This window comes from Panthera pardus, unplaced genomic scaffold, assembly GCF_024362965.1.
Source record: "Panthera pardus isolate Hobbes unplaced genomic scaffold, ASM2436296v1 HiC_scaffold_20, whole genome shotgun sequence".
In the NCBI taxonomy this organism is placed as follows: Eukaryota; Metazoa; Chordata; class Mammalia; order Carnivora; family Felidae; genus Panthera; species Panthera pardus.
Window position 1 is genome coordinate 90,266,084 of NW_026526766.1, and position 67,149 is coordinate 90,333,232.

Here is a 67,149-nt window from a genome sequence, read left to right on the forward strand (position 1 = left end):
CCAAGCCTGTCCCTCCGGGTCTCTGCTCCTCTGTTCCTTGTTGTCCTGTGCGCTCAGGGGGGACCAGTGGGTATGCAGTCTGGTTGCTCAGTCTACAGGAGTCCAGCTGAACCTGCAGGTCATTCTTTCACCAAATCCCATCGTCCCGCACTCGCTAAGTCCAGGCCTCGACCCACAGCCCCCATCCTGTCCCTGGGATCAGCTGGTCATGGGGACCAAATCGGCAAGCTCTTCTGAGACCAGCAGGCCGGGACCCCAGGAGCAGACCCAGGGAGAGGAGAGGGCTGCCCCTGCATCCGGCAGAGGAGCTGAGGGTGGGGCAAGGGGCCCAGACCCACATGTGAACGAGGGCATGTTCGGAGGGGCCTGTGTGCCCAGCAGGCTCACCCTGGGCTGGAGAGAAGGCCTTGCCCTTTGGAGAAGGCTGGGAGGGACGAAGGTCCAGCCTCCCTCATCCACTTTGGGGGTTGGGGCCGCCTTGCCGTTCAGGCTCCACAAGCTGGGACCTGGGGCAGGTCATCTGGACCTTCTAGACTCGTGCTTCCTTGCAGGGACATGTGCAGCGGCCTCCCTCGCAGACTCGCCAGAGGGGACACAGCGCAGGAAGATTCAGACCCTGCAAAGGAAGATGCCACGTGGGGGACCCCGTAGAGTCATGCTCACTGAAGAGGTCACAGTGCTCGGCACATGGCAGGCACCTGAGATCCCCGGCTGAATTAGGGAAGGAGGGAGGGAGTGAAACCACAGTAGCGGGGTCCACACCAGGTCAGGTCAGAGGGTGTCACACCTCGGGCCCTGGAAGGGGGCACGGGACATGTCCGTCTGTCCCTCCAGCGCTGACCTTCCTCCACGTGGGACTGTTGACCTCCTGGATCGTCTCCACCTCCTCTGCAAACAACGCTGAGTGTTCCCAGAAGGGGGACAGCGGGCAGGGGCCAAGGAGGGGCTTCCGGAATCCAGTGCCCTGGGGGACTCTGGGACAGCCTTCCAGGTGGCCCTTTATGTCCTCCAGGCACCAGGCCACGATTCCACCTCATGTCTCAGGGAATGTGCCCACCCATCTAGAAGGCCCGTTATGTCCCCATGTCACAGATGGGGACACCGAGGCTAATAGCACAGCCTGGGTCACAAGTAAGACGAGCTGGGTCAGGAAGCCCATCTCCTTGACTTTGGATTGTCCTACGCACAGGCCTGCATCTTGGCATCCTGGGGCTCAGGGTCCCTCTTCCTGGGGAACCCCACCACCTGCCGAGGGCCCCCCCCCCCGAACTCAGGGGAGCAGAGCTGACCAACCTGCTTGGGGCCTGGCATGGGGGCTGGGGAAGGGCCGACCGGGGCTCTGGGGGCTCTCCCAGTACTGGGCCAGCCGGTCCCCTGCAGGACGAGGACTTCTCGCTGGGGATCGGCTGGGGCCTCTGCTTCCTCACGTGGACACCTAGGCTGCCGGTCCCCAGACCAGAAACCTGCCCGTCTGAAGGTGACCACCGCTGCCTCCCTCGGGTCTCACTTGCCCGAGTCCCTCCCCGGGACGCCCCGCATCTCTGACGCCTGCTCCCGTGGGGACCACCTCCCTTGGACTGGGACGAGTCTGGCCTCCATCCCGGGGAACACACTGGCTTTGGGGCATTATTTGGCCCAGAGGCCTGTGAATCTTCTGGCCCTGGGTCGTGAGGGATGCTCACCCCTCTGTGGTGTGAGCGTCCAGCCTTCTGCATCTCCCGGTTTCTGTTTGGGCCACGGGAGGACCGGCCCTGTCCTGGCTGGCGTCAGACTGTAGTGTCACAGCACACACAGGGGTCTCCACCCAAAGACCATTGTCACCGAAGGGGCCTCCATTTTCCCACCTAATCTTTAATCCATTGTGATTTCAATATCAAATGAGAAAGAGTCTATTTCAAATGAACACAAAGTACTAAAATGAATCTGTCCCGTCTGAAAAGTTGGTTCAGACCCAAAGGTATCTCTGGCGAGATTCCACTTGACGGAAACCTCCATAGTAGGTAACAGAACACGGAGAGAAAGCAGACTGGGGGCTCCCAGGGGCTGGCGGGGGCACGAATGGGGAGTGAGGGCTCCGGGTACACGGTGACCCTTGGGGACTGAGATATTCTACAACAAAATTCTGTTGCCTGGTTCACAGCGTTGTGAGCGTACCCAGTGCTCAGGAATTGCACAATGTAAAACAAACAAAAATTTTTATTGAAGATTAATGTGGATTATAAGAAACAATGAACAAATAAAGTAACAGCTAAATAGAAGAGGAGAGAAAGGATAAGGGAGAAGAGGAAGAGACATTCTGGTGGGGGGTCATGGTCCGGGAATGGAACAACAATTAGATATAGAAGAAACACCCCGTGAGAGTCTTCAGGCCCTTCATTTGTGGCTGGCATCCATGTGGGAGCAAGGGCAGTGGCAGGGGCGGGGGCAGGGGCGGGGAGAAGGGCATTGGGAGGGGCGGGGAGAAGGGCAGTGACAGGGGCAGGGGCAGGAGTGGGGAGAAGGGCATTGGGAGGGGCGGGGAGAAGGGCAGTGACAGGAACAGAGTTGGGAGCAGCAGCGGGAACTGTGACAGCAGCAGAGGCAAGAGCAGAAGCAGGACCCAGCTGACTCTGCTCAGGTGCCCGCTGTCCCCGCACAGGTCCCAGGTCACCTGCTGGCTCTCCGGCCCCTGCTGGAGTCATTCCAGGCACCACGCCTGCCTGCAGAGCCCCGGAGGCCCCCGATGCTGTTGGGCCAGGATTTGGAGCCGCACCGGCTTCTGCTCCTGCCCCGGACTCTTGAGAAGGAAACAGAGTGATGGTTGCAGTGGCTCCAAGGCCTCAGGGTGAGAGGAGGGAAGGTCCCCCACCCTACCCAGCGCCGGCCGCTCCAGGGGCCTTTGCAGACACACAACTCACCCCAGAGCCTCCGCGAGAAACCGTGGCCAGGAACCCACACCAGGACCTCTGCCCCCCTTCAGTCCGCAGCCCGGGGCTCTCAGTCTCTGCTCCTGGCCCCACACCAGCCCCCGGGGGCTCCTCCCTGGGTGGCCCAGCACCGCCCCGACCCCGTGAACACACATCTCCCACCCCAGCCTTCTCACCCTCGGGCTCTGGCTCCGGGGGCTCCGGGTCCTGATCCCAGGACCGGTGAACCAGGACCCTGTGGAGGGGCCAGGGCGGTGAAGGAGGCCTTCCCAGGTCATCTCCAGGCTCTGCTTCCCAAGACCTCCCTGCAGCCACTCTCTCCCTGGGTCCAGGGTGGCCCTCCTGGGCGACGGGGCACACGCACAACTCTGTAGGGCTTGTGTATCGGGATTCGGCCAGACATTTCCCAATTTCATCGGTTGATTTCTGTAAAGACAGTGACCCGAGGATGGCCCTGAGACATCACATCCTCGCCCGGCCATCCTCAGTGTCCTTCTGCCCTCTCCCCCTGCAGCTCTCAGATCGGACACAGACCTGAGTGTGCACAGCCCTGCGCCTGGGACACAGTGACATCCACCAGCAGGGCTCTGGATGAACCTTGGGGACAAGAGGGCCACCCCAGCACACCCTGTCCCTGCCGTTCAGCCTTGACGGGGGTGTGAGCCTGACCCGCCCACCAGGCATCTGACCCCTTCATCAGCCTGCACCTGCTCAGGTGGGCCCTCCACACATGACCCCTCCTTCCTCGCACACACACACACACACACACACGGGGGGGGGACATGGGGCCGCACAGGTCAGATCAGAGCGGTGTCGGGCTGGACCGGCTGTCTCTGGGTCTCCCTGTGTTACCTTTGGGTCCCTGCGAGCTAGAGACCTGAGGCGTCCAGTGCACGACCTGACCCACTGTCTCCAGGGTCGGGATGCGTCGCGGCCACGGGCTCCCCTGAGCCGGCAGCCGCGGGACACGGGCACACAACAGGAGAACATGTTCATCAGGCGAAGGTGTCCCAACGAATGAGCCCAGTCGGGCGCTGTCTCCAGAACGTGGGTGCCTGGTGACCCGGGTTCCGAGTTCTGTTGGGCTCTGTGACCAGGGAGGTGAGGTCACTTCCTGGGGTCCCCTTACCCGGCTTCCTGCTCCTACAAGAGCCCCTCCCAGGCTGCAAAGGGCTCCCCTCCACCCCATGCCCTGTCCCTACAGTGGCACCAACACAGCCCAGACACGTCCCCGCGAGGCCTGGTGCCGCCGGTGCCACGGCTTTGGGGCCACAGCGCTGGGTTCAGACCTGGGTTTTCCCCCTGACCAGTGCTGGGACCCGCTCAGACCCTGTGCCTCCCGGGGCCCCCCGGTCTCCCCGTCTGCACAGTGGGGTCCTTGTGGCATCTACTTGTAGGGGCGCCATCAGGGAGCCACCTGTAGACACGTCCCGTGCCTGCTATCCCATGAGGCTCGTGGGCACACGTGGCAGTGGAAGGATGAAGAAGGGTGGGCCTGGCACGGAACACAGGAGAGGGCCGAGTGGAGTCTCCTTGAGGTCATGGCCTCCTGCTCAGCCCAGACCCTGGTGTGTGCCGACCCCTAGGGCACCTGGACCCCAGCTTCTGGCCAGGCTCAGGGATGGAGACCAGGCAATGTATTCAGAGCCACGGCATCCTAGATGTGGAGGGAGCTCGCGGGCTTGGTATTTGCCCCCAGGCAAGCACGGATTCCCAGGCACCGGCCTGGGAGGATGATGTTGCCTCAGTCTCCTCCTCTGTAGAGCAGAGCAGGTCGCCGCCTCCTCCCGGGGCTGGATTCCCCGGCAGGTCCAGAGATGGTCTCCTGTCAGAGGCATTGTTCAAGTGAGGTCCCTACCCGGAGAGGTCTCGGAGAGGGGACCAAGGGACGTGCCCCTGCCAGCTCGGCGGATGCTCTCGTCCAAGCTGCTGATCGTCACGTCCAGGCCGGCACCGGCGATGCGGTGTCGCCCGCCGGCTGGGGGGTCAGGGGCAGTGAGGAGCTGTGCTTGCGGACCCTGAGAGGCAGAGCTCGTGAGGGCCCAAGGCTGCCCCGGGGCGTGTGGCGGCTGAGGCTGAGCTGAAGCCCGATGTCTCTGGGAAGGACCGGGAGGACAGCCCGGGCCCTGGGGTCTCTGGGGGGAACTGGGAGGACAGCCCGGGCCCTGGGGTCTCTGGGGGGGGACTGGGAGGACAGTCCAGGCCCTGGGGTCTCTGGGAAGGACAGGGCTCCAAATTGAGACTCACAAGCTGCCGAAGCAAGTTCCTGCCGAGTTTTCTGTGAAACCTCCTTTCAGTGTATATGGTGAATTCGGGGGCTCACACATTCAAGGGTAGACTCACTGTTTACAGCCAGTATAACCCGCTGACCCCCTACCCTCGCCAGGAAAATAGTCCAGGGAAGAGCTGTCTGGGCTGTGGGAGGGCTCCTCCCATTTCTCCTGGCCTGGGGGGACCCCAGAGAACGTCTCCATTGTTCTCTTTCCCTCCAAGGGAGGAGCTGCCCCGAGCACCCCTGCACCCTGGATGTCCCCACCCCCAGGTCCCCACTGCTGAGAAAGAGGCCACAGTGACCTGTGTCCGGAGTCTGGTCGGCCACCGCTCCTGCGGCCATGCCAGGCCCTGGTGGCTGGATGGAAAGGCTGGATGGCTTTGGGGGCGGGCCTCACTGGCGTCCCCTCTCCCCTTCCCCACTGCGGTCTGCGATCCGGGCCCTGTGCGGGTGCTCCATCCATCGCCGTTACCCGCCTTGTTCCTGCCATGGAAGGGATCAGTCTGCATCACCCATTTCGCAGAGCAGGAGAGTGAGGCCCAGAGAAGGGAGGCAGGTGTTTCTGGGCACAGGGCTGGTCAGCAGAGCGCTGGAATACCACCTCCAGAGCCCCCGCCGGCCCGGCAGGGACCCCCCGAGCCGAGGGCGAGCCTTCCCCTTCTGCCTGGCCACTCATTCTTCCCAGACCTTGACGGTGGCCTGTTCCTTTTGGCCACAGACATTGCTGGCCGAGCAGGAGGGAGTCCAGCTGGTAGGACAGGTGTAGCTACAGGGCACAGGGACACCTGTGAGCTACCAGGAGCCACATTGTGGGCTCTGTCCCCGAGCCTGCCCGGCAGCTGGGGTCCAGGTGCCCTAGGGATCAGCACACACTTGGGTCTGGGCTGAGCAGGAGGCCATGACCTCGAGGAGCCTCCACTCGGCCCTCTCCTGGCTCCTGCCCGGTCTCACCTGTCCTCCCTGAGGGGCTCCAGGGCCCGGATCCAGGCCCCTGATGGCTGCTCGGGCTCCAGCCGGGAAAGATGTAGAGCCTCTGGAGCCGCGGAGTTCCTGGGGCTGGAGGGAGAGCCTGCCACCGACGGGGCCTCCGCTGGGGAGGATGCGGGCCTTGTGGGATGAAGAAGGGGCCGGGACCCGGTCCCGGGGTCAGGGCTCATGTATACAAAGGGCTGAAATCACTGAGTGCCCGGGGGATGCCCAGTTACAGTAGCCCCCTGACACTTGGTCATCCTGGAGGTGGCCCCCGGCCTCCCTGGGCAGCCTGCCACCCTCTGACTCCTCACAGGGCTGCAGCCAGGCACAGGCTGGACCCGTGTCCAACGTCCTGCCAGGAAGACAAGGCGGAAGGAGGAAAGGAGAAGGGCAAGGGCAGACCGACTTCTCCCTGCCCTGAGTCGGCCTCCACTGCTGCCTCCAGGAGCCCTGGCCCAGCCATGCCCCAGGGTCCATGCACCTGGACCCTGGGCTGGAGTCTGCGGTCCAGGCCAGCTGGGTGGGATGGGTGTAGTCACTGGCCATCGTGTCCCCAGATGTCCAACCCACCTGGCCTCGCACCCGGAGGCCTGCCTGGCAGGGGCGGGCATGGTTCTGGGGCTGAGGAGAGGTTCGGTTCCCAGAGCAGTTGGCGGAGGTGGGAACATGGGGGACCAGCCAGGTGGGGAGCGGTTGGATTCATGCACGTCACCGGACCGTCTGGATCATCTACAGGTGCTGGGTGCAGGTCCCTGGGCACACCTGGCCACCCCACGACCCAGCCGGCCCTGGGGAGGGAGGCCTGGGTACCCGGGGCACCTCCCCTCCACCTACCCCAGGGGTGAGCCTGGGCCCTGGCCACACTGATGCACTTCCCCGTCTGACCCCCAGGGACAGAGGGACCCTGAGAAGAGGCAAGGACTGGCCCAGGACAAGACAGGTGTGCAGGGTCCAAGGCGCAGGGCTGGTCTCCAGTCCTAGGCCAGCCTCTACCCACACATGGGGTTCCCCCTGGGAATGAGAACCCCTGATGTTCGGGGGTCCCTATCCACCCCGTCCCTGTGAGGCTGTGACCTCTGGGCGTCTCCAGAAACGCGTGCACACACACACACACACACACACACACACACACACACATTCTGACTGTCCAACTGGAGATCAGAGGGGAGTCCACACTGGGAGGGGGTGGGTAATACAGGGGAAAGAAGAGAACGGCTGGAGGCAGTGGGGCCATGGGGCAGGGACATCAGGATTCCTGGCAATAGCCCGGGACCCACAGCATAAGGAGGGACACGTGCAGGCTGAGGTCAGGGGGTCTCCAAGGTGTCCAGGAGGATTGGCAGGAACTAGGGAAGACGGGGTCTGGGGTCCTGTGTGTACCACGCTGGGCCCCTGGAGCTAGGAAGTGTGGACGGGGCTACAGCACAGAAGGACTCAGCTTCCTCCTCCTAAACTGGGCTGCGTAGACAGTGTCCCAAGTGTCCCACAGGCTCATAGACGACTCTGTGTCCTGGGATCTTCATCCCTGGCCCTGTGTTCTCCCCTCCTGGGAAAATGCTTCCTACTCCCTCAAGGTCCTTCTGAGCAGAGGGCAGCCTGGGGGCTTGGAGGACCGAGGACTTGGGTTTGCAGCACTTGGCCAAGCAGCAGACCCTGGTGTGGGGACTGAGATCAAGACCCTCCTTGTCAGAGCCCCGGGGCCTCATTAGGAAGGGCTTCCAGAGGCAGTGCCTTGGCTGGGGTGAGGAATCCTTAGGAATGAACGGGGCACCGGGACGGGAGAGGTGGAACGGGGGACAAGGGAGGCTTCTGAAGTCCTCACATCGCCCCTGGAGCCCGCAGGTCCTGTCCCTGTGCCCCCCTAGGGCCAGGGAGGGCTGCTGCCTTGACTACACCCAAACAAAGGTGTGTGTTTTGTTTTCTGGTTTCCCTGCCTGGGGCGGTCATGCCGGTGATGACCACCAGGGGGCAGGCTGTGTCCACTGTGTTCAGGGAAGCCTCTGGAGCGGGAAGGGACGCTCAGGGGTCAAACTGGGCGTCCCCTGCCCCCACCCCAACATGTACCTCTTACTATTAGTCTGCATGTCCACAGCGTGAGCTGCTCAGAGGCAGGTAGGGACTCTGAGATCCTCTCTGGACGCATTCAGCCCCTGTGCCTCTCACCCTGAGCAGGGGCTGTTGGGTCCGGGGGCCGGAATCAAAGGTCCCGCGAGGTCCCAGCCCTCCAGGAGCTCACAGCCCAGAGGGGGAGGTGGGTCAAAGCACAAGAGCGAATCCGTGTGAAAGGAAAGACCAACACTGTCGGGAAATGAAGCAGGGTGAGGGAGGGCAGCCAGGGGCCCCTGGGTGGGCGGGGGTCTCACAGGCCTCCAGGGTGGTCCTGATGCTGGGACCCAGAATTACAAGAGGAGCCAGTCCCACACACGTCTGCAAGCAGTGTGCTGCGGGGACGAGCAAAGCTGCAGAGACTCGGAGGCACAGAGGGTTTGTCCGGAGAGGAGCTGAGGAGGAGCCAGTGTGGCCAGAGAGAGCTCGGGAGGGAGGAGGGCGGGCCCGGGCCCCCAGCCTGGAGGATGGACTGTTGTCTGTGCTGGGGGACACATTCACCTTACTTGGACCACCTCACACTTTCTGTACCAGTCTCCCGGCTCGGCTCGGCTGGGAGCCTCAGCCCCACGGTCACCCAGGAGGCCAGGGCTGCAGCCTCAGCTGAGGCTCGACTGGGGCAGGGTCCGCCTCCAAGACCGCAACCGGGCATGTGCTCTTGGCAGGATTCGGCCGGGACTGGGGGGTCTCAGGATTTCTGTGTCTCAGCCCGGAACCTCTGCAGGTTCTTGGCACTGGGCCTCCTGGGGCAGCTCATATTATCTGCTCTTGCTTCGTCAGAGAGAGACACACACACAGCCACACAGACTGACACAGAGACAGAGAATGGACCCGGGAGAAAAGGAACCCGGAGAAACCACAGGCTTTCATGAACCAGCTTGGAAGCGACATCCATCGTTATATTCTCTCCCTCAGAACCGGTCACACGGGCCTTCCACTGGGGAGGGGAGGGTTTGTCACAACGATACAAGAGGCTGTGTTAGTAAAAGAGGACACATGTCAGAGAGAGAGACCCCTGTGCGTGCTGTGACACCACAGGCTGACGCCAGCCAGGACACGGTCGGTCCTCCCGTGGCCCAATGAGAAACCCGGAGATGCAGAAGGCTGGATGGTTACACAACAGAGGGGAGAACATCCCTCACGACCCAGGGCCAGAAAGGTTCACAGGACTCTGGGCCAAATAATGCACCAAAGCCAGTGCTTTCCCCGGGATGGAGACCAGACCCGTCCCAGTCCAAGGGAGGGGGCCCCCACGGGAGCAGGCGTCAGAGATGCGGGGCGTCCCGGGGAGGGACTCGGGCAAGTGAGACCCGACGGAGGCAGCGGTGGTCTCTTCAGACGGGCAGGTTTCTGGTCTGGGGACCGGCAGCCCAGGTGAAAACGTGAGGAAGCAGAGGTCCCCAGAGACAGGTTTGACGGGCTCCCGTCTCCGGGAGAGAGTCCTCAGGCAGAGAGGAGGGACCGGGGGCTCCAGGGGGACGCGGCCAGCCTGAGGGGAACCAGCCCCTCTGGCTGCAGGTGCACTCAGGTGGCAGAGGGGACCTGAACGGGACAGCAGTGCATGGCTGGCCTCGCTTTCCCCATCCAAGGCCAATGTCCTCTGCACCCCTTGCCACTCTGTCCCTCGTGTCAAAGCAAAGTGGTCTCTTCACTCAGGTTCCCTGGTGCCCGTTCAGGACAAGGATGCCTCCCGGTAAGAAAGACGAGAACCTGTGGGGCTCACCCATCCCGGGGACCCTGGCAGACAAGCCGGCACTCAGCCTGTGGACCACGGCCCTCTCCTGCCCCCACCGGCACCGTCTGCCCTCTGTCCGTTGACCCCCACCTCCCAGGAGACGAATCCAGCCCGAAGACCGCCTCGGGGTTGGCCTGGGAAGAGCTGGGTGGAAGGACAGGTGAGGGAAGACACAAGGGGTGTTCTCGACTCCCAAATCTGACGACCCAAGTCTGGGAGGCGAGAGGAAGATGGGAGGAAATGCAGGGTGTGCATTTTCATGTCTTCCTAACAGGAGAGGTGGGTGGGTGACGCAGGGACTCGGGCAGAGACCTGACGCCTTCAAGGGAGCCGGGAGGAGGATCCGAGAGAACCAGAGCAAACCCACAAAAGCACAGGGGCGGCGGGAGGTGCAGGAGACCTACGTGTGCGGGTCCTCCAGGGCCCCCACCCTTTGCTCTATGTGTGTGTGTGTGTGTGTGTGTGTGCTGTGGTTAAAAACCTTTGTGAATATGGCTTACGTGTCTTCTTAGGGTGAGGAGGGCCATGGGGACGGCGCTCCCCCTTGCTGCCTGCGGGTGGAGGCCGTACCACCTCCTGGGTGGGGTCCGGGGCTCGCTTTTGGGATCCAGGTGCGTGCACACAGCGGGGAGCAGACAGGGTGCTGAGGGCAGGCAGGGACGCATCCACACAGGAACAAGGACAGAAGCGGTTTCTGCTCTGGGGGGTGGGGCAGAGGCTCTTAGGTCTTGTGCTTGGATTTGGGGAACTGGGGCTGCCAAGGCACAGCTGTCCCGGTGACGCCCCCTCAGGGCGCCCGAGTCCACCTGCCCCTGGGGGAGCACCTGTGACCCTCCGCTCTGCCTGAGGGCTCTGTCCTGCCCCAGGGGCGCCTCCTCTCCTGCCCGCCGGGGCCAGCCTGCCACCTGGGAGCGCAGGTACCCCGAATGCCCTGGGGACAGGGCCGGTACACCGTCTCCCAGCAGACTTGAGCGCCAGGCCGCCACGGTGCTCCCCCTCCTCCTCCGGGCTGCGTGGGTCCAAGTCCTCCTCTGCTCAGGGACCACCCTCTGTCCAGGCTCCACACGCTGGCACTTGGGGCAGGTCGTCCGGACCTTCTGGACTCGTGCTTCCTTGTCGGGAACGTGAGCAGAGGCCTCCCTCCCAGACTCGCCAGAGGGGACACGGCCAGGAACATTCAGACCCTGCAAAGGAAGATGCCACGTGGGGGACCTATCGGGTCGTGCTCACTGAAGAGGTTACGGTGCTCGGCACACGGCAGGGACCTGAGATCGCCGGGTGATTTAGGCAAGGAGGGAGGGAAGGAGGGAGGGAGTGAAACCACAGAAGCGGGGTCCACACCAGGTCAGGTCAGAGGGTGTCACAGCTCGGGCCCTGGAAGGGGGCACGGGACACGTCCTTCTGTCCCTCCAGCGCTGACCTTCCTCCACGTGGGACTGTTGACCTCCTGGATCGTCTCCACCTCCTCTGCAAACAACGCTGAGTGTTCCCAGAAGGGGGACAGCGGGCAGGGGCCAAGGAGGGGCTTCCGGAATCCAGTGCCCTGGGGGACTCTGGGACAGCCTTCCAGGTGGCCCTTTATGTCCTCCAGGCACCAGGCCACGATTCCATCTCATCTCTCAGGGAATGTGCCAACCCATCTAGAAGGCCCGTTACGTCCCCATGTCACAGATGGGGACACCGAGGCTAATAGCACAGCCTGGGTCACAAGTAAGACGAGCTGGGTCAGGAAGCCCATCTCCTTGACTTTGGATTGTCCTACCCGCGGGCCTGCATCTTGGCATCCTGGGGTTCAGGATCCCTCTTCCTGGGGGACCCCACCACCCGCTGAGGGCTCCCCCTGAACTCAGGGGAGCAGAGCTGACCAACCTGCCTGGGGCCCCACATGGGGCTAGGGAAAGGCCAACCGGGGCTCTGTGGGCTCTCCCAGTACTGGGCTAGCTGGTCCCCTGCAGGACAAGGACTTCTCGCTGGGGATTGCCTGGGGCCTCTGCTTCCTCACATCGTCACCTGGGCTGCTGGTCCCCAGACCAGAAACCTGCCCGTCTGAAGGTGACCACCACTGCCTCCCTCGGGTCTCACTTGCCAGAGTCCCACCCCAGGACGCCCTGCATCTCTGATGCCTGTTCCCATGGGGGTCGCCTCCCGTTGGACTGGGACGGGTCTGGTCTCCATCCCGGGGAACACACTGGCTTTGGTGCATTGTTTGGTCCAGAGGCCTGTGAACTTTTCTGGCCCTGGGTTGTGAGGGATGCTCTCCCCGCTGCAGTGTGACCGTCCAGCCTTCTGCATCTCCCGGTTTCTGTTTGGGCCACGGGAGGACCAGCCGTGTCCCGGCTGGCGTCAGGCTGTGGTGTCACAGCACAAAAAGGGGTCTCCAAGATTGTCCCCATTTTTACTAAAAGGGACCCAGTTTTACATCTAATCTTTAATCCATAGGGGAATTTCCCTTTCAAATAGCAAAAATGCTATTTCATTCAAGACAAGGCACCTGTTGTGAGATTCCACTTATAGGAAGCATCCAGGGTAAGGAATGGAACAGGGAGAGAAAGCAGATTAGGGCTTCCCGGGTTCTGGGTGAGGGCATGAACGGGGAGTGAGGGCTCCGGGTACATGGTGTCCCTTGGGGACTGAGATATTCTGCAACGATATTCTGTGGTGTTTGCACAGTGTTGTGAGTGGACTCAGTGCTCAGGAATTGCACAATTTAAAAGAAGTGATTTTATTTAAAGTCTAAAGTAGAAAACAGCATAAGACAAAAATAGACAAAACAAACACAAAACAGAAACCATAACAGGGGAGAGGAAGGAGTGTTTGGTGGGGCATCGGGCTGAAAATGTGTATCAGGCATTGGCACTGAGGGTAGTTCTACAGCTGGAGCTCCCCTGAGGGCTGCTGGGTGCCCAGCTGGCTCCAGGATCTTGCAGGGGCAGGGACGGAGGGGGGCAGGGGCAGGCTCTCCCTGCAGGGCTGCTGGGTGCCCAGCTGGCTCCAGGATCTTGCAGGGGCAGGGACAGAGGGGGCCAGGGGCAGGCTCTCCCTGCAGGGCTGCTGGGTGCCCAGCTGGCTCCAGGATCTTGCAGGGGCAGGGATGGAGGGGGGCAGGGGCAGGCTCTCCCTGCAGGGCTGCTGGGTGCCCAGCTGGCTCCAGGATCTTGCAGGGGCAGGGACGGAGGGGGGCAGGGGCAGGCGCTCCCTGCAGGGCTGCTGGGTGCCCAGCTGGCTCCAGGTCTTCTGCAAGATCGAGCGCAGAGGTCGGGTCTACGTTCCCAGCGGGTGGGGCCCTGGCTCGGGTTCTCCTGGAGCCGCAGCAGAAGGCGGGCGCCGCTGGGTGCAGGCGGCTCCTGGTCTGGAGGAGGGACTCCTGCTCTTGATGGAAATGCCGCCGGCTCTGGATGCGGCTTCAGTTCCGTTGCTGCTTCTGCAGCTGAATCTCCATCTTCAGATCGGAGAGGATCCGGGGCCGGAACCGCCGCTCGCTCCGGAGACGACGCAAGAGGAGATCAACATGCCTGCCTTCCAGACAGGCGTTTCCGAAGAAAGGAATATCCTGCTGCCTTTTCCAGAAGCTCTTGCCCAGGAACCCACACCTGGACCTCTTCCGGACCGCGGTCCCCCACTGGGTGCTCAGAGGCCGGTCTTCGCTCCTGGTCCCACACCAGCCTCTGGGGGCTCCTCTCTGCCTGGCCCAGCAGCGCCCGGCCCCACACACCCATATGCGTCCACCGCCAGCCTTCCGGCCCTCAGCTCGGCCTCCGTGGACTCCGGCTCCTCAGGCCGAGTCTGGAGAACGAGGGCTTTGGGGGCGGCCTGGGTGGCATCTGGACAGGACGACTTTCCTGGCCATCTCCAGTCCCTGGATCTGGAAACCCCTCGGTGGCCGCCCTCGTCCTGAGCCCACACTGGCCCACGCTGGTGGTTTCATGCACCTGCCCCTCAGTTGAGAAGAGGGAGTAGGCGTCCCCACTGACCAGCTTTCTGCCGATCTCCTGAGTTTGCTCTGCAAAGACAGCGACCGGCAGCCGGCCCGGACGCATCATAGCCCTGCCCGGCCGTCTTCAACGTTCTGCCTTCACCTCCTGCTGCTTCCAGATGGGACGCAGACCAGTCTGGGGGCTGACAGAAGTCCTCCGAGTACGGGTCCAGCCAGGTGCCCAGAATGGGGGAGATGGCACTGGAGGGAGGGGCGGGGGGCAGGCAGCAGAGTCAGCGGCCCGGCCTTTCCTTCCACACGGCCCCCTGCGGGTCCTCCATCCAGAGGCCAGGCCCACCTGAGCACCCCCCTCACCCCCACTGGCCGTCCAGGCAGGGGCAGGTCCGGTCAGGAGGCGGGGGCCTGGCCGTCCCCACGGGAGGGAGCCCTCCATCGACGGTGTGGGCACCCCTGCCTTCCTCAGGGAGGCCTGCCCCTCCCCTCTGTCTGTCCGGGGGCCTCCTGGCTACGGCGTAAACTCCGGGACGGCGGAGGGCTGCCGTGTCTGCCCTGTCCCTGCCCTGGCCGCACACAGTAGGTGCTGCGTAAGTGTGTGAGGAGGAGGGAACAGGCCTCGTCCTCCCGCCCAGCCTGCGTGGGCTCTCATGGCCCCTCGTCCCCAGCTCCTGCACCCATGGCTGCCGTACTGCCTTCGAGGCGCCTGGGGGTCTCCTCTCCCCACAGACACTATTCTCAGGAACACTATTCTCAGTCCAGGCAGCTGGACTCAGGGGACTGACGTGTGAGGTCGATGGCTGAGCAGGTGGCCCCCACGCCTCCGTGTGGGACCCCGGGTCGGGGCCGGGCAGGAAGGGCTGGGTGGGCTGTGGGGGGGACCCACTCTCTCAGGGGCCAACCTCAGCCCCCGGCCTCTCTTCTGCTCCCCAGGGCCCAGGACCCCAGCCACGGCTGTCTGACTCCTTTCCTCCTGCAGGAGAGGCCCCCACCCCTCGGCCCTCCAGCAGGAATCACAGCTCGTGTGGGAGCCACGGCTCTGCCCGGCGCCCCCGCCCCCGCCCCAGATGTCCCCCACCTTGGAGACGGAGTCCTCCCATCAGCTCCCAAGTCCGCTCACTTTTTCAGTTGGTCCTGGGGTCCGCCGTCCTCGTCAGAATAAGGAAGGATGCATCCGTATCTAGAGGAGGCCGTGAGGGCATCACATCTACCGTACCTGCTATGATGTCTAGGGTTACTGGCTGACTTCTGGACGAGAACGGAAGCCCAGGAGGGTAGAGTCTGGTCTGGGGTATGCGAAACGTCTAGAAGGGGCTCCGTGCCCACTTGTTGAGTGAACGAAGCCCAGCCAGCATCTTACAGACATCCGAGGGGGTCGGGGACCCCTCCCTGGCCACCCCCAGGATGGGTCCCCCGTATGGAATCGAGGGCGAGAGCAGCTTCGCCCCAGGCACGGGACACCCAGGCCGGAGGCAGAGAAGAAGCACGGCAGCCCCAGGCAACCCCCTCCACGGGCCGGGCACAGGGTGGGGGACTTGTCCCAACAGTGGGACACGACCCCATGTGGGGTGGTCCTCCTGACACCCAGGGTTCCCACGAGACACCTGAGGCTCAAAAAGGTGCCAGGAGAGGGTGGGGAGCCGCTGTGCTGTGCGGGGGCCGTGCTCACCCTTTCTGAGTGGCAGGTCCCGGGCCTCTTGGGTGGTGGCGTTCCTTTGGGAGGTGCGCAGGGAGACGGGGACATAGGAGAGAGCACTGCCCTGGGTCCCCCAGCTGCCTCAGGGTGTCTGCACTGGCCGTCCACACCCTCTGGGTCTCATCCAGGGGCAGGGCTGGATCATTTTCACAACTGGGCTAGGTTTTGGACAAAGGAGGGACAGTTCAAAATACAGTGTAAAAATAATCCTGTCCACGTCCTGAAGTGGCTTCGCTAATCTTACAAACACGTGAAGGGTGACTCCCACCTGGCCAAGGCTGGGGCTGGACGGTGGGGGTGGGGGTAGGGAGGAGCCCAGACTCCTTGGGTGGGGACTATGGCCCCTCAAGGCGCAAGCCGTGGGCGGGACCATGGGGAGTCACCTGGTTGGCTTCTGGGCAGGTGGCCTTCCGTGGCCGCCTCCGGGACTGGTTGTGGAGCCCCCTCCGTACCCACACTCACCCCGAGCTCCTGGCCCTCACTGGTGGCATGGCACTTACCCTCACCTTGGTCCCAAACCCACCCTGAGCCCGGCTCTCCCAGGCCTTTGCTCTGGTCCCCGTGGTCAGCTCCCTCGAGACCCCCGCTGGTCGGGGCATGGCCCCGTGTCAGGTCCGGTGGGCATGTCAGCCACCGCAGCGGCAGGGGGGAAGGGCTGGGGGCGACCCCTCCTCTCCTGACTCAGGAGCCGGTCCCCCAGCTCTCTCGGCCTTGAGTACACTCACTGTCTCCTTTGGCCGCTCCTGGGCTCTCTTGGGGTTCGTCTCCAGGGTGGCAAACGTGGAGGTGCCCTCCTGCCAGGGTCACCTTTATGTCAGTTTAGAAGCGGCCCTCAATCCCCCACCCCTGCTGTCCTAGAAGCCCGAGCCTTTTCTTTGGGTCCTCATTGCCCTGAAGGTGCCCTGATGATTTGGGTCTGCGTGTCCCCTGAGGCATCCACTCAGGAGGGGGCACCCTGCCTGCCCTGTACCCCCCAGCACTCCCAGTACGGGGAGCATTGCGGTGGCCAGTCATAACTCCTGTTACCCCAGGGGGCGCCTGGGTGGCTCAGTCGGTTGAGCGTCCAACTTCGGCTCGGGTCATGATCTCGTGGTTTGTGGGTTCGAGCCCCAGGTCGGCCTCTGTGCTGGCAACGTGGAACCTGCTTCGGACCCTCTGCCCCCTCTCTCTCTCTCTGCCCCTCCTCTGCTCGCGCTCTCCCCCAAAAATAAACAGTCCAAAAAATCAAAAACAAAAACCAAAACCCAACTCCTGGTAGCCCTGTTGGTCCTCACTGTACAGGTTCCAGGGGACCCTCAGGGGACAGAGGATGGCAGGGCCAGGCAGGCCGTTGGCGCAGTTCCCATGGCACGGCGGGGTGGCGACCAGTGCCCTCCATTCAGCCCCTAAACCCGGGACAGAAAAGGGGCCAATGCCGCCTCCCGTGTCCCTCACGGTCCTGCGCCGACCCAAGCTGCACCCCACCCCCCCGTGGCCTGTTTCTGGAGGCTGGCATGGGCTCTCTGCCACCCGCAGGCCTCACAGGGGCCCCACACAGGCCCCAGGAAGGCCCTGTTCACCGCATAGTTCTATATGGTGCTCACTTTTGAGGGTCTTGTGTCCCCACAGCTGGCCTCTCTGGAGCTCCAAGGGATTGGGGGGGGGACCAAGCACTTCTGTCAGAACTCAGTAGGAAGTACTTGCTGGTGGAAGCCCCGGGGGGACCCCTGCACTTACCTTCCCATAAATTGCATTTTCGTACTTCAGGTGGGCAAGTGGGCGCCCCGTTCCCTGCACCTTGTAAATCACGAAGCGCGGAAAACGGAAAACAGCAGGGACCTCCACCACGCACCCCTGCCCCAACCCTGGAAGAGGCCGGGTGGACACTGGGCCCCCTCTTCTTGCCCCCGTGTGCTTTTGCGCGACGCGGGCTAGCACAGGCGGGCAGGTGTCCATGCACACGAGAGCGTGTGCGCCACGGGGCGGCCTCACTGACGGGCGGGTCCCCAGGGGCTGAGCCCTCTCCACCCCTCACATCCCCGTGAAGCTTGAGAGTACCGTGAGCTCCGTGGAGCCCACGGCGGTCTGACGGACGCCACGCTGGTGAGCAGAGGCACATAAACCGCACCGTGCAACCCACAGGCCCCAAAGCCGCATCCGTCCAAGTGAAAGCTTTATTTCCGTTGGGATCCTGCTGTCTGCTTTGCCCGGCCCGCCCCCTCCCGGATGGGATGCTCTAGGTGGCTGGCCCTGCGGCCTCCGGTTCCAGAACAGCCCCAGAAACCGTGGAGGACGCAGCCCAACCTCGGCACAGTCTGGGAGACGATGAAGGGCGACTCGGTGGGAGGGCCTCCCCGACACACAAGGGACTGAATTTAGGGTGTAAGCGAGGCTTTCCGGACTCCAGGACGAGCGTGTCTTCCGGACTGCTGGCTGCTGGCCCTCTGTGCACCCGCTGGGACCCACGGGTCTCGAGTGGAGCCCCGGGCGGGGCGGGGGGGGGGGGGGCGGCTGCCAGGAGCCGTTACTAGCAGCAGGGTCAAGAGGTCAAGTCGGGGTCAAGAGCCGCAGGACCCGTTAAGGACTGCGGCCGGGGAAGGCAAGGGGCTCCTGGCTCAGGGACAGGCGTGGCTGCCGCTCTCCTCGGGCAAGGGAGAGGACCTGTCGCCGGGATATGCTCCCAGGGAGGGCGGGTGAGCCGGCCCCCCGCCCCGGGCCCCCGGCCCCTCCTGGCCCTGCAGTCGATACAGGGCCTCCATATGCCTCCGCTTCTGCTTGGCCCGGTTGATGATCGTCTGGAAGAGCCTGCAGAAGAGGTGGACGGACGGGGGAGAGTCGTCGTTGCCGGGGACGGGGTAGGTGATGAGACACGGGTTGCAGTTGGTGTCCACGACGCCCACGGTGGGGATTTGCATCTTGGCTGCGTCTCTCACAGCCACGTGGGGCTCAAAGACGTTGTTGAGCGTGTGCAGGAAGATGATGAGGTCTGGCAGGCGGACCTTGGGTCCCAAGAGGAGCGGGGCGTTGGTCAGCAGGCCGCCCTTGAAGTAGCGGGTGTGGGCGTATTCGCCGCAGTCCCGGGCCGTGGTCTCGATCAGGTGTGAGAACTGCCTGTTGCGGCCCACAAACAAGATGATGCCCTTGCGATAGGCCACGTGGGCCGTGAAATTCAACGCCAGCCGCAGGTGCGCGGCCGTCTGTTCCAGGTCAATGATGTCCTGGTCCAGGCGACTCCCAAAAATGTACGGCTCCATAAACCTGCCGGAGACCCCACAAAGGCAAGGGTGAGCAAAGTCCACGTGGCCAATTGGGCGCCTTCTGGTCTGAACGCCCACCACCCGCCAGGGCCCTCCGTGGAGGACCCTCTGGGGCAACCATCCCCGGGGACGGCGCAGTCTGCAACCCGCAACCACGACGGCAGTGGGGGCCCCTGTCTGGCGAGTGATGGCCGGGAGGCAGTGGGGGTGGGGATGCCACCGGAAGGAACGCCGCACACACATCTGAACGTGTGAATGCGCCACCGCTGCCTCCCTCGCCAGCCTCCGCCCTGTGCCCCTGAGCACACAGTCCAGCATGGGGGCCAAAGCGGAGTCTGAGAATCAACCCCTGCTCCTCCCCGGGGCTCAGTGGCCCCGTCTGGAAGAGGACGAAACGCGCCAGTGCAAAAAGGGCCTTGGACTCCAAGGATCCCGAGGTAGGAGGGTCCCCGGGCCCCGCAGGCACCACCACACCGGGCCCCCGTGTCTGTCACCTGTGCCGACAGCCTGCTTTGTGCCCCAGGTGCACCCGGGCATCGAAGAGGCTTCTCACGGAAAACAACTCCTTGACATTGAAGAAGTCAGAGTGCTTGAGGGGCTCGTTGAGGATCCTGTCGTTGAGATCTGGGGTGGGGAGGAGAGCGTGCTGTGGCTTGCGGCCCCCCTGCTCCCAACCGGAAGGGAGGCAACATGGCCGGAGAGGGGGAGGGCCGGTAATTCCAGCTGACCAAAGTGCCGGAGGCCACGGGGTCCCTTCCAGGAGATTGGGGCTGCAGCCAGGCTCTGACCCTGGCTTTGCTCCTGGGTAACCCTGGTCAAGTCTATACCCAGAAAGGGGAGGGGCCCAGGCCGGTCCTGGGCGTGCCTTCCAGTCACCAGAGGAAGGTCCCGATCAGGCGTCCAGGGAGGGCTCAGCGGTCCAGAGGGCACCTCCCAAGGGGCCAAGCCACATGGGCCACCATTCGCTCTCCCTCCCCCCGCCCGGGAAGGACAGTGGCCTTAGCCCCATCCTCAGATGAGAGCGCATGATAGGGCAGGGCAGCGAGGCACGAGCTCAGGCCACTGAAAGTGCACGTGCGGGTGCACCCAGCACACGGGGCTGCCGGGGGCAGGAGACGGAGGCAGGCTGCCCCTTCCTTCCCGGGTCCGCACCCCTCCGGGCCTTCACACCTAATGGCAGGGCACTCAGAACTCCTCGTGGCAGACGATTTCAACCCCAAACGGGGGAGGCCAGGCGCGGTCCCCTCAACACCCTAGGCTCGCAGAGGGGCCGACCTTACCGATGCTGCCTTCGGGCTCCCTGACGGCGGGGGTCGCAGCGCTGGCCAGGGTCCTGCCGCTCGGCCGGGCCCGCCCCGGGGTGGCGCTCTGGAGCAGACGCGGCCGCAGCGGCCCGGCGCAGACACCTGGGGAGAGAGCAGGCTGGTGGCGCGCGCGCCCGGCTGCTGTCCCTGCGGGGGCCTGGGTCCCCGCGCGGCGGGCGCTGCGTGACGCGCAGGCCTGGGAGGCGTCGCGCCGCCCCCCGTCCCCACCCCCCGCCCGCACCCCGCGCCCCTGCCCGTGCCCTCCGGCCCGGACCCGTCCCGCCGCGTCCCCGGGGATCCCGCCCGCGCCCTGTGCTCCGCACCCCCCGGAGCCCCCCGCCCGCGCCCCCCGGCCCCCGCGCACGCTCACCCGCGCCGAGCAGGCGGGACACGGACGCGGCGGGCGCCATGGCGCGGAGGGCGGACGCGGCAGGGACGAGCTCTGGGAGCGGCGCTCCTTCCGCCGCCGCCGCCAGCGCCCCGGCCGCAGCGCCGCCTGCCGGCCCGGAGGTGCCTCTGCGCTCCCCGCCGCTCGGCTCGGGGTCCGGCCGCGCAGGCCAGCGACGCGTGAGCCCCGGGCCCGACTTCGGCCCGCCGCCCGCCCGGGCGCCACGGACACGGGAGGATGGAGCGGCCCGGCGGGGTCGGGGCGAGCGCGGGGTGTAGGGAAGCACGGGGTGTAGGGGAACCGGCCCTGTCCCCCCAGTTCGCCCCCTGCACCCCGCATGAGCCGCCGTCCCCGTGGGGGCCCTCCTCACCTCGGGCCAGTCCAACACAACCCGTCGTCTCCCAGGGGGACTCCCGTAAGATTAGGCGCATCTGGAGTCTGCATTTAGAGGCCGGGTACGGGGCGGAGGGGGCTGGGCCTGACGTCCGGGGCCGGGGACACCCAGGCACGCGGTAAAACGGCGTGTGGAGCTGGAAGCGGGCCTTCTGCGGGTGAAGGCCGAGACCTAGGGTCCCCCGGCCAGTAGGGGAGCGGCTGGGAAGGCCGTGGGCGCGGCGCCTTTAAGGCCCGACCGCCCAGTCAGGTGACCCGGCCGTCGCCTGGCAACGGGAAGCCGCGCGGATGCCCGCGCTCTCCCACCGACGCCGCGGTCAGGCTCATGTCCGAGGCGAACCCCCGAGAGTGCGCGGAGGCTGCGGAGCCCCCGGCCCCCGAGGCCCCGGCCCCCGCGCCCCCGAAGAGAACCAGCGACTACTACCGCATAGACGGGGATCTGCCGGTCAGGTTCAACAACCCGGAGTGGTTTCGGGGCTACGGGTGAGGACGGAGTCAGGGGCCACCGGGCACGCGCTGGGGCTGGGTGGCGGCTCCGCTCACTAGGCCCGCACACACGAGTCCGCGGCCTGGCCCCGCGCCCAGCTGTTACCACCAAATGGGCGAGAAAGTCCTCCGAAAGCACAAGCGAGGGGCCTGCAGGCAGTGCAGGAGGGGCCGGGGTGGCGGGGATAAGTCCTACCTCTCCGGGCTGGGAGGCGCCGCCACCGGCACGCCTGAGCTGCTCATGGCTAACCCTGGGCCGTTGGTAGACCCCTGCCCTCCCTCACCTAGTCTCCCCTGCCATCCCGTGGACCGGGGGCTGTTATCCTGTCCCAGGACAGACAACTGGGATGCAGAAAGGTGGTATCTCGCTCAAGCTCTGGAGGCATGAGACAGAGCTGATGTCCGAACCCAGCCACTCAGTTCAACTCAGGGTCAGCATCAGAGACCCTAGGCGTGTTTTCTCTCAGAGACCCCGGAGTGGACGACCCCCAACCCCCCCCCCCCCCAGCGGGGGTGTGGCAGCTGAGCCGCAGCTCCTGACCTCCCTGCCTGTCCAGGAAGTGATGGCAGGTGCCAAGACCCTGCGAGGGTTGCCTTTAGGACTTTGGCCTGCCTTGGGGGAGAGTAAGGGCAGAGGTGAGCAGAGGGGGCGGGGAGGGTGAACCTGCGGGCCAAGGGAGCCCACGCTCACGGCTGCATTGCCAGCCTGGGGTGTTCCCGACAGAGCTCCATCAAGCAGATGTTTTAAGGCCGCGGCTTGGGCAGAATTAGAATAAATGCACGGAAAATAGAGTGTGTTTCTCATCTGCCAGGACCAAGGAGCCTGTCTCCGTGTACAGGACCAGTAACCAAGCTTACGGGAGCAGGGCCCCCACTGTGCACGAGATGCCGGTAAGCGGGAAGCACGCGTATGTGGGGGGCGGGGGGCATCTCCAGGAGGAGGCTGCAACCCTGGATTTCTCAAAAGGGCAACACATGGGGGGGGCTGTCCAGAGGGGCCCAAAGTTCCAACATCACAAAGGGGGAGGGGGCACCTCAAATCTTTTTGACACAGGGCCGGGTAGAAATAACTAAGTGAATTTGGCAACGAAGTGTTTTGAAGATGAGATCAGCGCACGTAGAGTGGCCTTAAGACGTCCCCAAAGGCTGGCTCCTCTTACATAGACACCACCCCCCTCCCCCCCCCCCCCCCCCCCCCCCCGGCACCTTCAGGCATTGAGTTTGGAAGCAAATAAGGGATCGGCAGCCTCCTTTTTGTAATAATGCCTGATGTTAATGAACTCGTGACCTTAAGAGGCAGTGCCAGCGAAAAAGCACAGGTTGCAACGGGACAAGGCACATTGGTGGATCTGGGGATCCGTGTACTTTTGGGCACCCCCCCACCCCCTTTTTGAGGTTGACTCCACAGTCTGGAGGTCTAGAACTGCCTTCTAAAACTCCCCTGAAGTCCCTCCTGGGCCCAGGTGAGGGGTCAGATGCACCAGCGTAAGCATCCCCTGGATACCCAGGACAGTAGGGCCGCCCATTTTGGGGTGACAGTGTGGTTTTTTCCTTCAAAATAGTCATCATTTTAAAAGGTCTGGTTATATCGCTTATTTACGTGTTTTACATGGGGGATAGAGCTCTTGGGAGATTATGTGTCCAGAAAGTTTCCAGAGGGGCGCCTGGGTGGCTCAGTCGGTGAAGTATTCGACTTTGGCTCAGGTCACGACCTCCCGATTCATGGGTTCGAGCCCCGCGTCGGGCTCTGTGTTGACAGCTGGGAGCCTGGAGCCTGCTTTGGATTCTGTGTCTCCCTCTCTCTCTGCCCCTCCCCTGTTCACGCTCTGTCTCTCTCTCAAAAATAAACATTGGAAAAAAATTGAAAAGAAAAATGATACCGCGAGGAAACTGTCCTCTGCGATACTGGAACGGTATCCCGCTGAAGGCGTACAACACGAAAAGTGAACGTTGATGAACGAACGCTGTGGACTTCAGTGACGCGTGGATGTGTGGACGTCGGCTCAGCTGTCAGAAACGTGGCACAGTGACGCTCAGGGCAGCCGTCTGTGCCCTGGGGGGGGGGGGGGGGGGGAGGGGGCCGTGATGGCTATCTGGGAACTCCGCGCTCCACACTCAATTTCTCTGGAGCCCACAGCCTCTGCCCCGAGAAAAGACAGTCTATTAAAAACATGCACGGAAGCCATTTCTCTTTGTCCCCGCTTCCTGCCAAGGAGACACAACAGCCAGCGATCTTGACAGGAGGCTAGCTAAAGAACAGCTCACCTGTCCAGGGTGAGCCATCTGGCAGAGAGCCCCAGGCCCGGGCGCCCCAGGGTCACCCGATGATGCTGTGCTGTTGGACTGATCCCCACCACCCTAGCGCCTGCACACGGGAGCTCGGGCTTGTCTGGGGGTGGTCCTCACCGCACCCTCACCCCACTAAGGCAGTGCCCCCCCGCACCCCTGCACTGGTGGGGCGTGGGCATCAGAAGCGTGTTACAGCTCTACAGGGGATTCACGTACGCGCTCAGGGCTGAAACCCACGCGTGTCGACTTTGGCTCTTCTCTGCAGAAGAGGAAACTGACATTCAGAGAGGTCCAGATGCGTATCTGGTGGCACGGTTGGTCCGAGCAGAACTGGGGTGGCTTGGGGCCAGCAGTGGCCGTGCTACGCCCAGGTGGCCCGTAAGCGGTCCTTCAGTCCGTGCGTAGCGAGCTATTAGTAAGTGTTCCCAGACGTCACCTATAAATTGGGATGGTCTGGGGGCTCCCGGGTGGCTCAGTCGCTGACGCGTCCGACTCTCGATCTCGGCTCAGGTCGCCATCTCCCGGTTCACAGGACGGAGCCTCGAGTCGGGCTCAGCGCTGAGCCTGCTTGGGATTCTTTCCCACTCCCTCGCCTCCTGAGCGTGTACACTCTGTCTCTCAAAATAAATCAATAAAATTATTAAAAAAAAAAAAAGTAAACAGGGACGGCCTGGGCCATTCTGCCCACCCTGACGTCGTCGCTGCTTCCTGGGGGCGGAGACGACATTTTCTTACAAATTCTTGCTCTTCTTCCAGAAATGCCCGATGACCGGCTGCACACCCCATTAATTCTTGTGTCCCCTTGCCACTTCCAGAAGGTATTTTACCCAAATTCGGGCAAGTTTTCCAGACAACTTGCGGCCGGTGGGATGTTCCGGAACAATACTTTCAACGTCTGCGTGGAGAAGAGCGTTGTGACGGGTCCCGACAACTACATCACCTCCTACGACCGCTTCAACTTCCACCCCAGCTACAACGTCAACAGGCCCTCCATCTGCGATTGAGAGGTCAGGGGTCCCCTGACACCAGCAGCAATGACCTGACACATTGCCCCCCGTCTCCCGTAATTTGCCCAATCGTGAAGGTGCAGACTTCACTGCTTTCCCTGACAATGTTTGCTCTTTACATTAGGAAAACATGCGGACGGGGCAGTAACGTCCTATGTGCTCGTTTTACTTCTGAGCTGGGAAGGATGTTAGTGGCTTGACTTTCCATTAAAAAAGTCGCAGCATTCTGAATTCTGGACTCACCTGTAATCAGGGAACAGGACCGTGGGCGTCCTGGGACCCAAGTTTTGGCCTGGCACGAGGAAGGCCTGGGTAACCCCCACCCCCCTCCCCTGTCCCCCGTGTCTTTCTCGGCAGCCGTTTCACACTCCAGACAGATCCCGGAGTGGGTTTCCTGTTCTAAAGCGCCTTGGTGGAAATCGGGAGGGTGGGATGCCCTGCCTGGAGGGAGGACGGGAGCCGTGCGGGGAAGAAGGGCAGGAACACAGCCCCCTGTCCCTGACGCATGCTGGCCGGCGTGGAGTCCCCGGGAACATCCTGCAGCCACCGAGAGGGGCAGGGCCGGGAGGCCAGATCAGTGGAACGGGCCTGGCCAGCGCCTCTCGCGGTTGGAGGGGGTGATGTGTCCGTGGGACTTGTCCCTTTGTGTTCATTTCCAATGTTCAGTAAAACGTTAAGAAAAAACCCGGCAGGCAGGGAATAACGCATTTTCTGGGTGGGGTAGCAATGACAGTGCATGCACGTTGATTTCTCTGCAGTCCTCGATCGATTGAGGTACGAGAGCAGGACGTGTTCATCATGGGAAATCCGGAAGGCACTCGCTCTAGACAGAGGCCACGGTTACGTTCCACGGATGCTATCTCCTTTACAAAAATCGTGGTCCCGTCAGAGTGGGAAGGAATGAAACGCCATGACTGGTTATTTCTTCATTAAAACCTTTTGATTATTAATACACAGAAGTAGACATTTTGGCCACAGGCTTAATGTCCCATTTGGAACGGAAATGGTTTCCAGAGAAAGTCGATATTCTTAATAAAAAGATGCGAAGCTGAGCCTGAAGCCAGGGTCTGTGCGTTATCTTTCTGAGCCACAAAACCAGTGGGCTCTCCAGGCATCAGGCCAAAAATTACTTTCCACGACCCTTCACTAAAAAATACCCAAATCCTGGGGACGCTTCTGTGCTGAGCCTCTGTTGAAATAAACACAAGACAAAGAATGCCTTTTTAACCAAGTTTCTAAACTCCCCGAAAAGAATGAACTCCTCCCTCGGCAGCTATGAAAAGCAGGTTGGGGACTCCGGGGAAGGGCAAAGTTAGCTGGCAAGATAGCCGTTTTTCCTCCTGGTCGGAGCTGGTGAGTGCCACGCTCGGAGAGGCCGCCCCTGCGGCCGGCTGGGGGTGCCAGGGGAGCCGACATCGCCAGACCTGGGCATCCTAACAGGTGCTGGGTGCTTCGACGCGTCACGGCCGATAAACTGCTCTGTCAGAGATGCTAGTGAGGTAAAGCTACACTCTACGTGCATTGTAAGCAGAATGAATGTCTGGGAAGATGGAAACCAGAAATAACTTTGATAGAACATATATGCCCGTCTTCCCGCGAGAGCGGGAGCGTCTCCAGCTCAGGCTCCCGGCGTCCTCGTCCTGGCGCACCCCCGTCTGCTGGCTTGGGTTCTCGGAGGACCTCGACGTCATCACCTGGGGCGAGTCCCAGGCCTGCCCGACGCGGAGCCCGCCTTGGGTGCGTCTGGGGAGGCGTGGCCGCGGGCAGGGGACCCCGCAGCCCTGGCCCCGACGCTGCACACAAGTCTTACGGGGACTCCGGTGCCTATAAACTTCTCTTTTGGCACGTCTTCCACCAGGAATCTTCATGTGTTGAGGGCAGACGCAGAGCGTTTAGGTGGACGGTCTCACGGAAGGCCGCGGGGACGCGCGGGGGCCGGGTGCCCGAATCACGGGAAGGACCCCGTCCCTCCCTGGCCGCAATCCTGACGTCTCTCAAAGTCCTCACTCCGCGTCAGAACAGTTAGGGAAGAGGCCAGCACGGCCTCTCTGTGTTTCCTGACTGTGACGTCAGGAAAGCCTGTCTTGACCCACGAGGAGGCCTGGCCGGGTCGGGCTGTTTCCTTCCACCACGAGACGCGACGCAGAGAACCGGGGCGTCACTAGGCCCCCGCTGCTTGGCTGCCGGGTGGGGTGAAGGGCAGCGGCTTCACGCGCTGAACACGTATTTCCATGCGCATCAGTAACTCTTTGTCTCTCGGTCGCAGTCGGTGAGAACACAGGGTTCCAAACACACAGGAAATGCGTCCACGCTGGGCGGAACGTCTGTCCAGGGCACCGAATGGCAGAAACCCAAAGACTCTGCAAATAACAGACTATTTCCCGCTCCGGGTCCGCCTTCCCTGGAGCGAACCCGGTGGTGGCTTGCAGGGTGGATGTTGGGTCCCTTAAACAGGCCCTGAAATTAGTTCGGAGGGCGGTGGGGGCGGGGAGCAAGGGCACAATACTTTTCATCTTTTTATATGAGCAGAGAAGGCGCTAGAACTTAAACTTAGGGCCCGATTTCCCGAGGCGACTGTGTCTCAGCTCCAGAAACCTGCCGAGAATTCAGATGTTGAGTCATAAAAGGAGGGAGTGAGCCTTGGCTGTAGGAGACCCTCCCTCTCCTGATGGACCTCACGTCTGAACCCCCGGGACCCTCCCTCCCCTCCCTACCTCTCTTCCCACTGTGCCCATTAGGCCTCTCTCCTTCTTTGCATTAAATGAATGAACCTTTGGCCCCAGGCACACAGACCCCTCCTTCCCCTGGAAGCGAGGCTTGATTTGGGAACACACGGTCCCCCTGCCCGCAGAGGTGGGTGCACATTCGGCACCCTGTGCAGCAGCTCCCTGGACACTGCTACTCAGGGCTGTGGCGTCAGGTCCCGCACACTCACCCCACCACGGCCCCCTTCCCAGAGATGGTGCGGGGGGAACCTCTGGCCTGGGCCCCAGCGTGCGCCAGAGTTGACCTAGGGCACAGGGTCCCTGGGAGGGACCAGCCCAAGCAGGCTTGTGCCTGGTGTGTGTCAGAACAAGGCGTGTGTGAACAGCGGTGCCCCACGCAGAATGGGGGTCAGTGTCGCAGAGGCCGCGGGAACCCGGGGGCAGGAAGGAGGCATGCGTGAAGGGTGCCGGGCCTAGAGGAGACAGCAAGCAGCAGGGGCAGGGGGGTACTCAGAGCTAAGTGCACAGGAGGGTCCTCTAGTCACCATCCCGTCCCACAAAGGCCACTCTGGGTAAGACGAGCTGCTTAAGCAGATTTACAAGCAGGGCTGGACTCATTTGCATTAAAAAAAAACCCAGTTCCTATATACAAAACAAGCTGATTTTCGTTTCCAAGTGTTAAAAGCACTTCTTCAAAATTAAATGTAAAGCATGGATCACACGAACTGTTTCTCCGGGGGGGCACCAAAGCGACTTAAGAGCCGGCCACGGGGCTGGCGGACGGACCCCTGCAGGTGTCGGGCGGGCCGGAGGGCGGGCTGCAGGCTGAGGGCCCACGGGTGCTCCCCGGCCTATGGGTGCAGAAGGGGCCGTCGCTAAACCCCAGGGTGCACAAGCCTGTAGAAAATTCACTTGCACGTCTGAATACTAAACTCAGCTGCAAAGCAAACCTTGTCCAGGTCCGTCAGCTGAATGCAACAGTGAGTCGTAAAACTCAGGGCCGCAGACAAAAACGTTTGCCGGACGTTTTGCACGTCAACGTCATGACCGCTGAGCGTCCACCCCACGCGACAGCAGCCCCTCCTGTCTCCCCGGCAGCCTCTGAGCAGGAGGCACGGAAAGCCACACTCTCCCCCCTCCGCAAGGCCTCCCCCCCACTCGCAACAGCGCAGGCAACGGCCCAGGCCCATCGTGCCTCGGGGAGGCGGGCCCTGGGGAAGCCGCCTGGCGCACCTGCTGAGTGCGTGAGTGTGTGAGTGTGTGAGTGTGTGTGAGTGTGAATGAGTGAGTGTGCAGGCACGCCCTGGCGAGGCCCCGGTCCCTGGAGGGTGCTGGGCCTCATCCAGGGCTCTCCAGACGTCTGGGCACAACAAGGAAAGCGGCCCCGGTCTCGTGTGTTCCCGAGCGCCGACGGGGAGGAGGGCACTCTCAGGGGACGTCACCTTCCCAGACCGTGACTGACGACGAGGAATAGTGGCTCCCATACGAAAAGGGCTTTATTGGGCTGTTAGAATCACACAGGAATTGAACAGGGCTGGACGTTAAACAACACAGGCTCGGGTGCCAGTCCGTCCGCCCGCTGGCCGTTGTGCTTTGAAATGTTCTCCTGCGGAGGCGGCGACCGCAGCGCTCAGAGGACTCGCCCTGGCCTCGCGGGACCGGCGGCCTTCAGGTCACAAGAGCTGTCCAGTAGCTTCCCGACGGAAGCCTCCGGGGGCGCTTCTGGGACGCTCAGGGCGGGCGTCCACCGCTGCCTTCCCAGGCACAGCCAGACCCTTCCAGCGGCCACACTGGCGGTCAGGGTCACCTGAGCCCTGGCTGTGACGGCCAAGCCAAGTGGCCGCTAATCTAAGCCTCGCACACAGACCACAGAAAGCGGCAGTTAGGAATGCCCTACAAAACCAAACAACAGCATTTTCCAAAAATACTTTTTACAGCACTTTAAATAATTTACAAAAAGGCTACAAAAACCCTATTTTCCAGGACACATCTGTTAAATAACACCACCGCTCCCGGCGGGCCTACCCGTCTACGGGGCTGCGCAGGGGGCCTTCCCGTTCCGGGCCCAGGCTCGCGAGCAGCGGGCGCACACAGACGCGCTTCCCACAAGGACACAGAGCCAGCACGCGTCCTCAGGGCTGGAGGGCTTTGCCCTTGGCCGCCGGGCCGCCGCCCTCCTCCACGGACGTGTCACTGAGCTCGCTCGAGTCGCTGCCCACGGCCTCCCGGGCCTCGTCCTCTCCACCGACGGCCCTCCGCCTGTACCTCAGGTCCAAACCGTCGTCCTCAGAGCCCGAGTTCCTCCTGGCGTGCAGGGTGCACGCAGCCTGTGACTTCCGGCTGGGCCAGCGTCCGCCTTCCTTCTTCGTGAGCAGGCGCGAGCCTCCGGACACGGGGCTGTGGCCAGCCGGCGTGTCTCTGAAGGCCGAGAAGGACGGGCCCTGCAGGGGCAGACTCAGGGGCGGGCTAAAGACTCCCGCCTGCTTCCCCCCCCAGGAGACACTCTTCCCGAAGTGGAATAACTGTGTGGACAGCAGTGAGGAGAAGCCTGCGAAGGGTAGGCCTTTCTTGGGGTCCTGGCCCTCCGGCCCCTGGTCTCTCTGGCCCCCGAGGCCCCCTCTCCATACGGCCTCTCTGCCCTCTGGGCTCAGCGCCCACGTGCTCTGCAGCCGACTCTGGTGGGCGAAGTCGGCCCACGGGAGGGCGAGGCCGGTCTGGGGGCCCCCCAGGCCGTCCGCTCCCGGCTTGTGAGTCCGCGGGCTCCGGCCCCGTGTGGTCACAGCAAAGGCCGCACCGGGGCTTTCCGTCCGGACGCCAGCTTCGACGTGAGTGGGGCGGCGGGCCAAGAGCACGCTCTCTGGCACCCCCCGGCCCCTCGCGGGCTCTGATCTCTGTGAGTGCAAATGAGTCTCCGACCGGCAGCCGACCCTCTGGCGGACAGGGCCCCGGCCGTGCCGGTGCGCCTGGCCAGGGCCGCAGGGAGGCAGGCCTGCTCCGCCAGGGGGCCGCTCCTCCCGCCTGGAAGGAAGGCCCTCCCCGTGCCCCCAGGGCCACCCCTGCCCCGCTGGCTCTGTGTGCACACACCGGGCTGAAGGGCCGGGGCGGGAGTGGACACCTTCTGGCACGGCAGCTCGGGCCTGGGCATGCTCCGTGTGCCCGGGGCGGCGGGGCCCCCTCCTAGGGCCTCTGAACCGCTCCCGGACTCCTTGGCCTTTTCGGCCAAAAACCTTCTAATCTCCAGCTCGATGCTGTCATCGCTGTCCACAGAGCTGCTGTCATCGGGCGGGGGCCCAGGGCTGGGGCTCGCACCTTGAAGTTCACAGGCTTCTGCGTCACCGCAGAACGAGTTCCCTTCGGACGCTTTTCTCCTTGACTGGAGGACCGGGGGCGCGTCCGCGGTCCCCGTGCCGTCTGCCCGCGTTCTCTCCGTTTCCCTGCAGGAGACGCTCAAAGTTGTTTTCACCTGATTCTCTCTGCTGTCTTTTTTGGGTTTGGAGAGGCAACTCTTCAACAGAGGAGGGCTCTTGTCTTTCCAGTCCTTCTGGCAGCCCCCGAGTTTATACACGCACTGGGTCTCAGTGGTGCTGAACCTGACCTTCCTCTTGCACGCGGCCCTGGGGTCCTTCCACCTCCTCCTGAGCCTGCGCCTGGACCGAAGCAGGTCCTTGATGGCGGTGTCCAGGTCCTCGTCGCTGTCCAGTGAGCTGCTCTTGTCCTCTGAGCTCCCCTTCCCCCCGGTGCTCCTCACCGCGGCCGCCTTCCCGTGGCCGGGCCACCCGCCGCCCCTCGCGTCCGGGCCACCGTGCTGCTCGCCCAGCTCCAGTGGCCTGCAGGAGAGGGGCTGGCCCCTGGTCTCGCCCTCCGTCCTGGGGGCCCGGCCGGGCTGTGCGTTCCCGGGGCCGTGGTCTGCGGCCTGGGCCCCCTCCTGCACCATCTCTCTTGTTTTCTTGGGTGTGGACGGCCGCACAGCGTTGCTGCCTCCCCTGCGTTTCCTTTTGCAGCTCAGCGACAGGCCCAGCGTTTTGGAGACAGGGACCCCGGGGCCAGGCGACGGCGGTGGGCTCTGTGTGGACTGTGGGCGGCTCTCCGTGGTGGCCAGCCAACCCCCCGACTGAGCCTTCAGAGCCAGGAACGTCCGGATCTCCTGCTCGATGCTGTCATTGCTGTCCACGGAGCTGCTGTCCCCGTCGGAGCGGGCAGGCAGGGCTAGGGGGTGGGAGAGCGGGCTGGCAGGCGGGGGGCTCTCGCCGCCCCCCACGGGGGCTGGCAGGATCGTTTTGGAAATGTCCAGGATCGCTTCCGCGCACATCAGCTCGGCGGATGTTTCTGCCCCGCACGGCGGCCGTTCGGCAAGCTCGTCTTCGGCAGCTCTGGGTTCCCTGGGGGGCCTGGAGGGGGGGTCAGGGGCAGGGCCACCTGGGCGGAGGTCCACGGCCTTCGGGGCCGCCGGCTTCTTCCTGCTTGGTGTTTTCCTGTGGGTTTCGGGCAAGGCACTTTTTGTGGAGTGGCTTGTGCCGCGTGGGGGAGGGTCGGGCCCCCTCCCCTCCGCGAAGGGCGCTCTCTGCGGCGCGTCTCCGCTCGCCTCCTTCCTCTTCTCCAGCTGGTACAGCTGGATGGCCTCCTCGATGCCATCGTCACTGCTGGAGCCGGACGCCTCGGGCACCGGGGCCGTGCTCTTGGGTCGCTTCGCCCTCCTTCCGGGGCCCGCGCTCCTCCTGATGGTACCTTTATTCTGGGCCGCTTCCGCAGGCTCCACAGCCGCCTTAGACCTGAGGCCTCGGGGCCGCGTGCTCACCCTCGACAGCCTGGGGGGTTTCCGGAAGAGAAAATCCCTGCAGGCTCCAGTCACACCCGGTGCATGGTGTGCCCTGACCGCCAGCTCTTTGCTGGAGCTAAACGCCGGTCTGGCCGGATTATCGCCGGGGTCTGGTTTTGTGTCCACGGGAACGTCACCTCTTGGGGTCTCGTGTTGTCTCTTCTCGTTCAGAAACTGCTCTATCTCTGCCTGGATGCTCTGCTCGAAGGAGTCATCGCTGCTAACGCTCGCCGGGGAGGCGGAGCCCTGGTCCCGGCCGGCTCGCACGCGGCTGCCAGGGGCGCCCCCTGAGCTGGGTGCCAGCTTCGGGGGACACGGGGCCGTCGGGGCGCTACTCCGGGGAACCTCTGGTCTGCACCGCCTGCCCCCGTCTGCGGCCCCGGACGGCTGGGCGGCCCCGCCCTTGGCCTTTAGGTACTCCTGGATGGCTTCTTCGATGTCCCGGTCCACGGAATCGTCGCTGTCCGAATCCAGCACCAGGGGGCCAAAGGCTGCAGCTTCCTCCTCCCTGGAGGGGGCAAAATCGGCAGCAAGCCCACAGGCGGCAAACGCGGGGTTGGCGGCCAGCCTGGCGTCCCGGCCTCTCTCTGCCCTCTGGCTTCTCTGCAGGGCAAGCTCATTGCTCATGCCCAGAGCGGCCTCGTGGCTCTGCAGCGTGCTAATGACCATCTGCACTCGGGCACTCACCGAAGCCCTCGCAACGCCCTCGTGCGGCTCTGCGAAGCCCCCGGGAAACCTAAAGCCCCCGGGTGTGCCAAAGGCCTCCCATTTCGACTGGAGAGCAACCACAGGAGGGGCGTTCATGAGAAACATTCTAGCAGGCGGGGAGGGACGTGCGGAAAGGCGACTCTTTATTTTTCTGCCCGTTTCACATCCTGGGAGGAAAGAGGGGGGGTCATCGCAACTCTGTTGGCGCACGCGGCCACGGAGAAACGGCACACCAGGCTGGAGTCCAGAGAGGCGGCTCAGAATCCGGTGCCGGGTGAGCCGGGGGCGCGGGGGGGAGGTCACTCATGCTTCCTGGGCCTCGGTCCGCGCAGCTGCAGGGGGAGGCGCGGAAGGACCCGCCCCCGAGCCATGGGCACCGGGCTCACACCGAGGCCCCCCGCAAGCGTCTCTGCCCCGTCCTGCGTTCCTGCTTCGGCCTTCCGTCTTCTCTGCGCGGGAAGCGAGGTGTTATTTGCCGCAAAAGGCTGCCAACAGGTGCCGACGGGATCAGGTGCGCGTATGCGTCTCCGCAGGTTAAAAAGAATGACTGTGTGAAAGTAAGCTCAGGGTGACTTCGCGGATAGTTTCCTTCTCCATGTGGAAAACAAGCCCCTGAAATAAAAAGTTATGTGCCGTGAGCAATGAAAAAACGAATTCCCCAGACAGTCTTTAAAGAGCCACAGAGCCTACAGCCTTTTTGTTTAAAAACTGCCAGGCGGTCTCATGGGCTGATATCATTCTTTGCTAATCGGCAGAGAAGCCGTCCCACACGCTGTCACGCGCCCTTTCTCATCCTGCGTGGTTACTCCGGTTCCCGCATCTCGGACCGAGGGTGGCTGCGTCAGCGGAACCGCTGGGCTGGTCCTGGGAGCGGTTCTGAGGACCTGTTTGCAAAGCACCCTTCCGCTAAAGGTCAGGGACCGCTGCAGAGGGGGATGTGACGGGCACCGTAGAGAGTCGCTTAGAAAATACAAGACACGTCACCTAACTGGTCATTCCTAACCTGTTTTTCTGATCCCTGATTTCTGACCACCCCCCCCCCCCCCCCAATTAGAATGCAAAACATCTGTGATGCAAGACAGCTTTGCAGCATTTACAGCAACAGGGAAACTGAGTTCCACCCCAGGATAGTGCCGGGCACGGCTGTCACCGCCTTTGAACCCCAGTGGACAGACCGGAACCGGCCTGTGTATCTGCTTTGCTTTTAACATGGACCCTTCTCTACCAGGAGCCTCCGTCCCGACGAGCACATCATCTTGTATTTACACACCACAGTCCTTTCCAAGAAAAGCGTGGCCGGCAACCTAGGCACAGACTTGCCCAAACAGGTGCAACTTAACCAGAGGGCACAACAGCTTCAGAAGCAAGCCGTTCACTATCACTGATTCGTGTGTCCCCAAAGCGAAACTATTACGTAAAAGCATTTATTGCAATCACTTGAAATTCTCAAGGCCAGGTTCGGTGGGATAACACAGGAGCCAATGTTTGTAAAGCATTTCAGGGGTTAGGTCTTCCTCCCCTCCCCTCCCCCCTTCCCATTCCTTTACCGACTTTTAAAATAGACTTTTGACTGCCACAGGGTAAAGAAAATCAGAAACGTCTAATTCAGATGCCGAAACTTCAGCTAGTACAGATTTTTTTTTTTTTTTTTTTTTTTTTAGAAAGAGCATTAATTTAAGGGCTTGAAATTGAATTTTGGAAAAACTTAACCCTGAGACCAAAGACAGTTAATCACAGCTAATTCACAACTATCCTGGGCTACAGATCTGGTACCAGAGGAAGTATGTGAAGCTATCTGCCAGTTCTCAGACCCCGGCATCCCACTGCGGCCCCAAATCTCTCACGTAACATCACCCTCCCGGAAGGCTCCCGGGGTCACAGACCGGTGGGGACGACAGGGTGGGGAGAGGGCTCTTTCACTGGCTAGGGGAGTCTGTGCCCACCTTGCAGTGGGGGTTATTCCAGCTGCCTCAGCAAAATGACAGAGATCATGAGATGTTCGCGTCAGCCTCGGGCTCTGAAGAGTCTATATCAAGAATGTTAACTACTTAAGCCGCAATACAATTTTTAAAAGCGGGCGCGGCAACGAACCCAAAGGCACTGGGCTGCAGTGATCTCCATACCACGTAGCATAGCTGGGGGAAGGACAGACACTGGTCTCCCCGTGTTCACCGTGTTCCCGTGGTTGCACGGCTGTAGAGAGCTCAGACTCCCAGTGAGGAGGCTTCTGAACTGTCAAAGCACCTAGTGCGAGAATGAGGTAAAAAACTCACAGGGAATCTCCAGCGACAGCTTGCGTATTTAAAACAATCAACTACATAAGATGAATCATTCGGAAAAACTCCCCAAAACTATACTTGGAGAGAACTGTGAGCCGAAGCTTTGTCAAATAGCCACCCTGTACCCCGAGAGCCCCAAACCAGGCCTGGAGGGTGGCCAGTGGGGCCACCCAGCCCTGCACCCCAAAGCCACGCGGTGCCAAAGCTGGAAGCGCGTTGGGGGGGGGGGCACCCGGGCATCTCAGTGTGGATGCCAGACTCCATGGGGGCGCGGAGGACAGAAGCTGGCTTATCCTCTGAACAGTCTGGCTCCCTGCACCAAATGCCCCCAAGCACATTTCTCGGCTCACCAAAGAGTGGTTCAGCTCCTGTCCTTCCCGCTCAGGTGGCAGCTTCCCCTCGTGGGGGAGGATGGTGAGGGTCAGGGTACCAGGCCCAGAAGGAGGGCCTGGGGGTGGGGGGGGGGCAAGTGGGCGTGGGCCTGCCAGGAGAGGTGGGTCCACAGGGTCGCCACGAGCTCTTCTCCCGCGAAGCTGCCGGGCCACCGCCTGTGTCCGGGGGCGCAGCGGCCGAGACCCTCCCAGCGGGCCCGGCCCCGGGGCGCTCGGCCAGGGGAGCCCGGGCACCTCCCGCGGGGCGGGGCCGGCCTCCGCCCAGGTCTGCGCCGGGGATGCGCTGGCGGCCCGAGGCCCCGCCGAGGCCCCGCGACCCTCCCGGAAGCCGCGGCCGGGCGCGGGGCGCGGGGCGGGGTCGCCTTTCCGCCCGAGGGCCGGGCCCGCGGCCGTGCTCGGGGCGGGGAGCCCGGCCAGGCCGGAAGCGCCCGCCGCGGGGCCTCACCTGCGCGCACCTGGGCCCGCCCGCCGCGCGCCGCCGGCTCCGAGGGCCGCCGGGCCGCCTCGGGGACGCGCTCCCCGACCCAGGCCGGGCGGCAGCCCGGCGCCCGCCCCCCTCCCCACCCCCCCAACCCCCCGGCCCGGCCGCGCTCGCCCCGCCCCGGCCTCGCCGCCCCCCGGCCCGCCGCCCGCGCGCGCGCTCGCGCGCGCGCGCGCCCCGGGGAGCGAGGGAGGAGAGGGGAGGGGAGGGGAGGGGAGGGGAGGGGACTGGAGGGCAGGGCGGGGGAGGCGGCGTGCCCGCGCGGGGCCGGGGGGCGGGCGCGCCGGGGGCGGGGCGGGGCGGGGCGGGCGCGGGCGGCGGCAGCGCCCCCTCCCCGGACCTACCGGCGGCCGCGCTCCGGAAGCCGTGCCCGGTGGCTGGGCATCATGGGAATGGCACGGCCGAGTTCCGGGGGAGGCGCGCGGCCCGCCGGACCCCCGCCCGCTAGCGCGCGCCCACCTGCCGGCCGGCTGCGGGGCGCCCCCACACCCACTCCCGCGCCCCCCGCCCGGCGTCCGGCCGCGCCGCCCGCGCCCCGCCCCGCGCGCCCGGGCTCGCTCCGGCCCGGGGCGCCCCCCGCGCCGGGGAATTCGGGGTGGCTGACGTGTGACCCCCCCCCCCCCCACGCCCGCCCTGCCGGAGGCGGGGCCGGCGCTGGGGGCCGCCCTGTCCCCGGGGTGCCGGCGCGGGGGGCGCGCGCTCCGTAAACGCTGGAAGGTTGGCAGCCGAAGGGGCGGGCCGGAGGCCGGCGCTCGCTGGCTCCTCCGTCCTGACGTCGGTGCCGTGGTGACCGGCTGCAGCGTTGCTAGAAGTTCCTCCACGAGCGTCCATCGTGTCCCTGGCGCCCGGTCCGCGGCGCGGTCCTCGTCGTCTTCCCGCGCGCGACGGTTGAGCCCGACGTCCGGCCGCCCGGCCCCAGGGCCCCCCAGGCTGCCTGCTCCGGGGCCGGCTTCCTCTCCGGGAAAGCTGCCCAGGCCGCCAGCTGCCTGCGCCTTTAGTTTGGGCCGTGGCCTCCTCGCAGTGCGCGCTTACTCCTTCCCCCCAGCTAACAGAGCAGGAGCCCCAGGAGGCTGAGGAGAGGCAGATCCCCCTCCCAGGGAGAAGAGGCAGGTAGGAGCCCACCAGGCACGCGTGGCTCAGTCACTCAGGTCTGGGCGCCTGGGAGTGTGGGCCCTGGGCCTGGCCTCCCGGGTTGGGGTTCTGTGGGGTGGGGTGGGGGGCGGAGTGGACACCAGCAGCCCCGTTCCTCCTGCGGGCTCACACACACACACACACACACACACACACACACACACACACACGGGGTAAAAGGTGTTCCTGGTGGCCTGTTTCGGGAGGGGAGGGGAGCCAGCCCCAAGAGCCCCACGGTTAAGTCAAGTTCTGTTTCTGCGCTCTGCTCGGGCCATGGGACCTTGTACCCCTGCGGTTTGGGCTGATGTTTGAGTCCTTGCTCAAGGCCATTGGTGTTCCAGGTGCTGCTCAGGTGAGGCCGGGGAGGGGGGGGGCGGGTGGAACCCCGGGAAGGGAAGGAAGACACAGTTACCATCTGTGTGCAGGTCCCCCCTGGGGCACTCCTTGCCTCTGGGGTGAACTGGGGATCGTTTTCTGTCTAGTAAGTTCCAGGGGGTTGACAGGACAAAAACCAGAGGCTTTTTCTGACAGGGAAGAAGCAGGGGGGTGGGGCATTTTTAGTCTTTCCAGTCTGGGGAATTCGGGGACCAAGTGTCAAGAAACCCATTAAAACATTGTTTAATGCTTTGGTGAGTTGTTTTAATAAACTTTTTTCTTTTTTTCTTTTTTAATTTTTTTAACGTTTATTCATTTCTGAGAGACAGAGACAGAGAGCGAGCGGGGGAGGGGCAGAGAGAGCGGGAGACACAGAAGCAGAAGCAGGCTCCAGGCTCCGAGCTGTCAGCACAGAGCCCGACGCGGGGCTCGAACTCACGAACCGTGAGATCATGACCTGAGCCGAAGTCGGACGCTTACCCGACTGAGCCACCCAGGCGCCCCTCTTCACGGTTTTTAAATATGTGCCGTGATGAACATCTTTGGTGACAGAGTGGTCCCCCACCCCTTATCCATGGGGAGTCCGTTCAGAGACCCGGTGGATGCCTGAAATCAGGGGTGGTACTGATCCCTACACAGACTGTGTTTTCTCTTATACGTGTGACCAATTAGCTTATGAACTAGGCGCAAAAAGAGAGTAACAATAATAACTAATAATAAGTTATTATTATTATTATTATTATTATTATTATTATTATTACTGTGCTCGCCCTTCTTGTGATGTCAGAGGGTTGGATGAAGGAGGCGAATGGCCCAGGCATGTGGCGCAGCGGGAGGCTGCCGGTGACCTGAGGATCCGTCAGAAGGAGGGTCATCTGCTCCTGGGCCCTGGCGACCGCGGGGTAGCTGAGCTGGGGGGGCTGCTGTGTAGGAAGAGGCCTGAGTATCTACTCAGGGTGGTTTCCTAGAACAGACGCCGCTGGGCTGGGACAAAGACTACCTTGCATTTTGGCAGGATGCATTCCAGAGGAATCGGCGATGCCATGTCCGCCACGGGGGGGCAAATGGCCCTCTGTCTCCTGCTGGCCGCTGGCCACCCTGCACATTCCGTTTCCTCTCGGGCAGGCTTGGGGAACAGGCCTTTTGTTGCTTGGATTTTTATTTCTTTGCTGGCGACGTTGAGCATCTTTTGATGCTGTTATTGGCCATTTAGAATGTTGCCTGTGTGTGCTCTTGCACATTTTTGTTTTGTTTGGGCTGTGTGTCTCTTTCTTCTTCTAGAGCTCTTTTACAATAAGGCTTTTAGCCCGTGTCTACCCTGTGCTAGTGTGCATCACATCGGTTTTTCAGTTTGTCTTTTTACCTTTGGAATTCACTTTTTGTTTGTGACGCACAGATTTTTAAATGTGTGTGCAGCCAAATCTATCACTTCCTGACTGGGTTCTGCCTTTGGGATGAGGCCTAGGGTAGCTCTTACCAGGGTAAGATTTCCTAGGGGTTCACCAGTTTAATAGATACATTTCAAAATAAGAGAACTGTTTACTACATGGGGGGGGGGGCGTGAGTCAAGGCCTTCTGTGGAAAGGAGAGGCTGAAGCGTATGATGGGGAAGAAGCGGCCTCTTGAAAGGGAAAGTACTTTCTGCACTTCTGACCAAAGGCATGACCTTCAGAAACATGGATCCGCACACATATGCACACAAACAGAGGCATGCACACAGGCATGCATACGTGCACACACATGTATGTGCACACACATGCACACGAGACATGCACACGCACACACATGCACACGAGGCATGCACACGCACACACATGCACACGAGGCATGCACACACATGCGCATGAGGCATGCACACGCACACACATGTACACGGGGCATGCACACGCACAGACATGCACGCGAGGTATGCACATGCACACACATGCACATGAGGCACGCACACACATGCACACAAGGCATGCACACGTACATGCACATGAGGCACGCACACACATGCACATGAGGCATGCACAGACACGTACACGAGGCATGCACACGCACACACATGCACATGAGGCATGCACATGCACACGAGGCATGCACGCACACATGCACACGAGGCATGCACACACACAGACATGCACTCAAGGTATGCACACGCACACACATGCACATGAGGCATGCACACACACATGCACATGAGGCATGCACACACATGCACACGAGGCACGCACACACACATGCACATGAGGCACGCACATGCACACACATGCACACGAGGCACGGACACGCACACACACATGTACATGAGGCATGCACACGCACGCACACATGCACACAAGGCATGCACACACGCACATACATGCATGCTCACACACATGCACACACACGCACAAACATGCATGCACACACACACGTTCTTAACTTTGGGAAGCTTAACCTCTTGCAAATCGTCAGGTCTCCATGGGAGGAATGAGAAGAGAGACGTCTGTGTTTACCAGAACTCTCCTGTCATGAGAGGTGTGGGCTTCGGTGTTGGGGACTCGAATTACCCCTCTAGACAGGCTCCTGACTGTGCAGGTTTAGGTCCCCCGGTATCAGCCCACGGGCTGCCTCCCCAGTGTTCTTGCAATAGCAGCCCCCCCCCCATTGTCCCCCCAGGGGAGGAGGGGCCGCTGGCAGCTTTGCTCAGCCCTGGCCCAGCGCTTCTGGAAGGACAGTCAGTAGCTGTGCTCTCCTCTAGGTGGGCCACGGTGGGAACGGGGACAGCGGTGGCGGGGCGTCTGGTCAGGCCCTGGGGCCCACGCGCGTCACCGCTCTCCTCTGGTCCTCTGTTTGCCCTTCTGTGAAGGGAGCAGAGAATCTCTAGGAAACTTCTTGTTACTCTCTGTACACCTCCAGGGAGACGGCTGGGGACCCCGGAGACCAGGGTCAGTGCTGGTAGAGAAGCCGGGGTCCTTTATCCACAGCTGTTTTCCTTTCAAGAGTTAATGATGGTCTCATAAAGGAACTCATGTGGAAGGAGACACCCCCCCCCCCCACCCCGCCCCAACTCAAGGACATTTGACAGTCCCCGGAGGCCCTGGGGATGCAGGCGTAGACCCAGGTGGTGGGCCCGAGTGCTGCTGTGTCCTTGCCCTGCGTGAAACGGAAAATGCATCGGCCCCACTTTGACACTCTGGCCTGAGGTCGGGCTCACACGGTTCCTACAGGCGGGTCTCTACAAAGACTATTCTTGGCTCATCAAAGCAAAAGAGCCTCGAGGACCAGCAGCAGGGTCACTGGGAGGGAAGGAGGTCTGCCCTTGCGCCCCCCAGAGCGGGTCAAGGTGCGTCCGCCTTCGGGTGAATTTTACCCCATTTGCTAATCGCCATCGCAGAGGCCAGCGCGACTCTAAGACCGCCTGTTTATACGGTGACGGCCTAGGTGAAGGCACAAAGTAAGCCTCCCGGGATGCAATTATTCCACAGGACCCGGTGTGCATTCTAAGTGGGAAACGAGGACACGTCACCTCCGATTCATTCAAGGCAGAGCAGGATAGTTTCCAATTCTGGATTCGACAGAAAAAATGATGTTCTCGCTCTGGTTCTTGGCAGAAAATAAAGTGGATGAAGACCTTGACCGGGCGGTGTTGGGGAGTTTTCTCCTGTCCTCTCCTCAGAGGGCCTGCTGGCACTGGGGGGTTCAGGGCCAGGATGGGTCCCCCCGACTTCCGGGCAGGAAAAACATACTGAGAAAAGGGAAAGGGACAAAGGCCAGCGGCAGGCCGACGCCTCCAACCCGACGAGCCCTGGGACAGGAGAAGGATGTGCGGGGGACTCCGGGACGGGCTCCCGAGGCCGGGTGGTGGGGCTGTGCTGCGAACGCAGTGGGGATCGGCCCAGTGGAGGCGAGAGGCCCGGCCTCTACACTGATGCACAGAGGCCACTGCTCGTGGGTCACCTCTGGGCAGGGGGTGACCACGGGCAGGGAGTGTCCCTCGGGCTGTGGCTCGGCCCACAGGGGGTCCGGGCAGCATAGGAAATGTCAGATTTAAAATTTATGTATTTTGGGGGCACTTGGGTGGCTCAGTCGGGTAAGCATCTGACTTCGGCTCAGGTCACGATCTCATAGTTCGTGAGTTCGAGCCCCGCGTCGGGCTCTGTGCTGACAGCTCGGAGCCCGGAGCCTGTTTCAGATTCTGTGTCTTCCTCTCTCTCTGACTGTCCCCTGTCCATGCTCTGTCTCTGTCTCAGAAATAAATAAACATTAAAAAAAAAATCAAAGTTCCGGAGGCTCGACCCGTGTGTCCTGGGGGGCCGGGCCGGGGCAAGCTCACGTGGCCCAGTGCCTTACACTCTCCCCCAAAGTGACCCCCGAGGCTGGTTGATGGACAGCAGTCAGGAGTCCTGCAAGGACATGCCCAGCAGGTGTCGGCTCCCCCTTCGCCCTCAGCTGGGATCTGGAATGAAAACCTGCTCCTCCGCGCTCCGCACAGGGCTGCAGGGAAGGGGGCACGCGGGCTCCGAGGGGACGTTCCCCACCTCCACCCAGGAGCCCCGGGCTGAGCACAGCAGAGCCAGGGAACTCATTCAAGTGAGCAGCCCGTCATCTTCAGGGACGTCTTAGAGCCCTCACGTAGGGTGGTGGTGGCCAGGGGCTGGGGGGAGTGGGGGGCTCGGGTGCTGGCCCGTGGACGTGGGGTCTCAGAAGGGGCTGGGCGGGATCCCCACGCCTTCCCTGGCCTGTGCACAAAGTGCTGGGTGCGTGTGTTGGGGGGGGTGGCAGGGAGCCCCGAGGCGGCACCAGGCACTCCCTAAGGAGCAGAGAATGGCTCCAGTGTCTCCTCAGTTCAGTGGTTTGTCCCGGGGGAAGGCTTCCCTGCGGCCCGGCACCTTCCTTCCCAGCACAGACGGCACTCGTCTGTGTGCGTGATTCCCTGATGCCCCATCGAGTGGAGGCTGTCCCTGGGAACCCAGCCGGTACTAGCAGAAAGTGAAAACGGACTCAGGAAGCATTGCTTGGTGTCTCCCGGGTGCCACAGCCTGGCAATGCGGCAAAAGTAAGAGTCCAGCCCTGCTCCCCAAGAGCCACAGTGGATGGGGAATCGGTGAGGTGACATTGGCCAGTACAGTGTGGCTAAGGCTGGGGGAGCTCGGAGCCGGGCACATCCAGGCACATCGGAATGCAGTGAGAAGCTGCCGACGAGCTTCCAGCGGTAGAGGGGCAGGATCAGAGTTCCTCTCCCTTCCTGGGCTGCTGAACTGGGCAGGGTGGCCACGTACAGGTATGTAGGTTGCTCACTGAACAAGGAAGGCTAATTCACCATGGCACCACAGCCGCTGTCACCGCGATGTCCTTGGCAACAAACAGGAGAGGCTCTTGTGGCCCCGGACGCCCTGAGGCCACTCGTTGCCTTAACTGCACGCCTCTCCGGCTCACTTCGGTTCCGTTCCTTTCTTGCTTTCTGTCTTTGTGACCTTGACGGTTCTGAAGAGGTCAGTTCCTGGCAAGCCCTGGATTGTTTCCTCTTTCGGGCGCGTCCTTGTGATCACAAGCATCACAGAAGCGGGCTTGCACCGTAGCAGACACAGGTGTCGATCTGTCCAGTCCCTGCCGACCGCTCGGGCAGGGAGGCGTCAGGCGCGAATCGTAGTTTTCACTTTCGCCGCGAGCAAGTCTCAGGGAGCGGGAGACGCCGAACTTCGGGACGACGTAAACATCCTGCTTCTCATCGTAACTTTGCCCACCGGTGTTGGCATCCGTTGATGATTCTCGCCAGGAAGAAACTAGACCGTGACGTTGGTCAGACGGCGGTTGCCTATCCCATCGTCTGTCTTTACCACTTTTCGTTCTGCAGGAGGAAGTCTTTCCCTTTGACGTGACTCTGCAAGTAGGGACTCGTGACTCTTTTTTTTTTTTTTTTTTTAATGTTTACTTATTTTTGAGACAGAGAGAGACAGAGCATGAGCGGGGGAGGGGCAGAGAGAGAGGGAGACACAGAATCTGAAACAGGCCCCAGGCTCTGAGCCATCAGCACAGAGCCCGACGCGGGGCTCGAACTCACGGACTGCGAGATCATGACCTGAGCTGAAGTCCGTCGCTCAACCGACGGAGCCCCCCAGGCGCCCCTGGACTCGTGACTCCTATTTTACGTGTCATACTGAGTTACTGTCAGTTTTGCTGTCGTTATTCAAATTGTCCCCGAGTTGGCCAGAAGGATTTTGGAGAGTTTTGATGAAGGAGGGCCACAATTAGATGCAGATTTGTAAAAAAGATCCCCGTGAACCTCAGGGCGACACTGCTCTATACAGCCGGGGTCGGCTACGCTCGAGGACAGGGGTGACACAGGGGCCGGCAGAGACTTGGAGCCGCCGCGACCCTCAGCCGCCGCCCGTGGGAACGCGCGACGCTGAAAACCGGTGGGTACTTTCTTAGAGACAGCCGCCGACCGCCTTTTGTCGTTCTGCAGGTTCTAGAAGGTCGTATAAATAGGATCTCACGGTGCTATTCTCTTACTCCTGGCTCCTTTCACTTGGTGTGATGTTTTGGGGACCCACCCACGTTGCGCGTGTCACAAGTGGGTTCCTTTCTGTGCTGTGTCTTTTCCAGCGCATGGAAATGCCACCGTTTTTATAACTGGCTCGGCTGCCGGTAGACGGGCTGTTTTCCGTCTGGGCTGTTGTAAGCCGTGCACGCCTGGGGTGGAATTGTATACGGTATGTTAGCTTTAGAAGACACTGCCCAGCTGTTTCCCAAAGTGGTCCCGGTGGGGGCACACGAGCCCTGTGTCCTCAGGCTGGGGTGGGCTGGAGGGTCCCCCGTGTGCTGGGCAGACCCCTCAGGGAGAGACGCTGGGGTCCCCCTTCCTGGGGCTTCTTTGGGGCTGGCAGAGTGGTGTTCGGGCCGCTAAAGGAGAGACCCCCTGCCCCACCCCCACCCCCAAGTTATGAAGAACTTACAGGCCCACAGGGCAATGAAGTCACAGGGACAGTAAGAAAGGAGCCGAGGCTAAAGTCCCCAAAACGTCTAGGAAGTTCTAAAGTCCCTCCTTCCCTCCCTCCCTCCTTCGAGCTCTGGCTCCAGCAGCCCCACTGGGGCCCCGGGGCAGAGGGGCAGGGACATTCAGGTTTGGGGGGGCCACGAGCCCCACATATCACTGCTGTCCCCCCGGGTTCCCGTGTGCAGACCTGTTTGGGAATCTCCCCCACGGTAGGCTCTGCCCTTGGCCAGCCTGGCCCATAACAGGTCAATCAGATCAGAAGCTCTGGGCGAGGGGCTCAGGGCTTCCCAGTGGTTTCCGATGCTCGACCAGGGTGAGACCCTCCAGCTGTGGGGCTCCAGGCTAGGAGCTGGCCCCAGGGGACCGGGCCTCCTCTGAGCAAGGCTGCTCCAGCTTCAGGCAAGGCTGGATTGGCTCCTGATGTTCCAGAGTGCCTTGTGGCCTCTGGGAGAGTAAGGGGCCGGCTCTACTGACAACCTGGCTTGTGGGCTCCTGGTTGAGGCCCTGGGGCTGCGGGTGGCAGCAAAACAGGACAAAGGGCTGTTACTATCCAAGGGAAGTCGGTGCCCTTCCCACGGTGGGGAGACAGGCGGGGTTTGATTTCTAAGATCGGAGGCACCAACCATGTGAGGAATGGCTTCCCCTGCAGGTTTACAGGATGGCCCTGGGGGTCAGAAGCAGGGACAGAGCCACCCACCCTCCCGGATCGCTGTCCGAGCCATGCCTTTCTTTTGTGCAGAGGACCCCTTCGCCGCCTGGACACCCAAGGCGCACAGACGAGCTGGGGGTGCAGCCAGCCTCCCAAATGCTCACCCGCCCTTGCAGCTACGTGAAACGACCCCACGGCGTTGGAGATGATCTGTTGTGAGTCCCTGTCCTGCAGACCAGACCCCGCTTACTCAGCGGGCTGCATTGGAGGCCCCTGGCTCCCGTTCCCACAACGCCCAGCAGCCGTCACGGCCCCCTCGGGGAAACCAGTCCCGGGTGATTTTGCCAAGCCCTGCATTCAAGCTGACACCCACAGCCTGCCTGGTGACTCACACCATTCTCCCAAAAGTAATTCCCGAAAAGTAAATCCCCCTGGATTACTGTTTGTATTCGCAAAAGTGAAATCCATCTGGACAGCGTGGCCGTGTGCCCTGTGTGGTCTCTCACTGGCCCAGAAGGCCATGGTCCGGAGTGAGCATCTTTCTTGGGGGGGAAACGATTTAACGTCTAGTCTGCTAAAATATTTGTATTGCATTGCCGAAAAGTAATGGGGGCTTCTGGTGGAAAATCTGAGAGGTAGCAGGTCTGTTAAAAAGAGGCTTAAAAGCACCTACAATGGGCAACCATTTCTCATCTACTCTGCTATGGAAGGGTCAGTTGGAAGTCAGGAGAAAGCCCCTGCAGGACAGGGCTGGGCTGTGGGGACACAGGACAAGAGTGTGCCCCCACCCCCCGAGACTGGCCCGGCCTCCCCAGACAGCTGGTCTGTGGCTGTGGGGCCATGGGCGATGGCCAGTGGGTGCCCTAGGGCAACGAGTCCCTACCACCCTCGGTCACCGAGACAACCGCGTGACATCGCTTTAGTAGTAAACCTTCAATTAGTGACAGGGGTGTGGAGACTGGGGAGGAGCAGTGAATCACCCACTTCCAGCCCCCCTGGTGGAGCCCAAACGAGGGCAGGGAGCCTGGAACCCAAGGCTGGGGAGGGAGGACGGTGGACACAGACCGTGGAGAGGAAATTTCCAGCACGGTGGTCCAGCATCAGATGCCCGATGAGGTCTATGGACGTAGGAGTGTTTGGGGAGGGAGATGGCAGGTTCTTGTTTGTGTTCTAGAAAGGTCAGCTGGCTGGCTGCTTGGATAATGAGTTTGGGTGATGGCCGTGAGGTCCGGGACCGCTGGGAGACCACCCCTGTCTTCCAGGAGGAGGAGGGGAAAGAAGGAACACCGCGTTGTTCAGACAGGTTCCAGTGACGGGGAGTTTGTTCTTTAGGGTGCGGAGCCCAAGGGCTGACCCCGCAGGGACAGAGGACTGAGGCCCACAGGAGCTTGGGCTTTATCCTAAGGCAGCTCTTGCGCCCTCTCTGGGCCAGCGTCCCAGGTCATCGCTCATTTTGACCAGCTTCTCTCCAGGGCACCTGTCCGGCATGGCTCACCCGACCACCCGCCTTTGCTGCACCCCAAACGTTTGGCCCCCGGCTCCCCTACAGCCAGCAGTTCTGTCTCTGGTGCTCGAGCTCAGACCCTAGGGAGGGAGTCTGTCTGGCAGGGGTCATCTTTCCAACCCAGACGCCCAGCCACAGGTCACAGACCACTCTGTGGGTTGGTTGTCCTTGGGTCAGGTGTTTACCCAAATCAGCTCTGCCTAGAGGGCCGAGGGGCTTGGGCGGGGGCGGGGAGAGGCCAGTCCCTGGAAGGAATAAAGGGCAAGCCACTTGGGAATGGGGAGTAGGTCCAGCATTAGATGCCCAGCAAGTACCTGGGACCGAAAATGCCCCCGACTGGACCAGCTCCAGTCTACCATTTACCATTCCCGTTGAGGTACGCCCGCCCACGTCTACACGGCCGCTTAAGCCAGAACCCCAGGGTGGTGGATCGCAAGCAAGGGCCGCGGCTGCTTCTATCTCATACGCCTGCTCCTTCGCTGGTGACTTTGCCCATGTGGCTCGCTTGGGCTGATGGGCATCTGGAAACAGGACGTAAGAAGAGGCTTGAATGCCTTTGCACGTTGGGGCTTGCCGTTCTTGCTGAAGTTGGAGCCCCGAGACCCCTGTGGCAGGAAGCCCAGGCTGGCAGGGATTGAGTGTGACAGACCCTGGAGGGACCTGTCCCAGCCGAGGCCCTCACCACGATCGTCTGGCCACCAGCCAGCCCGCCAACGGACCACAGGTGCAAGAGAGCAGCTGAGACCTATAGAACAGCCCAGCCCAGCCCAAATGTCTCGGGCTCCGATGACGGGGAGTTTGTTCAGGGTGCAAGGCTCTCTTCTGAACGGAGCCCAAGGGCTGACCATGCAGGTAAATGAGGTACACATTTTGCAGCCGCTACTTTTGGGATCCTTTGTTATGCAGCACTAGCCGACTGAAACAGGAAGGGGAATCCAGAGATGGGGGGCTAATGTTCACAAACCTCAAGCCCGTGGCATTGGTTTGGGGACCGGGCGGCAGGCAGCACACGGGAAAGTGCCAAGACGACCACTAGCAAAGCCTGGGAAGATGGCAGAACTATCAGGGGCGTTGGGAAAGGCAGTAGAGAGCACTGTGGCTGGCAGAAAAGTGGTCGCACAGGAACTCAACGGCTGGCCAACCGCTGTCCGTGGTAACTCAGAAGGTGGGACCTGGTGGAGGGTGATGAGTGGAAGAAATGAGCACGGGGTCAGGGTCAAATCAAACAGGGAGCTTAAGCCCTTTGCTAGGACCTCGGGGAGGACTGCAGGCAGTGGCCAGTGGACCCTCCCCGGCAGGTGAGAGAGAGTCTAAGAATCTTCAGGCTATTGCCCGTGGAACCTTCACATCCCACCCCAGCTGGAGAGGGGCCTGTCTAGAAACGAACTGAAGGCAGGACCACTGTTGAATGGGAAGGACTGAAGTCAGATTCGTAGGAAATGCACACGTCTTTAAAGGCAGTTGTATTGTCAGAAGCACCACGGTGTGGCCTGAGACGGCTCGAGCTGCGGGCAAGATTCTGGGGGCCCAGCTTCCTCTGTGCAGAAACCAGACTGGGAAGGCCAGTCAGCTGCCAAGGGGCATTGCTTATGGAAATAGGGACCCCCCAGAGGGTAGAGTTCTGGAGCACAGAGGGGGCTGCAGCCCACCCCGCTCAGGGAAACACACTCTCTTGACTTCCCGCCTCTCCCTGCCTGTCCCCACCTCCACGAGTGCTTCCTGAGATGACCCTCGAGGAAGCGCCCACCTCCGAGTATCTTCTCACTAAGCGCGATCCTGGCTGACTTCTCCCAGGGTGAACGCACACCTGACCAGGGGAGACATGCGTAGGGAGAAGCTGAGGAGGCTGAGGGGTCCCGGGAGTAGGGCAGACGGCAGGGGGGCGGTGGGAGAGTCGGAGCAGGAAACAGCCCTAGTGCTTTAGGGTAGCGATGTCTCATGGTCAGCCTCCAGCACTTGCCTGTCGTACTTGTACGGTCCTCTCCCGCCATTACCAAATGTATTTATTATTATCTTTTAAACGTTTATTCACTTTTTGAGAGACAGAGACAGTGTGAGCAGGGCAGGGGGCAGAGAGAGAGAGGGAGACCCAGAATCCGAAGCAGGCTCCAGGCTCCGAGCTGTCAGCACAGAGCCCAACACGGGGCTCGAACCCACGAACCGGGAGATCATGACCTGATCTGAAGTCGGACGCTTAACCGACTGAGCCCCCCGGGCGCCCCTACCAAATTTAAATCAAAGTCCGCTGTCCAGCAAAAAGTACGATGTGGAAGATACATGAGGAGCATTTAACTATTTCTTATCAAGTTTTTTTTTTTTTTTAAGGATTAGTTGTTGAATTTTGTCAAGTTCCATTTTTTTTATTTGAGAGAGAGAGAGAGATTGAATCTCAACCAAGCAGGCTCCATACTCAGCTTGGGGCAGGACCAGGGGCTCGATCTCATGACCCTGGGATCGTGACCCGAGCCGAAATCAAGAGTCGGATGCTCAACCGACTGAGCCTCCCAGGCGCCCCTGGTCGCGTTCCGTCTTGTGAACACCACATTCATGCTTCTCCTATGGGGCGAACACGAATATTCTGGTACCCCGCCCCCCAGTAGGCATGCTCGCACACCTTTGGGGCAAACACGGCAGGTGTTTCTGCACAAACGGGCCACGCCACTCACACCCCCCAGCGCCGCAAGGGTCCCAGCCGACCTGCGTTCTCGCTGACGCTTGTTACCGGAGGCCCTCCGCCTGCCGCGAGGCGTTACGGTGGCTTTCGTCCCCCCGCCCCTGCGATCCCCGAGGCGGGAGGTGTTCTCCCGCGTGGTCTGTGGCCGTCGGATGCTCCCCTGGATTAAGGCCCCGCTCAAGACTCTTGTCCCCGTTTTCATCGTGCTGATGGTCTTTTCCTCACTGATTTATAAAATTTCTTTAAGTAACCCCGGGAGTGGCTGATCCCGGTCACAGACATTAAAACTGTTTGTATCTCCCTCGCCTGTTTCTTCCTTGCCCGCGGGGCGTCCTTTCCCGAACAGAAGCTCTCAGTTTCAACGCAGGTGAAATGTTCAGTATTTCCCTTCACGATTGACCCTTTTCTCCTTTGCCCGCTCCGGGGTCGAAGCTGTTCTTTTCCAGGATCCTTTAAAATCGGTGTGTTTTTGCCTTTCGCGTTCGCACAGGGTATGAATTATGGATTACATATATTTTTAAAAAACACGAACGCTTCTCTGCCCAGAGCCACTAACGGAAGAAACGCTTCCTTCCTCAGGGCTCTGTAGGGCCGGCTTTGTCATCAATCAAGTACCCACTTAGGAAGATTTGCTTCTGGGCTCCCTATTCTATTGCCAACCCCGTTGTCTCAGTTGCTTAATTGCTGTCTTCGCCATTCATTCGGCAGTTGATGGACGTGCTAATTTGGGGCGACTACGCAGCCATTTGAGTGTGGCATGATGCGCTAGGAACCCACCCGCGATTCCGCATTTGCCGGTGCCTCGTTCCTTTTCAGCGTGGCGGAACCAGCGGTTGGACGGACCACGGCTGGCTCGGGAGATGATTGGGTCACAGGGTAAGTTTTCACGGGGCCGCCAAGTGGTGGGCGTTCCTCCCAGCAGTGAGTGGCGGCTCCAGTCTGCCCGCCCCGTCCTCTGCCCCGGGGGGCCGTGAGCATGCGTGTGCGGGTGTTGGTCACGATGCGCCGCGGTAGGTGGTGGCTTCTGTCTGCGTCTCCTAATGACAAAGACGCCGAGTCTCGATTTGTTGCTTATTTGTGGCCACGTGTCCTCTGGAGTGAACCTTTTCCCCAATTTTAAAATTAACAAATTTTTTCCTCGGGTTTTTGAAATGTTTATTTATTTTTGAGAGAGAGCGAGCAGAGTGCGAGCAGGGGAGGGACAGAGCGAGAGGAGACACAGAATCCGAGGCAGGCTCCAGGCTCTGAGCCGTCAGCACAGAGCCCGACGCGGGGCTCGAACCCACGAGCCGCGAGATCATGACCTGAGCCGAAGTCGGACGCTCAACTGACCGAGCCACCCAGGTGCCCCTGGTGCCCAACTTTTTAAAAAACATTTTTAACATTTATTTATACTTGAGACAGAGAGAAGGACAGAGTGCAAGCAGGGGAGGGGCAGAGACAGAGGGAGACACAGAATCCGAAGCAGGCTCCAGGCTCCGAGCCGTCAGCACAGAGCCCGACGCGGGGCTCGAACCCACGAACCGCGAGATCATGACCTGAGCCCAAGTCAGATGCTTAACCGACCGAGCCACCCAGGCCCCTCCAGTTAAAAATATTTTTGTAGTAATTTGATAGTAACTTCCAAGCATGGACATTTGTGAAATTTAAAAAAAAAAAAAAAAAAAGATTTCCAGCTTAGTTTCATTGGTTTGGTTACACGTTACTTTTGAAAAACTACCCCCAAACAGTGAACTCAAGTGACGACGATGACAACAAGGGCATTGATTTTGCTGGTGAAGTTTGGGTGGAGCTCTGTGGGCGGGACCCACAGTTGAGGTCGAATCACCGGAGGGCCCGCCCAGCCACATGTCTAGCGCCTGATGGGACAGCCGCTGGGGGCTCTGTGGGCGGGACCCACAGTTGAGGTCGAATCACCGGAGGTCCCGCCCAGCCACATGTCTAGCGCCTGATGGGACAGCCGCTGGGGGCTCTGGGGGTGGGACGCCTTCCCAGGACCCCTGCGTGTGCCCTCAGCTTCCTCGCGGCATCCTGGCCGGTTTTACGGGCCAGACCTTTCTGAGAGAGAGCCCACCAGAAGTGGTGTCTACCTTGGGTGTCCCCTGGCATCGGGTCCACTGGGCTCCCGTCCTTGAAGCAGCCACAAAGACCCTCCAGGTTCAGAGTTCTTCTCTTAATGGGAAAGGCCAAGGTTCTGGAAAAACCCTGGAACAGAAATACCGTCGCAACCATTTTTGGAAAATACAGTCTGTTGTGCTCATTGCGGTCGGAAAATATACCGTGCGAGCTATCAGCCCTTTTGCTTTTCTTCGAGACTTGATGATCAATTTTTGTAAACGCTCTGGGAGCATTTGAGAGGGACGTGTGCTCTGGGCTCGTACGAAGTAACAAAATCTCAGTCAATTGTGTTCGTCACGTTGATTGATACCCGTACTGATTTTCTGTCTCGTTGTTCTTTTTATTGGGAGAGAATATGTTAAAATCTCCCATTTGGTCGTAGGTTTGGCTATTTTTCTTTGTTTCTTTGAAAGGTTTTGCTTTATGTATTTTGAAGCTATTTTATCAGGTACGTAAAATTTGGAATTGTTACATATTCCTGATAAATGGGTTGTTTTGTCAGGCACAAACTGTTTCTCTTTATCTCTAGTAATGCTTTTTGTTTTGAAGTTTATTTTTCTGATGTTACTCTGGCTACAGCAGCTTTCCTTCCGTTAGCATTTTGTTCTATCTTTTCCCTGTTCTTGTACCTTCAATCTTTCCGGATGCTTGTGTCTGGGGCAAATTTCCCTTAAGCACGATGTAGTTTCCCACCCCTGCCCCATCCCGTTATAATTCTACATTGATTCTTATTTACTTTGAGCAATTATTAAGTTTATTTATTAAGTACAAATAGCTTATTAAAAAATTTTTAATGTTTATTTATTTTTGAGAGACAGAGCACGAGTTGGGGAGGGGCAGAGAGAGAGGGAGACACAGAATCCGAAGCTGGCTCCAGGGTCTAAGCTGTCCGCACAGAGCCCGACGCGGGGCTCGAACCCACGAACCGCGAGATCATGACCTGAACCGAAATTGGACGCCCAACTGACTGGGCACTACCCAGGCGCCCCTAAGTACAAATAATCTGAACAAACCCACCCAGTAGAGTGAACTAAGAGGGCAAATTTTACTAGATTCTTATTTTCAAAAAGAAAAAAGAACCAAGGACTTCTCGTTTCCTGCTGCTTGGTATTACGCTTGTTTGTGTAAAAGCCTTGAGGGAAAACCAATGATTTTTCCGTGCTGACACTTCTCAGACGAAAAGGGCTAAAAGATCATCGAGGTCTGCAGACAGATGTGGGCCCCTGGCTCTGGATGGCCCCTGGGACCCTGTGGAATTGGAGGTGAGAAATTCTGCCCAGATGGAGAGGGGAGGTGGGGAGGGCAGCTCCCTCAGGGGGGCTGAACTCCAGAAGGACCCCCGGACTCAGGAGACCTCAAGCCAGGGCAGCCTTGTCAGGTGTGACCCCCCCCTCCCCACGGCTCAGGCCCAGGCCCCGGGCCCCCTCAAGTCGGGGCGATCTTTGATCGATCTTTGCTCCCAGGGACCCTCTCGGATAGGAACGCTCCTTGGTGATTATATTCCACACGAAAGGCCCCGGCTTGGAATGTCCCTCGCAGCAAATTCATTCAAACCGTCTTTGGTGGAAGAAGCTGTCGAAAATGTGTCAGCAATGACAAACCTCGCCCCAAACGGGGACGTGAAGAGTTCTCCCAGCACTGACGGAGAGAATGAGGGAGAATGAGTGCATAAACGTGCTGGGGAGACGGCTGTCAAGGTTGGCATTCGTCATTGCCTTGTGACAGCGTCCCATTCCGTGGGACTTCTCCCCGAAGATGTGCTCGGTCCAGTGACCTACAAAGACCCACCGCATGGCCCGGACGTGTGTCCCTCTCACCGGGCTCAAAAACAGAGCCAAGATCTAAGAAAGGCGTGCCCTCTGTACCTGTGGTTCTCGAGGGAGGTGGGGGCCCCCCCCGGGGACTCGTGGCCATGTCTGGGGACACTGTGGCCGCCCACCTCCAGCATCCAGTGCCCAGGGACCCTGAGGCAGGAAGTCACTCAGCCCCGCGGTGAAGTGGGGACCCACTCTTGGGGCGTCTTTTAGGAAAAGCAGATGGGCAGCCTGAATTTGGGCAAGAGAACTATATGAAGCTTTATAATGTTGTGTAAAAATATCTTTATTATAAAGGAAAGCGCTCCCCACCGTCTCTCAGAGCCTCCCGGAACTCGGAAGTCATGGTTGCTGGTCTATCCTGATTGATTTAAGGCAACAGGAGAATTAATTGGCCTAAACGTTGCAACCTGAAGGCACGTTTCAGTTGATGCATCGGCACACGTCCCATGTAGAAGGCGCTCAATAAATACTTGCAGGATAAATGGAGGAGGGGGTCCCGGAGGCTCGGGGAAGAGGCAGGGGCGGGACCCGAACTGCCAGCGGGAACCGCGTCCCTGCTGTCGCGGCTGGGCTGTGGCGTTCCCTTGTCCGCACCCCGGGGTGCCGGCCCGCAGGGACCCTCCCCCAGGAGCACGAGGCGGGTGAGACGAACCCTCTCCAGGCTCCACACCAGCCGACTGCAGAGCGAAAATGAAAAATGTCCTCTGGGGCAGGAAGTTTTGTATTTCGGTGCAGGCGTTTCCCTCCCTTAGGTGTCTTTCTAAAAAGGTCTGTCGTCCTTCCTGACAGAAGGGGTCCTTAGGGTAGATGGCCAAGTCTCGAGTATGGGAAGGTGGTGAAACCCAGGGTGTGTGTGTGTGTGTGTGTGCGCACACGTGAGCCCGTGTGCATGTGTGTGCACACGTGAAGCGGGAGACCGTCCCCTTCCAGGTGGCTGATGTGGGACGTTGTCATCCTGGAACCCTGTGGCCACGTGGAGAAGGCTCATTTACAGACGGAGGGAAAGAGGGAGGGAGGGAGGCAGAAACGCCTCATGCCTCTGCTTGGTGTCTGGGCCCAGGCTGAGGCTGCCTCCGCCCTGCCAGAAGCTTCCTTCCTGGGGCAAGTTGGTTTGGGTCGAGTTTCTGCTCCTTGCAATGGAAAGTTCTGACCTGTAGGGCTTCTAGCAGGGTCTGTGCTTCCTGAGCAAACTGCTGTTCACCAAGTCTTTACACGCCTGAGCTCAGACATTCGCAAGACGTGAGTTTTTAGATAGAAAGAGAACCAGGGGCGCCTGGCCGGCTCAGCCGTCTGGCTGCTGATTACGACTCGGGTCATGATCCCGCGGTTGATGAGTTCGAGCCGATGGCGTGGAGCCTGTTTGGGATTCTGTCTCTTCCTCTCTCTCTGCCCCTCACCTGCTTGCCCTCTGTATCTTTCTCAAAAATAAATAAAAATAAACTCTTTAAAAAAAAGAGAGCAAACCAGCTGCAGGTCGTTCAAATGGGAAGCCATAAGACAGCTGTCAGTCAGTAAAGGACCGTGCGGAGGATGTGGCCGTCTGTCCTGTGAGGCGTATCACCCCGGCCTTTGTTGTGTGACACAGTTTAGCCTCGCCCACGGGGCCCGCAGGGCCAGAATCTGGGGTGGCTTTGCCCCTGTCGGGTGTCGTCTGGGGCCCTGCCGGGAGCGGGCCGGCACGGGAGGCGTCCCAAGGCTGCACCCTCACACTGTGGGTGAGCACCTGTTCTCGGCCCCTCCGTGTGGCTTGGGGCTCTCCCGGCCGTGGCCAGGCTCCGAGAGAGGGAGCCTCCCCACTGAGCCGGCCCAGGGAGCTGGCACTGCAGAGCGCTGGCGAGTGCTGCCCGGGTCTTGTGGCCCCTCTGTCCGTCCTGTGCTGGAGGAAGCAGCCACAGCCCCTCCTCGGGGAGAGGGACAGAGACCCCATCACTCAAAGGAAAGAGAGTCGCAAACTTGGAGGCCATGTTTCATCGCTGCCACGCATGAGTCCCTAAGACCTCTCCAAGCCTGGAATGTTAGCATCGTGCGAAAATTCCTAAGGAAGGAACACACGCCTCTGTCCTCTGTGTCTGGGGGACAGGAAGGACCCGCTCTGGAGCTCTAGGAATGAATGGCGACATCCAAGGTATCCCAGAAAATCTGGAACTTTCCAGATGTTTAAACCGCCCCAGCCTGCGAAGCTGGGTCCCTGATGCCACTCAGAGCACCCTGCAAGGGTGACAGCACTCTCAAGAAAATTGAGGTTAAGTTCACGTAACATAAAAGGAACCACTTTAGAGGACACGATTTGGTGACGTGTAACACGTTCACGATGTTGGGCAACTACCTTCTGTCTCGGGTTCTGGAACATCTATGGCGGCACCTCCCCTCCCCAGGAACCACCCATCAATTGTCTCTAGGGATTGGCTTGTTCTGCACCCCCTCGTGCAAAGGGGGTCATGTGGCATGCGGCCTTTCCGGTTCACGTCTTTCCACCAGCTTCGCGTTTTGAGGTTTGTCCATGCCGCGCCGTGTGTTAGAACTTCACACGCTGAAGTGGTTCTTTGCTGTGTGGACGGGCCCGTTTTGGTGATCTTTCCGCCTGCTGAGGGACGTTGGGGGTTGTTTTCGTATTTTGGCCGCTGTGAATAGGGCCGCTCTGAACGTTTGTGTAAAAGTGTTTGGATGAGTGTCTGTCTTCAATTATTAGGGAAAGCACGAGAGAGAGAGAGAGAGAGAGAGAGAGAGAGAGAGAGAGATGCTCCCTCCCTCGGCTGTGCCTCCAGAGAGAAAGCTTTAAGCTGAATGCTCCTTGCACCCCGGGCCAGGCCACTTTTGTAACAAGACGCAGCTGGAAAGTCTTGCAGAAGCTCCCAAGAAGTCAGCTCGGTTTGGCTGGAGGCGCCCGGAGAAACCGAGGCCGGTCTCCCATCTCTGCAGTGAGCTGGGCCCGCAGGGCAGGGCGAGCTGGGCCCGGACAGAGGCAGCAGGTCTGTGTGATCTGGGCTGTCCCGCCTTTACCCCTGGGTGTATACCCAGGATGACCACGGGCCCTGGGTGACCGCAGGCTCCTCCGTGGGGGGGAGGGGGTCACGGAAATCAAATGTCCAGCAGCTCAGAGGCCACCGTCGGGATCCTTGTGGGCGCAGAAAGAGCTGTCGTGGGGAGAGGCCTGCTGCCGGCCTGGAATCCGGGAGACCCTGTGGGCGGGGACGTGGCCAGGCCGGTGGCCCCGAGGCCTGGCTGCTGAAGAGAGGCAGGGGAGCCTGGCCTGAGCTGCGGGGCTGTTGAAGATCGTGCAGGCAGGTGGGTTACTGGGCCCACGTTTGACCCATGCCTTTGCCAGGCGGTGGTGGGTCCGGGCAGGTTCTGGGGTCCGGCTGCTGGTCTGCATTCCTAAGTTGAAGTCACCTTACCCCCGGGTGACTGCTTTGGGATATTGGGCCTTTAGGGGGCACTGAAGCCTCAAGGGGGTCGTGAGGGTGATCCGACAGGGCTGGTGTCCTCACGAGAAGAGGGAGAGACAGGGGACCCCACCTCTGCGTGTGTGCACCCAGGAAGGGCCATGCGAGGACGTGGCCGGGAGGTACCCTCTGTGTGCCAGGAAGAGCCCACAGTGGCCAGCCCCCTGATCTGGGACTTCTGGCCTCTAGAACTGTAAGAAAATCAAGTTCTGTAGTTTCAGCAGCCCCCCCCCCCACCCCTGCCCCGTCTGTGGTGTCTTTTATGGCCGCTCAAACAGGTTAATACACCATCTTCTTCCAGAAAAATCTCTGAGGGCTGGGAGAGCCCCGGGCCACCCGGGTTTATTTCCCTGAGGCTGAGAAGGACCTCAGTCACCACCAGGGCTGGGCGAGGGGGAAGCAAGGGTCCGATCCCATATTTATTTACCGTTGGATATTTTGCCCATCATGGATGTTTTTTTGCACTGACTGATTTAAAAATTATGGGGCGCCTGGGTGGCTCAGTCAGTTAAGCCTCCGACTCTTGATTTTGGCTCTGGTCATGTCCTCACGGTTCCATCTCTCTCTCTCTCTCTCTGCCCCTCCCTTGCTTGTGCTCTAACTCTCAAAAGTAAATAAATGTTAAAAAAAATTAAAAAAAATTGAGGCATAATTGACATGTCACATTATATTGACTTCAAGTATACACACGCAATGATTCATTTTTTTATTTTATTTTTTTTAACTTTTTCTTTTTTTTGAGAGAGAGAGACAGAGAGAGACAGAGCACGAGCAGGGGAAGGGCAGAGAGAGAGGGAGACACAGAATTCGAAGCGGGCTCCGGGCTCTGAGCCATCAGCACAGAGCCCGACGTGGGGCTCGAACCCACAAATGCGCGATCATGACCTGAGCCGAAGCCGGACACTTAACCGACTGAGCCACCCAGGCGCCCAACATGCAATGACTCAATATTAGTATGTATTGCAAAATGACCACCACACTACGTCTATTACCATCTGTCACCTCCCACAGTTCTAGAATCTGTTCTCTTGTGACCAGGAGTTTCAAGATTTACGTCTCTCAGCAGCTTTCAAATACGCAACCCAGTCTGATTAACGGGGCCCGTCTCATCCCCAGGGCTCGACTGTCCTAGGCGTGTCCCTCTGATCGCCTTCACCCGAGGGCGCCGCCCCCCCCCCCCCCCCAACCTCGGGAGCCGCCACCAACCGCAGAAGTCGGGGCTCTGGGAGCCCAGGACCCTCCGCAGGCAGCGGTGCGGGCGCAGGGAGGGGCGCGTCCAGCAGGGGGCGGTCACGAGCCGGGCGCCCAGCGCTGGAAGAGACGCCGGCTCCAAGTGGAGCGGAGACCCCTGCTTCCCGGCGCTGGCCCCACGCTCCTCTTTTCAGAAAAGTGGCTTCACGGTTTTTCGTATTCGTGTCCACGCGGGCGAGGTGGGGGTTCCTGGGCCCTTTCCGCTGCTCTGCGCATGCAATGCAGCGCCCCCTTCCCCCGTGGCGACTGAGCCCGCAACGCGCCTGGACGTGTCCCTCTACCCGCCTAGCACAGGGACTGCAAAGCCGCGCCTGAGTCCCGTGTGTAGCGGTCACACGCTGGCACCGACAACCGCTTGGATGCTGTGGCTGAGTGGACGGGGCTCCCTTCCACTTCCGTAGGACAGCGCTGCGCGGATAGCGCCCCCCCCCCCCCCCCCCGGCTGTGTTCTGTCTGCCTCGCGGAGTCGGGGAGACCCCGTGGGGGTGGCCCATCCCCGAGCAGCAGGCACTTGGGGACAAGACGTCTGGATGTGTTCCCCCGGGGTGGAGGCAGATCCCAGAACCGGATCTTTGACCTCTGCCCCCTCCAGGCAGCCCTCCGGCGGGGGGGGGGGGGGGTAGGGGTTGGAGAGCGGGCACCTGACCCAGTCTAGAAGCCACGTGATTCACAGAGACTGGGGTGCCCAAAGGGAGCTCTGAGGTGGGGGGGGGCAGGAGGCGGGGCTCCCAGGTAGTGAGGTGAGCTGGGAGGGAGGGGTCCCGGGCTCAGCAGGGCTGGGGCCGGAGTCCCCAGGGGGATTTCTATTTCGGCTAACACCTCGGGCACCGCGTGGGATGTGCCACACCCGGGTAGCCTTCGCTGCCAGCACCTCTTTCAATCCTTAGCCCTGGCGGGGAGCTGCAGCTAGACAGCTGGGGCCTTGGGTGACATGATGGGGAGGGCGGGTTTCCTGGGGGAGGCAGTCAGAGCCGTGGGGGGGGGTGACCATGGGCAGCGGGTGCCCCCGTGGGACCTTTCAGCCACGGGGAGGCCTGCGTGGGCTCCTCTCTCTGGGTCCCTCTGCCTTGTCCCTCCCAGACCCCGCCCAGAACCCCAGAGCCCCCCCACCCCACCCCGTCTGCACCTGGGCCGACAAAGCTCATTCCCTCCCGGCTCTGCAGCCCCCGGGGGCAGGTTTGGGGGCAAGAAATCCTGGGGAGGAGGCGAAGCAGGGGCTGGAGACAGGGTGGCCTGCAGTGGTGTCCTCCTGGCCTTCAGGGGTTTGGGACGAGCCAGGGCCCCGCTCCGCCGCGGGGGAGCCCCCGAGGAGGGGAGCACCGAGCACTGGGCGTCCCCACCAGGAGGGCACTGTCCCAGGCACCGCGGGGCAGAAACACTTCCATCAGGGCCTGGCAGCCTGCTCTGCCCCAGAGAGAGGAGCATCGGGTCCCAAAGGACCTGCCTTGTTTGACCCCGGGGCCCGTTTCCAGAATATTCTCTGCAATGGGGAGAAACGCCAGCGGCTTTGTGGAGACCTCTCAGGGCACCTGGGTCCCCAAAAAGCAGCTGGAGGAGAGGCTGACTGGGAAGGTTTTCTGACTGCCCGGGGCGGCCGTCACACAGAAGGCAGCTCAGACAACATCACGAGGATGTCTTCACGCCACGGAGGCTGGAGTGAGTCCGAGGCAGAGGCCTGGCAGGGCTGGTTCCTTCCGGGGCCTCCCTCTCGGGCTTCTGCTCGGCCGTGCTCTCCCCGTGTCTGCACTCGGTCGTCCCTGTGTGCGTCTGTGTCCTGTGCCTCGTTGGTCATCCTGGTTGATGACCGTCTCCCTGGGCCCTGAGCCCCTGGAAGCTGGTCCCGCGCCCCGTGGTGCAGGGGGAGCACAGGAGGCTTGTGAGTCTCCGACAGCATAGCCCGGGCCGACCCGAGCTGCCTCGGGTCTGGGGAAGGAGGGCTGTGCGTTGCGGGTTTGATCGAGTCCTTGGACCTCCCGTCCTGGCTGCAGGGCCCGTGGCCAGGATCAGTCCGGGCCTCAGGGTGCTGGTGTGCCTGGCCTCGCGGCACCAGCACCCCCCCCCCCCCCACCGCCTCCCGGGCCCCCATGTATGTGGGGAGCTCGGTCAGCAGCACTCAGGCTGCCACAGACGGAGCGTGTCCCCTCACAGGGGCCCAGACTCCCATCGGCCTCTGACACCCAGCAGAGTCCTCCCAAGTGTCTGTACAAACCCCTCCTTCCGCAGCAGCATCGGCCATAGTGGTAACCGTGCGGAGGACCTTGGGGCCACGCACCCCCTTCCCAGGCACCCGGGCCCCGAAGCGGAGCAGGGAAAGGCAGAACATCTTTTCCCGGTGAACAAACGGGGCTCAGAAGCCCCCCTTCCCACCCGTGGAGGGAAACTTGATCTCGTTAGTTCACGGGGACCGTGTCCCTTCAGGATTTTTCCTGGCCCCTTTTGGGAGACATCGGGGCCACTCCTTCCACGTCGCCCATCTGCTTCTCCTGGGGGTGGGCAGGTTCTGGGCCTGGTGGCACGCAGGTCACAACAATGGGGTAGGTCAGTCCTCCGCTGTCCTCCCCTGGCCCTCTGCCCGGATGCAGCTCGTCCGCTGTCCTCTCCGGCCTTGGGTTCCAGCCAAGTTCTCCCCGGAGAGTATGCTTCATCGCGTCTGAGCCCCGGGTCCAGATGGCACACGGACACGAGTGCCACCCCCGCAAACCTACCTGCTCAGGGTTACAACTGACACAGAAGGAAACACCGGCTGCCCCATAGCTTGGTCTCTTGTTTATGCCTGTCTTTTCCAGGTTTTCCCAGGGTCCAGCTGGGCGTCCATGGCCAAGGACCAGCTCACGGCAGGGAAGGGCTGGCCCGAGGCCGCAGGGTGACCTGGGGGCGGTGCCGGCGGGTCCCCGCCTTCCCCGTGCAGACACCCGCTTGCACAACGGACGGGCTTTGCACGGGCGTCCCTCAGTCTGAGAGGGGAAGTCAGGGGCCCCGGAGCCTCCCGTCTGTCGGCATGAATCCGTGCTCTGTGTCCCCCCGCCATCCCAGCTTGTGGGAAGACAGTCGATCTCTGTCTCCGGAAATCCATTTTGGGGAGCGTCTGGTTCTGACCCACTTGTGGACACGGATATGAGCAGCTTCATTAGCTTAAAGATTTCCTGTCCCTGAGCGGGCTGGAGATTCCGCACGTGGACGTGCCAGTGTTGGGCTCTTTCCCGCGCTGAGCTGAGCTGGGGGGGTGGGTGGGGGGGTGGGGACAAGGGTGTCACAGAACAGCTCTGGGTGACTCTTTGACTTGTTCCAAGACCCTTTGTGGCAGAAATTCCCTAGTGTCCTGCTCAGAACACCCGCTCCGGGGATGCTGGTAGATGAGGCGTGGAGAAAAGAATTCCAGCCAAATAAATTTGGGGACGTGGTTCTGGATGAAGGGTTGAGGTCCCCCATGCTTTCTGGCCAGTCGTACAGCCCTGCACTTTGTGAGCTGCTGTGGGGGCCGAGCACGGACCTCCTCGGTGTGTTTGCCCCCGGGGGTGTTTCATGGGAAGACGCCAGAAGGAACGCACTCTGGAAATACCACCCAGGGGGGTCCCTGTCCACCGTCCGCCTCTAGAAGGTGGTCATCCATTGTGATGGGACCCCACCTCCCTGAGGAAGGGGGAGGGGAGCAGCAGCTGGCGTGCCCCAGGGGACCGGGGCGTGCGGTCCACCACGCGATGGCGAATGTTCTCAGAGGGTTCCTGGCAGGGTTGCTCCGGGCACCCCTGCCCTGGGCTGTCCCCTCGGTCACCTCTCCCACCGGGTTTTGGGCACGCCCCAGGGAAGCGAGCTCCGGTCTCCACCGCCGTGGTGGGCGACGTCACTGCCCTGGTCTTCGGAGGGGGCACGGGGGCCCAGGCTGGGGCCAGGCGGGGTCACTCCAAGTCTGTGACAGTCATGCAGGGAGTAGCCGCGGAAGGGAGTCGGTTCTACCCAGCTCCAAACTCCACACTTTTCCACTTGCTGGACTTGATGCAAACCCGATGTCCAGAGTCAGACCCCGTTTGGGTTACCGGCTTCCCAGGGTGTAGGGACATGGCAGTGGTCCGGGCCCCGGGGCCTGCAGGGAGCCCGCCGGGCACTTGGCCAAGCACAGAGTAGGGTCTTCTGCCCGTCAGCCGCCAGCAACAGTGTGTGTCCCTCCGAGGAGCTCCCTGCACGGCTGTGCGGAGCACTGACAGCTGGGTGTGGCTCCTCTGGGGACAGGAAGCTGAAGCCTGGGCCGGGGTTCAGGACAGCCTGTCACCTGCACGGATCCTAGCAAAGCCCGGCGGCCTCTGTGCTTCCGACTCGGCCCCCGGAACCTGTTCAGCGGCCTCTGGGGCAGTGGTTTGGGAGGTGGCTGAAGTGTCCTGCTGAGGGGGTGGGTGAGGGGTCCGGTACCCTTCCTGTCGTGTGGTGGGGACCATCTCCCCGGGTGCCTGGCCCACCCTGCTTGTAGTGAGGCCGCCTCGCTTCTGGGCTCAGCGTCCTGGGTCCGGCCAAGAGCAGCCCGGGGCACTCGTCCGTGGCCCCGGCTGGCAAGTCCCAACATCGGGACCAAGTTCTCTGGGCCTGGGGCTGAGCAGACCCGAGGGCAGGGGTCGTCCCATCTAGTGCCCGACGGGGCTGGGAGAGGGGGGTCACATGAGGCCAAAAGCACGTAGGGCCCACCCTGGAGAAGAGTGAACACAGATCCGGGGGGGGGGGGGTGCTGTGAATAAGAGCAGTGACGTGCCCCAACCCGGTCCTGGGCCCCTCGGGGGGCTGGTCTGGTGCAGGCTGAGGGCGGGGGCCCGAGTGAGGGTGAGGGAGAGTTGGCCTGGTCCCCAGTGGCTCTCCTTCCCCGTGGCTGCCCCCCTTCCCTGCGACTGCTCCCCTGTCCGGTGGCCACCCCTTTCTGGGGAACTCGGCCAGCTTCTGGGCTCAGACGTGTCCTTGTGCCCACCTCAGATGTTTCCGTAAAAAGGCACGGTCCAGACAGTGGGACCCTGGACCACAGACAGTCACTGGGGTTTGGTGACTTGGCACCTGAGAAGTGCTCAGCCCCACGTCGGTCACAGAAGTGCCGTCTCCAAGCCACTGCACGCGGACCCAAGCCATCCAGCGAGAAGGGCAGCCGAGCCACCTCTGCCCCCTTGCTGGTGCTGCCCTGTGGCCGCTAGGAGCACAGGCTTCCCTTCATCAGGGTCCCGGGCCCCCCAGCTTCCCGCGGTGACTCTGCTCCTGCTCAGGGATTATAGGAAGGCCCCCCTCTACTTGCTGGTTCTCGGGGATGGAGCCCCACGTCTGCCCTCACCGTGGAAAACAGGGAAATCGGACCGCACCTGCCGGGGGGCCTCAGCTGCCACAGCTGGGCCCCTGCGGGAGCAAGTTCTCCAGACCCCCTCTTCTCCCTGGGTCCCTGCAAGACGCCTCCACCTCTCTCCTGGGTGTGCCACGCGGAGGCCGGTGCTGGGGGCACAGCGTGGAAGGCAGAGCAGAACCGTCGCCCTCGGGGCTCTCCTTGGGGTCAGAGAGGGAGAGTGACAACGGCACGAGGTGGGGCTGTGAGGCCACGGTGGCCCCAAGCGGTGGCCCCAGGGCTCTGGGTTCCTCCACCAGCCTACCTGAGACCCTAGAGCCGCCTGAATGGCCCCAGCCCCACCCACTGCTCCCTTCCCCTTCTAGAAAGCTCTCCAGGAGCTCCCGCCCTCACCCCACGCCCGCCCAGTCACCAGGCCTGCTGTGCCCACCCTATTGCCCCAGGTCACCCCCCACCAGCCTGGGCTGCTGTGACGGCCCCCTCCCCCAGGCCCCCACAGTCGTCTCCCTAACTCATCAGTCTGGCCTCGTCCACCTCTGCTCAGGACTCCGTGCCCCCCCATGCCCAAGCCCCCAGAGTGAATCTTACTGACCTTTCCCTGCTCACTCCCGTGATGCTGGACCGCGTGTCCTGACTCCAGTCTCTGCAGCCCACCCCACAGACCTGCCCTGGATGGGATGCAATCCTCCTTGGGGCTCCCATGGGACCCGGTGAGCGTCTCAGTCGGGATGACCACATGGCTCGGTTCACACATCTGCCCCAGACTGGCACTCCACGAGCAGAGCCCCCAAGCCCAGGCCCTGGTGGCGGGCATCCTTGGCACAGTGGGCACCCAGGAAGACACGGCTTGGATGAATATGCGAACGATGATCCTGTGGCCCCTGGGCCCTGAAACGCCAGAATCACCTGCCGTGGGTGGGGGCCGTGGGGACCACCCCCAACTCGAGACTCCCACCCTCCACCACCCGCGAGGCCACTCCTCCCCGCCCCTGCCGCGGGCCTCCTGCCCGCCCTCCTGCCCTTGGAGTCTTCTTTGGGTCCCCATCCCTTGTGTGGGGTGACCGGGGAGTGCTGTCCTGGCACTGCCCCGGACGCTGGGGACCGGCCAGCCTGTGATTGTCCACAAGAGGGCGCCGAGAGCCCACCCACGGCCGCTGAGTGGCCTGGGGAGCGGGCGGGGAGGGGGGTGAGCACGCGCACGTGGCAGGCGGGTGCGTGTCTACACGGATCTGGGGGCCTTGGGGCGCTGTGCCTGCAGGGCAGTGGGCCAGGGCAGCCCAGGGGGTCCTCGATGGGTGCTGGTCAGGAGGGGCCCAGGCCCAGGGCAGGCCTCCAGCTCGGCCCTGCCCTCTGCGTGGTTTCAGGCTGGGATCCTGCCAGCCTCCGTGGGCGTGGGCGTGGGAGTGGGCGTGCGTTCCCGGGTTCTGCCTCAGCCCCAGCACTCATGGGCATGACCTGGGTGCTGGGTGAAAACGCCAGTTCCCGGGCCCCAAGGCACCTGCATCTGTGTGTGGGGCTTGTCTGGGAAGCCTTGAGGCCACTAACAGAGGTCCCGCTGGGCCCCTCTGCCATCTATTTTCCCTGCAGGGGGCCAGGGCGCAGGTTCGGGGTTCGAGGTGGCTGCGATGGGACACAGACAGCAGTGCCTGGAGGTGGTCCAGGCCAGGGAGGTGCCGCTGGGAGGTGGTGGTTGGTGGGGGGGGGGGGGGAACGAGTCCACGTGCCTGTGGGGCATCTTTCCTAAGTTGGGTCTAAAGTCCTCCAGGAGCAAAGAAAACCTCAGTAGGAGGGGTCCAGAGGAGACCTCTTCTCCCACATGAGGGAGGGGGCCCGGGGTGGGCAGGGGGCTTGCTGGGAGGCGGATGAGAGGGCACCCAGGAGAGGGGCCTGGGTCCCAGTCTCTGGGCAGCTCAGGGCCCTCCCCCTGCAGGAGGCCCGTGGCGGACTGTGGGTGGGGCACTCAGCATGTGGCCGGGTGAGCATCGGGGGAGGGCCCACCATCGTCTCCGAGTGGGGGGTCCAGGATTGTGTCTCTGGTGACACTGGCACCCCAGCCCAGGTCAAGGGTGTCCCTTTCCCCCACAGCCGGTCCCTTCCTGCTGCAGCAGCCGCCAGGACTCCCCTTCCTGGCCCTGGGGCCCTCTGAGCCCGGCTGCCACCGCCCAGCGTCCACCTGCCCCATTTCCGTTTCTCTCCGGTCCCCATGCCTGCTGGCCTCTCCAGCCTTTGGGGCTCATGCTCTCTGTCTGTCCCCCCGCCCCCCACCCCCCACCCCAGGGCACTATCCCGGCCCCACGATGGGCTTAGATCCAGGCCCATCTGCTTTGCCAACACCCGGTTTTCTCCCTGTGGCCTCGATGTAATTACAGAGCCGCGTGTGCATTTGCCGTGCCGCCTGTCCCCCGATGCAGCCCGGCAGGGTGGGGACCGTCTGCCCCACCCAAGCCCCGCCCCCGCGGATGAATGCATGGAAACGCTCCTGACGTGGTCTGTCCTGTGTGAGCCTCAGTGTCCCCACCTGCGGAGCTGAGAACGGCCTTTCCCGTGAGGCCCGCCCCGGGATCCGGGTGCGGGCTCCCCGCAGCGTCTGACACACGGCGCTCAGCAGCGTGGCCTCCGCCACGGTCACCTCTCCCACCACGCGCGCCAGCTGGGACCACTGCCCGAGCTGGGAGTGCCCACCCTGTGCCAGCAACTCGCTGGGCTGTCATCTCGGGAGGAGGCACCCCAAGGAAGCAGGGAGGGCCGTCCTAAAGTGTGGGCCACCGTGGCCCTGGACGGAGCGTGGACCAGGCTCCCGAGAGGCGCTGACGCAGGGCTGAGGGTGCCCGCCCGGATCGGCCACAGCCTCTGTCGTCGAGCCAGAAGCTGCTGCTCTCTGCAGGCTGACTTGGCGCTGGGCATGCTGGGACGAGACCGCCCCTGGCTTCCCCGCTGGGCTGGATTCCTTCCGAATGGAAGGACACATGCGTTTTAATTTGTTCTAACTGGACACACCCCCACTCCACCCCGCACCCGGGGAAACTGGGTCACCAAGCAAAGAAGCCCTCGGCCGGCTCAAACCCACAATTCTTTCCCATAAAATGGCCCTCGTTCTTTTTAGCACACTGAAGGTTCCCGCGGGGCTGACCCTCTGGATGCCCGGTCCCGTGCGCGGAGGTTTCCAGAAACACTCGGGCTTCGGGGAGCCGAGGGCAGCTCGGGAACAGAGCGCTCTGCCCCTGGAGCCCAAAGAGGCCTCGACCGGGGCCTCGCCTCCGGTCTGCACCTCGCGGGGCACGACGGTGGGGTGCGCTTGGGGGGGGGCGGGTTGCCCAGGGCTCCGGAGGGACTGTGAATGAGAGACGCCTCGTCGTCGTCGGGAGGCTGCCCGGGAGCACGGGGAGCAGCTCACACCGCCGTTCTGCCTCGGATGACATCTTCTTCATCAGCACCTTAATGGAGACGGCGCTGCTGGGGCTGCGGGGCTGTGCACACAGGCTCCGCTCCTCCCGGCTCCTGGCGCTGCCTCCGGGGGCTTGGCTCCCGGCCTGGGCCCTGCCTCTCCTCCTGCTTTTCTGCACCGGGATTATCCCTCCACCTACGTGCTGAACTGGTCTGTCCACGCGTCCGTCCGTCCATCCGCTGGTCCAGGCAACCTTACCTGGCCACGTGTCCACCCATCAGCCACTCGTCCTTCTGTCCGTTTCTCCGTCTGTCGTTCGGCCCCGCCCACTATCCGGGCACGGATGTCTTCATCCGGCCATGCCTCCACCCCCTCAGCCACCCACCCTCCGTCCACCAATCCCCGTGCACCTGTCCCTGCCTGCCTCATTCTAT

The 67,149-nt window shown here is 61.7% G+C and overlaps 4 protein-coding genes and 1 long non-coding RNA gene across 7 annotated transcripts; 1 reads left to right on the top strand and 4 right to left on the bottom strand.

The window, feature by feature from the left end:
* Positions 1 to 2,728: 2,728 nt before the first annotated feature.
* LOC128778693 (uncharacterized) lies at positions 2,729 to 4,092 on the bottom strand. The gene is made up of 3 exons (XR_008424424.1): positions 3,759 to 4,092; positions 3,083 to 3,332; positions 2,729 to 2,776 (listed from the first exon to the last, which is right to left on the bottom strand). It is a non-coding gene; the product is annotated as an uncharacterized LOC128778693 (long non-coding RNA).
* Positions 4,093 to 12,689: 8,597 nt separating this feature from the next.
* LOC109258281 (uncharacterized) lies at positions 12,690 to 17,638 on the bottom strand. 2 transcript variants are annotated; one of them, XM_019434988.2, is made up of 4 exons: positions 17,332 to 17,638; positions 15,589 to 15,773; positions 15,040 to 15,099; positions 12,690 to 14,165 (listed from the first exon to the last, which is right to left on the bottom strand). In XM_019434988.2, the coding sequence occupies exons 1-4, from the start codon at positions 17,548 to 17,550 to the stop codon at positions 13,928 to 13,930; spliced, it is 702 nt and encodes a 233-aa protein (XP_019290533.2). In that variant the 5' UTR covers positions 17,551 to 17,638; the 3' UTR covers positions 12,690 to 13,927. The 2 variants fall into 2 exon arrangements, with proteins under 2 accessions (XP_019290533.2, XP_019290532.2); XM_019434987.2 differs by having other exon boundaries at positions 15,040 to 15,135.
* Positions 17,639 to 17,750: 112 nt separating this feature from the next.
* Positions 17,751 to 21,016, bottom strand: MRPS2 (mitochondrial ribosomal protein S2). 2 transcript variants are annotated; one of them, XM_019434985.2, is made up of 4 exons: positions 20,914 to 21,016; positions 20,132 to 20,257; positions 19,346 to 19,475; positions 17,751 to 18,852 (listed from the first exon to the last, which is right to left on the bottom strand). In XM_019434985.2, exons 1-4 carry the CDS (start codon positions 20,972 to 20,974, stop codon positions 18,210 to 18,212), a joined length of 960 nt encoding a protein of 319 aa, XP_019290530.2. In that variant the 5' UTR covers positions 20,975 to 21,016; the 3' UTR covers positions 17,751 to 18,209. The 2 variants fall into 2 exon arrangements, with proteins under 2 accessions (XP_019290530.2, XP_019290531.2); XM_019434986.2 differs by lacking the exon at positions 20,914 to 21,016 and adding an exon at positions 20,526 to 20,623.
* A 230-nt stretch (positions 21,017 to 21,246) lies between these two features.
* PIERCE1 (piercer of microtubule wall 1) lies at positions 21,247 to 25,777 on the top strand. The gene is made up of 3 exons (XM_019434989.2): positions 21,247 to 21,419; positions 22,235 to 22,313; positions 24,527 to 25,777. The coding sequence occupies exons 1-3, from the start codon at positions 21,262 to 21,264 to the stop codon at positions 24,713 to 24,715; spliced, it is 426 nt and encodes a 141-aa protein (XP_019290534.1). The 5' UTR covers positions 21,247 to 21,261; the 3' UTR covers positions 24,716 to 25,777.
* A 3,117-nt stretch (positions 25,778 to 28,894) lies between these two features.
* On the bottom strand, positions 28,895 to 36,415 carry PPP1R26 (protein phosphatase 1 regulatory subunit 26). Its single transcript, XM_053908496.1, is given in 3 exon segments — positions 28,895 to 30,269; positions 30,272 to 33,559; positions 36,064 to 36,415. Coding segments are annotated over 2 exon segments (3,495 nt in total). The 5' UTR covers positions 33,053 to 33,559; positions 36,064 to 36,415; the 3' UTR covers positions 28,895 to 29,555.
* Positions 36,416 to 67,149: the final 30,734 nt, after the last annotated feature.

What these genes read in the sequence shown, in the direction of transcription:
- PIERCE1 (XM_019434989.2), top strand. Translation starts at nt 21,262, where the DNA reads ATGTCCGAGGCGAACCCCCGAGAGTGCGCGGAGGCTGCGGAGCCCCCG. An exon ending in GAGTGGTTTCGGGGCTACGG is followed by an intron (nt 21,420 to 22,234) that starts GTGAGGACGGAG and finishes CTCATCTGCCAG; the next exon opens with GACCAAGGAGCCTGTCTCCG. An exon ending in CCACTGTGCACGAGATGCCG is followed by an intron (nt 22,314 to 24,526) that starts GTAAGCGGGAAG and finishes TGCCACTTCCAG; the next exon opens with AAGGTATTTTACCCAAATTC.
- LOC109258281 (XM_019434987.2), bottom strand. Translation starts at nt 17,550, where the DNA reads ATGGACACCTGCCCGCCTGTGCTAGCCCGCGTCGCGCAAAAGCACACG. An exon ending in AAAATGCAATTTATGGGAAG is followed by an intron (nt 15,774 to 17,331) that starts GTAAGTGCAGGG and finishes TCCAAAACCTAG; the next exon opens with CCCAGTTGTGAAAATGATCC. An exon ending in GGACCTGCCACTCAGAAAGG is followed by an intron (nt 15,136 to 15,588) that starts GTGAGCACGGCC and finishes ACATCATAGCAG; the next exon opens with GTACGGTAGATGTGATGCCC.
- MRPS2 (XM_019434985.2), bottom strand. Translation starts at nt 20,974, where the DNA reads ATGCGCCTAATCTTACGGGAGTCCCCCTGGGAGACGACGGGTTGTGTT. An exon ending in TTGTGTTGGACTGGCCCGAG is followed by an intron (nt 20,258 to 20,913) that starts GTGAGGAGGGCC and finishes CTCTCTCCCCAG; the next exon opens with GTGTCTGCGCCGGGCCGCTG. An exon ending in GGAGCCCGAAGGCAGCATCG is followed by an intron (nt 19,476 to 20,131) that starts GTAAGGTCGGCC and finishes TCCCCACCCCAG; the next exon opens with ATCTCAACGACAGGATCCTC.